We start from the raw sequence: 72,089 nt of genomic DNA, 5'->3' as shown, positions 1-72,089 counted from the left end.
CAGAGTAAGTAACATGTAGTATAAGTTTCTCAAACTACTGTCCATTGTACTTCAGGTTGTATGGGAGCTTAAATAGAATGAATTTGATCATACTTTATCAAAACTTGGCATAATGTTCTCTTATATTATTGAGGAATCGTCACCAGACATTAAAAATATCAACAGCAAATATTGTTCTGCCGTAAGTTTTTATCAGATAAAATACAAAAAACAATTGTGGAAATTCCTTCATAAATATCCGCGTTTCCTCCCCTTAAAATGTCAATTAAAAAAATTAAAGATCAAGCACACATACTGAATGATGTTCTATGTTTATAAATATATATATATACAACTCGTTTAAACATCAACCCAACAATGTTAGATCTGTAAATTTGCTTTCGCAAATTTTTGTTTCTTCCCTCGACGGGATTCGAACCCATGCTACTGTGATATCGTGACACCAAATCGCCTGCACTGCAGCCGTCCCGCTAGACCACACAACCACCTGGGCTACACAAATTTAAAACTTTCGGTGGGCATTTGTTACCTTTCCACGTCAGTTTTAATCTAGCGGCGTACTACAGTACATGATATATAAGGCATGGAAATGTTATTGTTACAGATCAGCTTAATTATCTATAGTAAAGGATCCTACAAATTCATGTAAGGTACAGTCACATAAAATAATTATATTTATAAGTACGTCTGAGTCAGTGACAACTCTACAACAGATTTATCCATCGGATCATCATCAACGATAGTGATATATATATATATATACTAGAACACACCCGTGATTTCGCGGGTCCGTGACTGAATCAAAGTATATAACTATGTGCAAGCCTTGTTTTAGAATTAGTATTGTCATCTGATAAAGTCATGCCGACTTATAAGATACAGTTTTCTCTGCTTTCAAATCTTTCTGTTTGAACCCGTCGAACTGGAACTTATCAATTATTTGTAATATTAATTATTTTGAAAACAAATGTTCCTGGAAGAGAGTATTTTTAATCAGCATTATTGTCCTATATTAGTTATAAATAAAGTTGAATTTTTTGATTCGCTGTTTTACGTCATGCTCACTAACAAATTGAAAACTGTTCCTATACGCCGTATTTTTAGTCCACATAATAATATTTTTTTTTGTATTCGTATTGTTATCTTAAAAAGTTTTACTGATTAAAATACTACAATTACAGGTAACAATTTGAAAATTTAGTAGTGTCAACCCTGTAATTATGACCCGTGTATATAGCATATCAATCCTAAATACACCGTTTGGTGGTGCGTCTGTCAGATGCGGAACGTTCAGATAAGGTAATAGGGTAACAGGTGAATATACTATTGGTTTCGGTATCGGACTCGATCCGGAACTTCTTAATTATTGCCAATATTAATTACGTGGAAAACAAAAGTTCCTGGAGTGTTGTACTATATTAGTTATATATAAAGTTGAATTCTTTGATTCGTCGTTTTTACGTGATGACGGCTGACAAATTGGACATCGCAATTTTAGTATTATAGATATATTTCGTTTATACAATTTTAATATTTCAGAAAACTGGTACTCACTTCAGTAGGAGAATACCCAGTTGATGATGATGTTCTGGATATTTTATATCCAGAACAAGCTTTCCAAGAAAGAAGGGTATCACTCGTGATAAAAAACGGGAAAATTGTTAATGCTGTAAGTAATTTATAAGACCAGTTTTGTAACTACGACGTTAACCAGTGAATTATTAATATACCCGTTTTTAATTATTTCTATATAGCTAGTGTATATAATAGTGTCGAGAGTAAAATAATGATTTTTGCAAATGTAGATTTTGTATAATTGTATAATTTTAGATTTTTCATTTATTTCAAAGGTAAACTTCTACCGTGTTCTTTTTAAAACCATGCTATAGAAATATTTATTAACACGCACTACTGATCTTTTATTATCAGAAATTGTTCATAATTAGCGTTAAAAAATCAATATTTATGATTTTTTTTTCTTTTTGTAGACCATACTTGAGGAAAACTGAACACATCAAAACAGATAGATACTAACATACAGTAGTTATGATTAAATATAAAGACAGATTCGTTTTATTTGTTTTTGTTGGTTCCTATTTGAAATTTTAACAGAGCTTGGTTTTTTTCTTTTGAATTGTTTCATTTTGTAATTTTGAAACCTTTACGAATGGGTCAGATTCCTCAATCTTTAAGAACGTAAAGTACATGGTTTTAGTCGATATAGAAAGATGTGGTATAAATGCCAACGAGACAACCCTCTCCATCCAAAAACAAGTTGTTTTAAGTATACTACTTATATAGATATAGGAAGATGTGGTGTGAGTGCCAATGAGAGATTCGTTTTATTTGTTTTTGTTGGTTCCTATTTGAAATTTTAACAGAGCTTGGTTTTTTTCTTTTGAATTGTTTCATTTTGTAATTTTGAAACCTTTACGAATGGGTCAGATTCCTCAATCTTTAAGAACGTAAAGTAGATGGTTTTAGTCGATATAGAAAGATGTGGTATAAATGCCAACGAGACAACCCTCTCCATCCAAAAACAAGTTGTTTTAAGTATACTACTTATATAGATATAGGAAGATGTGGTGTGAGTGCCAATGAGACAACTCTCCATCCAAATGACAATTTAAAAAGTAAACCATTATAGGTTAAAGTACGGCATTCAACACGGAGCCTTGGCTCACACCGAACAACAAGCTACAAAGGGCCCAAAATTACTAGTGTAAAACCATTCAAACGGGAAAACCAACGTTCTAATCTATATAAACAAAACGAAAAACGAGAAACACGTATGTATTACATAAACAAACGACAACTACTGTACATCAGATTCCTGACTTAGGACAGGTGCAAACATTTGCAGCGGGATTAAACTTTTTAAGTTTATATAAAATCTTCCAATAAGGAATACCAAGAAAGTTCTGTAATATAAACAAATCTAATTTATAACACTTCATACATATGGGGTCAATATCAACAATAAAACTAAACAATCAGAGCTAGACAAAACTTTCCTGTAAAGATTTACAAGAAACAAAATTAAACCAATATAATTAATAAGTACCGATCACCGTATGACCTGCAGTTGTTATTAACAAAGCCTATACATTTTCAAGGTTGATATTTGCATCAAAAGCAAAAACGGTTGAATTATTCCTCACTAGCATCTAGTGAGTTCTTAGCGTTTCTGTCTATCAAGGAAACACTCAAAATCAACATGATGTGTTCATGATCAACGGAAAGAGCTATATGACTAACTACTTTATATATATATACTATATCAAACCATCGAGAAAGCAATTTGACAAAATACGAATTGAAAGGAAATACATTTACAGTTCATTATAACGATATTTCGTCGCTATGCCAATGCTGTATATATAGAATAACCATACATGGTCTCGAAATATCAATGTTATTTGTACAAGGTTTAGAAACGGATAGAAAGCGAAGCTGTGCCGAACATTTCTACCTGTTTCGAGCCGAGTACAAATAAGTTCTAGTTATAGATTGATATTTCGAGACAATGTATCAAATGCGGAACGTACATATGTAATAGGTAACAGGTGAATATACTTTTGGTATCGGTATCGGATTCGACCCGGAACTTGTCAATTATTGGCAATATTAATTGTTTGGAAAACAAAAGGGTCTTGAGTGGTGTAATTTTCAATCTGCACCATTGTCCTATATTAGTTATATATAAAGTCAAAGTCTTTGATTTGTCGTTTTTACCCGATGACGGCTGACAAATTTGACCTCGTAATTTTAGTATTGTAGATACTGAAACTCTTATAACTGTTCTTAATGAAGTATTTTGGGTAAAAAACATCATTTCTTAATTTGAAGCGGACGACGTTAAATTTTCGCCAACATGTATGTTTTATTGGCGTCATAAATAAAACTCTACGGAAACACATTATCAACGTCATAAACAAGGTGATACACAGCTGTAGTATATAAACACTTAAATACATAACTTTGACTCTGTTTCTAGTCTTCAAATACCTTTCAATAACTGCTACAAATACTGCATTTTTTCTTGGTCCAATAACGTTTTCTATGTTTGATTTTGACGATTTATCCTCTTTTCAACTCGGGTTTTCAATGTATGTTTTTAATTGGTAAACTTGTGCCTTTCAAATACACCGTTTAAACCCACTTTGATATTTATATGTAACTGTCCTAAGTCTGAACAGTTGTAGTTGCTTCATATTACTTGATTTATTTCGCTTTACTGGACGTAGTTCACACCGTTTGCTTATCATGTCCAGTCCATCTACTGATATAGCTGTCTTAGGATAAACTCATTACTGAAGTGTCCAATTATGGTCATTGTAATTTCGTTTAGTGAGACAGTTTGACTGATAGGTAATTAGAAATCCATGGTCATTATAACGGCAATCATCCTTATCACACAGCACGTCAGTTGGGGTTCGTGTTTATTCTTTAGTTTTCTATGTGGTGTAATGTGTACTTTTGTTTGTCTATTTGTCTTATTCATTTTTAGCCATGGTGTTGTCGGATTATTTTTGATTTACGAGTTTGACTCTCCCTCTGGACATATTTCGTCCCTCTTTCAAATTCACTGTCCTCATACAAATTAAAACACAAGCTCCGCCCGGTCAGAAATGACATCGGTAAAATTTCTTGGCAGAGTTTAATCAACTAATGTAATTTCTCTTAAAGGTCCCAGTGAAACTACACATAATAGCTATTGTATTTATTCAATAGAGCGGGTAAACTCACAAAAGTTTAAAACCGTGCCCATAAAGAGTAGTTCTCTGGAAAACTTTTATTCGATTCTACAAGACGCCAGAAATAAACAACTATAGGTCATCGTACGGCCTTCGGAAGTGAGCAAAACCCATACCACATAATTGGCTATAAAAGACTCTGTTTACCATGTTTACTACCGTTTAAAAGTTTTTAAATAGATGTTATCTTTAAATTATAATCTTTTATTTATAATGGATTTTATTAAAAATCATACGATTATATTTATTTTGGAATCGCAGTCAAGTAAATTATAACTGTTTGGTATGAAATCAGAAATTTATAATTTTCGGTCTTAAAATAGTTTTCGTTATCATTTATTATAACCATATATTTTTAAAATCGGCATACAATAAGTCATCAACCTGGACATGATATTTCAAACCTTATTTTAATGGTTTCATAGCAAAATATATCATTTCGGGTGGAAAGACCTTCAATTGTTCTCTGAAGAATTGATTTTTAATTAAGGTCTTTCCTTTTACTAAAGGGAAAGACCTTACTGTATTTCTTCTGATTATTATTAAGGTCTTTCCTTTTACTAAAGGGAAAGACCTTACTGTATTTCTTCTGATTATTATTATTAAGGTCTTTCCTTTTACAAAAGGGAAAGACCTTACTGTATTTCTTCTGTTTATTATTATTATTATTATTATTATTATTATTATTATTATTCTTCCGCCAAACTTTGACAAATTTATCCGCGTTAACCGTAAGACGTGTCGCTTTCATATTCACACCTTGTATCGGTGTCATGAATACCTATCCTGAACTCACCCTGTGAGTCGAAATATTTTGTCGGTTCGGAGTAATCCCTCCGAAACCCAAAAACCTTGTTATCGTTCCAACACCGTAACCGTAATAGGTAGAAAAAAAACAAAGGGTGAAATTTGTTCAGGACCAGACCCTGGTTCTTCGTTACATTTGGATCGAAAAGATTCAACGACTCATTGGTAGGGTTATGCCCCTATGAAAATTAACCGGTGTCGGTTGACCACCAAAACTCAGAAACTGCAAGTCGTAGACACCTAGGATCTTCACCAATCATCATCAATTTATGTATCTTTGAAAAATATCTCAAGGTCAAATTTGTATGTTGACCTTGACCTTTGACCTAACACTTTGTTATGGGATAATCTCAGAAACCATTATACTTACAGAAGTTTTAAATAGTGGAAAATGTTTGGGTCATTACGGCACAACTTTGTTACATTTTGACCGAAGAGATTTGACCTTTTTTTAAGGGGCATAAAACCTGTTTTAGGTTTCTGGAAAGACATAATCATCTTTTACTATATAACCAAAGGTCCTAGACCCATGGGGTCTTCGGCAATGACATTGGGGACTAATGACCTTGACAAAGGTCAAAAGGTCAAAGGTCAAGGTCATGTCCCATATAGCGAATTTGGTGTTTTTAACCTTATTTAAAGGTTTTTCAGTGTGTTTTAAAGCTTTTCAATACATTCTACGTCTATTTGAACATGTATTATACATTACAAAAGGAAAGACCTCTCAATTGTTCAAGAACAATTGACAGTTTAATTATTATTATTATTATTATTCTTTTTGTTCCGCCAAACTTTGACAAAATTTCCCTCCGTAACCGTAAGACGTGTCGCTTTCATGTTCACACTTTGTATCGGTGTCATGAATACCTATCCGGAACTCACCCTGTGAGTCGAAATATTTTGTCGGTTCGGAGTAATCCCTCCGAAACCCAAAAACCTTGTTATCGTTCCAACACCGTAACCGTAATAGGTAGAAAAAAAATGAAGGGTGAAATTTGTTCAGGACCAGACCCCGGTTCTTCGTTACATTTGGATCGAAAAGATTCAACGACTCATTGGTAGGGTTATGCCCCTATGAAAATTAACCGGTGTCGGTTGGCCACCAAAACTCAGAAACCGTAAGTCGTAGACACATAGGATCTTCACCAATCATCATCATTTCATGTATCTTTAAAAAATACCTCAAGGTCAAATTTGTATGTTGACCTTGACCTTTGACCTAACACCTTGTTATGGGATGATCTCAGAAACCATTATACTTACAGAAGTTTTAAATAGTGGAAAATGTTTGAGTCATTATGGCGCAACTTTGTTACATTTTGACCAAAGAGATTGGACCTTTCTATAAGGGGCATAACCCCTGATTTAGGTTTCTGAAAAGACAAAATCAGCTTTTACTATATAACCAAAGGTCCTAGACCCTTGGGGTCTTCAGTAATGGCATTGGGGACTGATGACCTTGACAAAGGTCAAAAGGTCAAAGGTCAAGGTCATGTCCCAGATAGCGAATTTAGTGTTTTTAACCTTATTTAAATGATTTTTAGCGTGTTTTCGAGCTTTTTAAGGTTGACCTTGACCTTTTCAATACATTCTTCGTCTGTTGGAACATGTATTTTACATTAAAAAAGGAAAGACCTCTCAATTGTTCAAGAACAATTGACAGTTTAATTAAGGTCTTTCCTTTTACAAAAGGGAAAGACCTTACTGTATTTCTTCTGTTTATTATTAAGGTCTTTCCTTTTACTAAAGGGAAAGACCTTACTGTATTTCTTCTGATTATTATTATTATTATTATTATTATTATTCTTTTTGTTCCGCCAAACTTTGACAAAATTTCCCTCCGTAACCGTAAGACGTGTCGCTTTCATGTTCACACTTTGTATCGGTGTCATGAATACCTATCCGGAACTCACCCTGTGAGTCGAAATATTTTGTCGGTTCGGAGTAATCCCTCCGAAACCCAAAAACCTTGTTATCGTTCCAACACCGTAACCGTAATAGGTAGAAAAAAAATGAAGGGTGAAATTTGTTCAGGACCAGACCCCGGTTCTTCGTTACATTTGGATCGAAAAGATTCAACGACTCATTGGTAGGGTTATGCCCCTATGAAAATTAACCGGTGTCGGTTGGCCACCAAAACTCAGAAACCGTAAGTCGTAGACACATAGGATCTTCACCAATCATCATCATTTCATGTATCTTTAAAAAATACCTCAAGGTCAAATTTGTATGTTGACCTTGACCTTTGACCTAACACCTTGTTATGGGATGATCTCAGAAACCATTATACTTACAGAAGTTTTAAATAGTGGAAAATGTTTGAGTCATTATGGCGCAACTTTGTTACATTTTGACCAAAGAGATTGGACCTTTCTATAAGGGGCATAACCCCTGATTTAGGTTTCTGAAAAGACAAAATCAGCTTTTACTATATAACCAAAGGTCCTAGACCCTTGGGGTCTTCAGTAATGGCATTGGGGACTGATGACCTTGACAAAGGTCAAAAGGTCAAAGGTCAAGGTCATGTCCCAGATAGCGAATTTAGTGTTTTTAACCTTATTTAAATGATTTTTAGCGTGTTTTCGAGCTTTTTAAGGTTGACCTTGACCTTTTCAATACATTCTTCGTCTGTTGGAACATGTATTTTACATTAAAAAAGGAAAGACCTCTCAATTGTTCAAGAACAATTGACAGTTTAATTAAGGTCTTTCCTTTTACTAAAGGGAAAGACCTTACTGTATTTCTTCTGATTATTATTATTATTATTATTATTATTATTCTTTTTGTTCCGCCAAACTTTGACGAAGTTAGCCTCCGTAACCGTAAGACGTGTCGCTTTCATATTCACACTTTGTATCGGTGTCAGGAATACCTATCCGGAACTTACCTTGTGAGTCGAAATATTTTGTCGGTTCGGAGTAATCCCTCCGAAACCCAAAAACCTTGTTATCGTTCCAACACCGTAACCGTAATAGGTAGAAAAAAATCAAAGGGTGAAATTTGTTCAGGACCAGACCCTGGTTCTTCGTTACTTTTGGATTGAAAAGATTCAACGACTCATTGGTAGGGTTATGCCCCTATGAAAATTAACCGGTGTCGGTTGACCACCAAAACTCAGAAACCGTAAGTCGTAGACACCTAGGATCTTCACCAATCATCATCAATTTATGTATCTTTGAAAAATACCTCAAGGTCAAATTTGTATGTTGACCTTGACCTCTGACCTAACACCTTGTTATGGGATAATCTCAGAAACCATTATACTTACAGAAGTTTTAAATGGTGGAAAATGTTTGGGTCATTATGGCGCAACTTTGTTACATTTTGACCAAAGAGATTTGACCTTTCTATAAGGGGCATAACCCCTGTTTTAGGTTTTTGAAAAGACAAAATCAGCTTTTACTATATAACCAAAGGTCCTAGACCCTTGGGGTCTTCAGTAATGGCATTGGGGACCAATGACCTTGACAAAGGTTAAAAGGTCAAAGGTCAAGGTCATGTCCCAGATAGCAAATTTAGTGTTTTTAACCTTATTTAAAGGATTTTTAGTGTGTTTTCGAGCTTTTTAAGGTTGACCTTGACCTTTTCAATACATTCGACGTCTGTTGGAACATGTATTTTACATTAAAAAAGGAAAGACCTCTCAATTGTTCAAGAACAATTGACAGTTTAATTATTATTATTATTATTATTATTATTAAGGTCTTTCCTTTCACTAAAGGGAAAGACCTTACTGTATTTCTTCTGATTATTATTATTATTATTATTATTATTATTATTATTATTCTTTTTGTTCCGCCAAACTTTGACAAAATTTCCCTCCGTAACCGTAAGACGTGTCGCTTTCATATTCACACTTTGTATCGGTGTCATGAATACCTATCCGGAACTCACCCTGTGAGTCGAAATATTTTGTCGGTTCGGAGGAATCCCTCCGAAACCCAAAAACCTTGTTATCGTTCCAACACCGTAACCGTAATAGGTAGAAAAAAAATGAAGGGTGAAATTTGTTCAGGACCAGACCCCGGTTCTTCGTTACATTTGGATCGAAAAGATTCAACGACTCATTGGTAGGGTTATGCCCCTATGAAAATTAACCGGTGTCGGTTGGCCACCAAAACTCAGAAACCGTAAGTCGTAGACACCTAGGATCTTCACCAATCATCATCAATTCATGTATCTTTGAAAAATACCTCAAGGTCAAATTTGTATGTTGACCTTGACCTTTGACCTAACACCTTGTTATGGGATAATCTCAAAAACCATTATACTTACAGAAATTTTAAATAGTGTAAAATGTTTGGGTCATTAAGGCGCAACTTTGTTACATTTTGACCGCAGAGATTTGACCTTTTTTTAAGGGGCATAAAGCCTCTTTTACGTTTCTGAAAAGACAAAATCAGCTTTTACTACATAACCGAAGGTCCTACACCTATGGTGTCTTCAGCAATGACATTGGGGACTAATGACCTTGACAAAGGTCAAAAGGTCAAAGGTCAAGGTCATGTCGAAGATAGCGAATTTAGTGTTTTTAACCTTATTTAAAGGATTTTCAATGTGTTTTAAAGCTTTTCAATACATTCTACGTCTATTTGAACATGTATTTAACATTGCAAAAGGAAAGACCTCTCAATTGTTCAAGAACAATTGACAGTTTAATTATTATTATTATTATTATTCTTTTTGTTCCGCCAAACTTTGATGAAGTTAGCCTCCGTAACCATAAGACGTGTCGCTTTCATGTTCACACTTTGTATCGGTGTCATGAATACCTATCCGGAACTCACCCTGTGAGTCGAAATATTTTGTCGGTTCGGAGTAATCCCTCCGAAACTCAAAAACCTTGTTATCATTCAAACTCCATAACCATAATAGGTAGAAAAAAACCAAAGGGTGGAATTTGTTCAGGAACAGACCCCGGTTCTTCGTTACATTTGGATCGAAAAGATTCAACGACTCATTGGTAGGGTTATGCCCCTATGAAAATTAACCGGTGTCGGTTGGCCACCAAAACTCAGAAACCGTAAGTCGTAGACACCTAGGATCTTCACCATTCATCATCAATTCATGTGACTTTGAAAAATACCTCAAGGTCAAATGTGTATGTTGACCTTGACCTTTGACCTAACACCTTGTTATGGTATAATCTAAGCAACCTTAATACTTACAGAGGATTCAAATAGTGGAAAATGATTGGGTCATTACGGCACAACTTTGTTACATTTTGACCGAAGAGCTTTGACCTTTTTTTAAGGGGCATAAAGCCTGTTTTAGGTTTCTGAAAAGACAAATTCAGCTTTTGCTATATAACCAAAGGTCCTAGACCCATGGGATCTTCAGCAATGACATTGGGGACTAATGACCTTGGCAAAGGTCAAAAGGTCAAAGGTCAAGGTCATGTCTAATATAGCGAATTATGTATTTTTGACCTTATTTGAAGGATTTTTAGTGTGTTTTTGAGCTTTTTAAGGTTGACCTTGACCTTTTCAATACATTCTACGTCTGTTGGAACATGTATTTTACATTAAAAAAGGAAAGACCTCTCAATTGTTCAAGAACAATTGACAGTTTAATTATTATTATTATTCTTCTTGTTCCGCCAAACTTTGACAAAATTTCCCTCCGTAACCGTAAACCATGGCGCTTTCATGTTCAGACTTTGTATTGGTGTCATGAATACCTATCCAGAACTCACCCTGTGAGTCGAAATATTTTGTCGGTTCGGAGTAATCCCTCCGAAACCCAAAAACCTTGTTATCGTTCCAACACCGTAACCGTAATAGGTAGAAAAAAAACCAAGGGTGAAATTTGTTCAGGACCAGACCTCGGTTCTTCGTTACATTTGGATCGAAAAGATTCAACGACTCATTGGAAGGGTTATGCCCCTATGAAAATTAACCGGTGTCGGTGGAACACCAAAACTCAGAAACCGTAAGTCGTAGAGACCTAGGACCTTCACCAATCATCATCAATTCATGTATCTTTGAAAACAAACTCAAGGTCAAGTTTGTATGTTGACCTTGACCTTTGACCTAACACCTTGTTATGGGATAATCTCAGAAACCATTATACTTACAGAAGTTTTAAATAGTGGAAAATGTTTGGGTCATTATGGCGCAACTTTGTTACATTTGACCAAAGAGATTTGACCTTTCTATAAGGGGCATAACCCCTGTTTTAGGTTTCTGAAAAGACAAAATCAGCTTTTACTATATAACCGAAGGTCCTAGACCCTTGGGGTCTTCAGTAATGGCATTGGGGACTAATGACCTTGACAAAGGTCAAAAGGTCAAAGGTCAAGGTCATGTCCCAGATAGCGAATTTAGTGTTTTTAACCTTATATAAAGGATTTTTAGTGTGTTTTGGAGCTTTTTAAGGTTGACCTTGACCTTTTCAATACATTCTACGTCTGTTGGAACATGTATTTTACATTACAAAAGGAAAGACCTCTCAATTGTTCAAGAACAATTGACAGTTTATTAAGGTCTTTCCTTTTACAAAAGGGAAAGACCTTACTGTATTTCTTCTGTTTATTATTAAGGTCTTTCCTTTTACTAAAGGGAAAGACCTTACTGTATTTCTTCTGATTATTATTATTATTATTATTATTATTAAGGTCTTTCCTTTTACAAAAGGGAAAGACCTTACTGTATTTCTTCTGTTTATTAAGGTCTTTCCTTTTACTAAAGGGAAAGACCTTACTGTATTTCTTCTGTTTATTATTATTAGGTCTTTCCACTTTTCCGTGGAAAGACCTATTGGTTTTCTTCTGATTATTAAGGTCTTTCCTTTTACAAAAGGGAAAGACCTTACTGTATTTCTTCTGTTTATTATTATTATTAAGGTCTTTCCTTTTACAAAAGGGAAAGACCTTACTGTATTTCTTCTGTTTATTATTATTATTATTATTATTATTATTATTATTATTATTCTTCCGCCAAACTTTGACGAAGTTAGCCTCCGTAACCGTAAGACGTGTCGCTCTCATGTTCACACTTTGTATCGGTGTCATGAATACCTATCTGGAACTCACCCTGTTAGTCGAAATATTTTGTCGGTTCGGAGTTATCCCTCCGAAACCCAAAAACCTTGTTATCGTTCCAACACCGTAACCGTAATAGGTAGAAAAAAAACAAAGGGTGAAATTTGTTCAGGACCAGACCCCGGTTCTTCGTTACATTTGGATTGAAAAGATTCAACGACTCATTAGTAGGGTTATGCCCCTATGAAAATTAACCGGTGTCGGTTGACCACCAAAACTCAGAAACCGTAAGTTGTAGACACCTACGATCTTCACCATTCATCATCAATTCATGTATCTTTGAAAAATACCTCAAGGTCAAATGTGTATGTTGACCTTGACCTTTGACCTAACACCTTGTTATAGAACAATCTCAGAAACTATTATACTTACAGAAGTTTTAAATAGTGGAAAATGTTTGGGTCATTACGGCGCAACTTTGTTACATTTTGACCGAAGAGATTTAACCTTTTTTTAAGGGGCATAACCCCTTTTTTAGGTTTCTGGTAAGACAAAATCAGGTTTAACTATATAACCAAAGGTCCTAGACCCATGGGGTCTTCAGCAATGACATTGGGGACTAATGACCTTGACAAAGGTCAAAAGGTCAAAGGTCAAGGTCATGTCCCAGATAGCGAATTTAGTGTTTTAAACCTTATATAAAGGATTTTAAGTGCGTTTTAAAGCTTTTTAAGGTTGACCTTGACCTTTGACCTTTCACTTTTTATTAGATATCTCAAAAACTATTATACTTACAGAAATAGTGAATAGTGCAAAATGTTCAGGACATTGGGGACTATTGACCTTGATAGAGGTCAACAGGTCAAAGGTCAAGGTCATGTCCCAAATGGCGGATTATGTGTTTTTGACCTTATTGAAAGGGTTTTTATTATTATTATTATTCTTTTTGTTCCGCCAAACTTTGACAAAATTTCCCTCCGTAACCGTAAACCATGTCGCTTTCATGTTCACACTTTGTATTGGTGTCATGAATACCTATCCGGAAGTCGAAATATTTTGTCGGTTCGGAGTAATCCCTCCGAAACCCAAAAACCTTGTTATCGTTCCAACACCGTAACCGTAATAGGTAGAAACAAAGTGAAGGGTGAAATATGTTCAGGACCAGACCCCGGTTCTTCGTTACATTTGGATCGGAAAGATTCAACGACTCATTGGTAGGGTTATGCCCCTATGAAAATTAACCGGTGTCGGTTGGCCACCAAAACTCAGAAACCGTAAGTCGTAGACACCTAGGATCTTCACCATTCATCATCAATTCATGTATCTTAGAAAAATACCTCAAGGTCAAATTTGTATGTTGACCTTGACCTTTGACCTACCACCTTGTTATGGGATAATCTCAGAAACTATTTTACTTACAGAAGTTTTGAATAGTGGTAAATGTTTGGGTCATTACGGCGCAACTTTGTTACATTTTGACCGAAGAGATTTGACATTTTTTTAAGGGGCATAACACCTGTTTTAGGCTTCTGTAAAGACAAAATCAGCTTTTACTTTATAACCAAAGGTCCTAGACCCATGGGGTCTTCGGCAATGACATTAGGGACTACTGACCTTGATAAAGGTCAAAAGGTCAAAGGTCAAGGTCATGTCCCATATAGCGAAATTAGTGTTTTTAACCTTATTCAAAGGATTATCAGTGTGTTTTAAAGCTTTTCAATACATTTTACGTCTATTGGAACATGTATTTTACATTACAAAAGGAAAGACCTCTCAATTGTTCAAGAACAATTGACAGTTTAATTATTATTATTATTATTAAGGTCTTTCCTTTTACAAAAGGGAAAGACCTTACTGTATTTCTTCTGTTTATTATTATTATTATTATTATTATTATTATTATTATTATTCTTCCGCTAAACTTTGACAAATTTATCCGCGTTAACCGTAAGACGTGTCGCTTTCATATTCACACTTTGTATCGGTGTCATGAATACCTATCCTGAACTCACCCTGTGAGTCGAAATATTTTGTCGGTTCGGAGTAATTCCACCGAAACCCAAAAACCTTGTTATCGTTCCAACACCGTAACCGTTATAAGTAGAAAAAAAACAAAGGGTGAAATTTGTTCAGGACCAGACCTTGGTTCTTCGTTCCATTTGGATCGAAAAGATTCAACGACTCATTGGTAGGGTTATGCCCCTATGAAAATTAACCGGTGTCGGTGGACCACCAAAACTCAGAAACCGTAAGTCGTAGAGACCTAGGATCTTCACCATTCATCATCAATTCATGTATCTTTGAAAAATATCTCAAGGTCAAATTTGTATGTTGACCTTGACCTTTGACCTAATACCTTGTTATGGAATAATCTCAGCAACCATTATACTTAGAGAAGTTTTAAATAGTGGAAAATGTTTGGGTCATTACCGCGCAACTTTGTTACATTTTGACCGAAGAGATTTGACTTTTTTTTAAGGGGCATAAAGCCTGTTTTAGGTTTCTGAAAAGACAAAATCAGCTTTTACTATATAACCAAAGGTCCTAGACCCTTGGGGTCTTCAGTAATGGCATTGGGGACTAATGACCTTGACAAAGGTCAAAAGGTCAAAGGTCAAGGTCATGTCCCAGATAGCAAATTTAGTGTTTTTAACCTTATATAAAGGATTTTACTGTGTTTTTAAGCGTTTTAAGGTTGACCTTGACCTTTTCAATACATTCTACATCTGTTGGAACATGTATTTTACATTACAAAAGGAAAGACCTCTCAATTGTTCAAGAACAATTGACAGTTTAATTATTATTATTATTCTTCCGCCAAACTTTGACAAATTTATCCGCGTTAACCGTAAGACGTGTCGCTTTCATATTCACACCTTGTATTGGTGTCATGAATACCTATCCTGAACTCACCCTGTGAGTCGAAATATTTTGTCGGTTCGGAGTAATCCCTCCGAAACCCAAAAACCTTGTTATCGTTCCAACACCGTAACCGTAATAGGTAGAAAAAAAACGAAGGGTGAAATTTGTTCAGGACCAGACCCTGGTTCTTCGTTACATTTGGATCAAAAAGATTCAACGACTCATTGGTAGGGTTATGCCCCTATTGAAATTAATCGGTGTCGGTTGGCCACCAAAACTCAGAAACCGTTAGTCGTAGACACCTAGGATCTTCACCATTCATCATCAATTCATGTGACGTCAATTAATACCACAAGGTCAAATGTGTATGTTGACCTTGACCCTTGACCTAACACCTTGTTATCAGAACAACTCAGCAATCTCAATACTTTCAGAAGTGTTGAATAGTGGAAAATGTTTGGGTCATTAATGCGCAACTTTGTTACATTTTGACCGAAGAGATTTGACCTTTCTGTAAGGGGCATAACCCCTGTTTTAGGTTTCTGAAAAGAGAAAATCAGCTTTTACTACATAACCAAAGGTCCTAGACCCATGGGGTCTTCAGTAATGACATTGGGGACTAATGACCTTGACAAAGGTCAAAAGGTCAAAGGTCAAGGTCATGTCTCATTTAGCGAATTATGTGTTTTTGACGTTATTTAAAGGATTTTCAGTGTGTTTTAAAACTTTTTAAGGTTGACATTTTTGATAATTTTTGACCGAAGAGATTTGACCTTTCTGTAAGGGGCATAACTCTTGATTTAGGTTTCTGAATAGGCAAAATCAGCTTTTACTATATGACCAAAGGTCCTAGACCCATTGGGTCTTCAGTAATGACATTAGGAACTAATTACCTTGACAAAGGTCAAAAGGTCAAACGTCAAGGTCATGTCTCATATAGCGAATTATGTGTTTTTGACCTTCTTTAAAGGATTTTCAGCGTGTATTAAAACTTTTTAAGGTTGACCTTGACCTTTGACCTTGCAACTTTTTAGTCAATATCTTAAAACGATTGTACTTACAGAAATAGTAAATAGTGAAAAACGTTCAGGTGGATGAGGCGCAACTTCTTTTACATTTAACCGAAGAGATTTGACCTTTCTGTAAGGGGCATAACCCCTGTTTTAGGTTTCAGCTTTTACCCTTTTACTATATAACCAAAGGCCCTATAGACCAATGGGATCTTCAGCAATAACATTGGGGACTAATTACCTTGACAAAGGTCAAAAGGTCAAACGTCAAGGTCATGTCTCATATAGCGAATTATGTGTTTTTGACCTTCTTTAAAGGATTTTCAGCGTGTATTAAAACTTTTTTAAGGTTGACCTTGACCTTTGACCTTGCAACTTTTTAGTCAATATCTTAAAACGATTGTACTTACAGAAATAGTAAATAGTGAAAAACGTTCAGGTGGATGAGGCGCAACTTCTTTTACATTTAACCGAAGAGATTTGACCTTTCTGTAAGGGGCATAACCCCTGTTTTAGGTTTCTGAAAAGACAATACCAGCTTTTACCCTTTTACTATATAACCAAAGGTCCTATAGACCAATGGGATCTTCAGCAATAACATTGGGGACTAATTACCTTGACAAAGGTCACAAGGTCAAGGTCATATCCCAGATAGCAAATTTATTTTGACCTTATCTAAAGGATTTTTAGTGTGTTTTAAAGCTTTTTATGGTTGACTTTTGACTTTAAAACCTTTTCCTGGATATCTCAAAAACGATTATACTTACAGAAATGGTAAATAGTGAAAAATGTTTTGGTCATAAAGGCACACTTTTTTTTAATTTTGACCCGGGATTTGACCTATCTGTAAGGGGCATAACCCCTGTTTTCTGTTTCTGAAAAAAACAACATTACCTTTAACTCTCGAAACAAAGGTCCTACACCCATGGGGTCTTTTGTAATGACATCATGGACCAATGATTTTGACAAAGGTTAAAAGGTCATGTCTCAGATAGGGAATTATGTGTTTTAACCTTATTTTAAGGATTTTAAAGCTTTCTAAGGTTGACCTTGACATTTGACCTCACTTCTTGTTTTGTGATATCCCAGAAACCCATATATGTATAGGACCTATCAATAGTTGAAAAATTGTTTTGGTCAAAAAGGCACAAATTTGGTAGGTGTTGACAGAAGAAATTTGACCTTTTCATAAGACACCCCCCACCCCCCGTTAACGGGAGATAACTCAAGATCTGTATAAGTGACAATACCCAAATTTGTACTTGATCAGACTTTTGTGGTAATAAGCATTGTGTATACGTTTCATAACACTTAGTTGAGACAAACTTGAATTAGAGAACGGAAACGAAAAATTTAGCAATTTCTCCATTTGAAAAAGGGCAGTACTCCAGAACAATGAAAGTGATGCCACCAAAATTCGAACTTGATCTGTTTTTTGTGTTATTCGCATTGTGTATAAGTTTTATAACATTTGGTTGAGGCAAACTAAAGTTAGTGAACAGAAACCAATAATTCTGCAATATTTCCATTTGTAAAGGGGCATTAATCTAGAATGGTAAAAATGATGCACCAAAATTCGAAATTTATCTGTGTTTTGTGGTAATAAACATTGTGTATAGATTTCGTAACATTTGGTTGAGGCAAACTAAAGTTATAGAACAGTAATGAAAAGTTCAGCAATATCTCCATTTGTAAAGGCATGACTCTATAACGGTAAAAGTCACGCCACCAAATTTCAAACTTGGTCTGTGTTTTTTGTTTTAAGATAATAAGCATTGTGTGTAAGTTTCATAACATTTGGTTAAGGCAAACTAAAGTTAGAGAAGGGAATCCAAAAATTTAGTAATTTTTCTGTTTGTAAAGGGGCATAACTATAGAACGGATAAAGTGACACCACAAAATTCAATCTTAATCTATGTTTTGTGGTAATAAGCATTGTGTATAAGTTTCATATCATTTGTTTGAGGTAACCAAAGTTAGAGACCAGAAACAAATTATGGGATGTATGCCCATGCAGACGGACAATGGTAAAACTTAATGCCCCTTTCGCTATGGCAGGGTCATACTTAAAAAAAATTGGTTCTTGCCGTTTGCAAAAAAGCATACTGGTAGGGTGAATGAATAACAAAAATGTAAAGACAGTTAATACATTTAATCATATGGTAATCAAATACAAAATTATTGTAAAAGCATTATTATTTTCCTAGTAAAAGTGTACATTCAACCTAGCTAAACCATGATTCTTCTTTTAGTGAAAGCAAGTTTGTGTATTAATAGTGAAAAACACATAAATTTAAATAAAAAACATGACAAGCACATTGTCCTTTAATTTTGATTTCCTGAATTTCTTGTACTTGTTAGAAGCATTTTACTTATTAGTCGAACTTTCAAAATTGTTCCTAATTAAATAAAAATATGTAAAATTATTTAATAGTATACTTTGTCTGGTGTCTTTGGGTATAAATGGACTTTGTACCTGTATTAACACATTTTAATGTGAATATTGTCATGTCCAAAATGGAAATTCAAATTAATAATTCACCGCTCAACCATTCCTCCTTTGCATAAATATATTGCATATATATATATATCTTCAATAAAGATTAAATGCCAATAAATTATTGTTTAAGATAAACATTGGAATAGTATTGTCTATGGATACAGAAGTAAGCTAGACAAAATGATCAGTAACCACCACAAAGCCACAGAATTTATTGTTGGTATAGTTGGTCTGTTTCTTATTTTCAATTTCTATCTTCATTTTACTGAACAAAAACAATCTGATGTTTTGTATTTAAATCCATTTCACCTAGGATGCAGAAATCATCAAGGTTAAAATAAAATACCACCATAGATTGCTGTTTGTCTATTATATGTATAAAAATATATATGGCTGAGTAGTCTAGAGCGCTAGATACAGTGATGGCAGTGTTGTCTCGATATCCCAATAGCATGAGTTCAAATCCCAACAGGGGAAAAACACAAATTTGCTTCCAAACATTTGCAGATTTATCATTGTTGTCTTGATATTTAGATTAATCATGAATATAATATGTGTTTTCAGCTGTGTATCACCTTCACTAATGATCCAATGGATGGATCTGTCGTAGAGTTGTCACTTGTTTATATGTCCTTATATATGCTATATTCAGAAAAAAAAAACCATGCTGATAAAAAGGTGTACAGACAAATACATCAATAGCAAATGATACAGTTGTACAGCTGTGAAGAAACAGTATATGGTATAAAACAAATACAGAAAAATATGAATTACAGTGAAAACAAAGGAAATGTGAAACTGTTGTTTTGTAGGAGGATAAATTTCTCTATTATTTTATGATAAGATTTAAAGTTTTTATACTACTGACAGTTTTGATACCTTCATTAGACTTTTCAATTTCAAGAATATTACAGTCAGTTAATCATGTTTATAATGTATTTCTTACTCAGTTAGCAATGCAAATAAAATATTTGTTCATTGAAAATTTAAACATGGTACATACTCATTAATTGCAATTCTGCAAATTTCATTTAAAATGTTAACTGATATATAAATGCTTGTAGCTACAGGAAATAAGCTTTATAAACAGTACAAATAAATTTACCAGAAGAAACAAAACTATGCATTGTCTTCTATCTGTCAAAAAAAAAACCTTCAATACATTATCATTACATGGCATGCAAGCTATTAAAACTCTAACAATTGAGCTATTCAAATAAGGACATCATTTCTTCTATAAATGCAGTCATTTACAAAGTATACACATATTATATCTATTACATTTCATTCTCAACCATACTATACAGTCCATCTGACCAATGAATAACACACAACTAAAAAAAATAAGCACATCTAAAACCCAGGACATACATATAAGTTACCGTTTACTGTAGTAAATTCAGTTTTGAGACAATGACATTGGAATCAAGGGTCAAGGTCAAAGTGACCATGATCTTTATGCATACATTTATATCTATTTGCTACAGTACACAAGTTATGCACAGGACATAAATTAGACAATGCTTTACTTGCATAAGGATCAAAGGTCAAAGTCAAATAGAGTGACCTGACTAGAAATAGGACCCCCCCCCAGTGACATGACTTGATATAGAACATCCCCCCCCCCCCTTTGCATAAGGATCAAAGGTCAAAGTCAAACAGAGTGACCTTACTTGATATAGGACCTTCCCCCCCATGATCTTTATGCATACAAAGTGTTGTCTATTTATTTGCTACAGTACACAAGTTATGCACAGTATATAAATCAGACAATGCTTTACTTGCATAAGGATCAAATGTCAAAGTCAAACAGAGTGACCTGACTAGATATAGGACCCCCCCCCCACAGTGACCTGGTGCATCAGCAACCAGATTAGTTACCCTATATTCTACAGTTCAAGTTATGCACAGTACACAAATCAGACAATGCTTTACTTTCATAAGGGTCAAAGTCAAACAGGGTGACCTACCTTGACATAATGCTGTATTTTTATCTTCTATCTCCTATTTCTTTTTACTTTTTAATCATAAATAGACATTTCTCAGCTGATGCTATATATTTATCAACTATCTAACCCGTTGGCAAGTGCTGTATTAAAATTACCAAAGCATGCACAAAAAGTTAGACAATTGATTTAAATTCTTTACTACTGACGACTACGAATTTGATCTGAAATTAAAGTAAACATATAAAACTCTTATAATATTCAGTTAAGAAACAAATTCCACTTTATAATATAATTCAGAGTTTGATACTTAGCTAAATGAAATAGGGAAACTATAAATAAACTTGAAATTTAAACACATAAAGAACATATATACAAAACTAGGTTGTGAGTACCGGCTTAGTATTTTGAAAAATAATATGTAGGGAAACTTTTGATTGTTTTGTACAAAATGAATTTTCCTTTAACATGTTTAAGGCACTCTTATCATTTTCTATTAATACTATACAGCTTTCAAGTAGTAGGGTTTATTTCCAGAATGACAGATATTGCATCATGATAACTGTAATAAGTTGGAATAACACTTACTTGTACTTTTTCACAACTTTTGATATAAACATGGTCAATCAGTGTACCACCCTCTGTTGTTGCCTCTTGTACTAACTGTTCAAATCCGAATGAAGCCATAAAATCTTGTATTGATCTGCCACCCTTCATAATGTCTTGATTAAAGTCTCCTAAAACAATAATACTGCTTGAAAGCTGTGTCAATTCTGACAAAAGAGCACGAACATTCCTTAAAAATAGCTCAATTTGGTATTTTTGAGTTCTATATATTGTAGCAATTAGAACATTCATTTTTGGAACTTTGAAAATTATACATTCAAGATTTTTTTGAGATATATCAAGTTCTTCATACTCAGAATCTAATTTAACATATACACCAACTCCACCATGACTCATTTCTTGTAAAGAAGCATACAAAGGATTATTTGATGCAAATGCTGCTGACCTTGGCAAATGATGAAGTTTATAATTAGGAAGGTGAACATCATCACTACAAGATTCCAACCATGTTTCCGTCAAACAGATATAATTTGCATTTTGGAAGTCTGAATTGGCTTTCAAATCATTTTGGTGAGCCTTTAGACCTTGAATATTGTGGTAAACTATTGACAAACCTGCTTTATGATTTGAAACTATGGTGTCATTTTGAGACAAAAAATTATCCATGGATTTGATTCCCTCCTTTATATCAGGATCACTGTATATTTTTTTGTTTAAAGTTTTATCATCAATTGGTAATATAGTCAGCCCATTTTTTGAAGTAACTCTACTCAATGCAACATATGCCTGACCATAAGCAAAACATTTATTCAAGCAGACAACTGCCTGTTGCACTGTCAAACCCTGAACCTTGTGAACAGTACATGCCCATGCTAGCTGCAGAGGATACTGTTTTCTTGTTCCATTACTGAATGGTATAATTTCTGTAGATGGTTCTAATCCAACACATCTTTTTCCATTTATTATCTTCTGTACTTTTGCATTTTTTCCAACTCTATCATTATCAAAATGAATATATATATTTTTTGGTAATGCTCCTTTTGAAAATTCTGAAATACTGAGAACAGTACCCATAACACCATTCACCAAACCATCACTGACTGCTTCATTTTTTATCATCATCACACGAGCTCCTTCTGCTAACAGGATTGATGTTGGAAGACAAATATTAGTTTTTGCAAAATTCTGTCTTCTCTTCGTAAGTTTCCCTGTTGTCTTATCCTTTTCAAAATCTTGAGCTTCAATTAATTTGGGCTCACTCGACAGCTTCATAATCATTTCGTTATTGTACATGTTAATTTCATTATTAGTAGCATAAATGTGCAGAGCTTCATCTGGTCCACTATCTATGCACTCTTTCAACATTTCTTGATCTGAACATTTTAGTGGATAATTGTTCTGTTTGACCCTTAGTCTATTCAACAACTGGGCAAATAAACTATCTTCTCTCTGTCTCATGACTTCATCTAATTCCACAACAGAAAAAAGATCATTCCAAAGATAATTCAAAGGATTTGATGGATCATTAACATAAAGTTTATCTGACCTTTTTGATTTTACTGGTGGTAATTGATAAAAATCACCCACTGCTATCACTGAAACTCCTCCATAAGGATACTTCTCAGGCCTTTTCTTAATTTGACGCAACCTTTCATGAATAAAAAATAACAACCTTTTGTTGACCATTGAGACTTCATCTATTATGAGAATTTGTAAATTCTCTAATTTGGACCTCAAACTATTCAGCTTATCTTCTCCTAGCATAGCTTTCTCAACAGATAAACCTTTAAAAATGGAAAGTGAACTGTGAATTGTCAATCCATTTATATTAAAAGCTGCCGTGCCAGTTGGTGCCGTTAACAACACAGTCAAATCATCAGGATTTGGGGAACAGTGCGCAAGAATTCTTGTGGCCTCATAATACAAGCATTTAATCAAATGGCTTTTGCCTGTTCCGGCTCCTCCAGTTACAAAAACATGAAATGGCGGTGGATTCTTACCATTCACTTTTAAATTGCACCACTCTCTGATCTTAAAAAATATGCGCTTTTGTTTCTCATTCAAAGTTCTCAACAATGGTATAACTTCAGACCTTGAAAAACTAGTTTTTTGAACCATTTCATTTTTATCAGTTGACTTGTCAATTTGATTCAAATCTGGTATTCCTAATTCAGGACTATCTACCTCTTGAGTGGTTGTGTTTTCACCAACTTCATTACATTCATGTCTTTCTTTCTCTGTTTCTGGACATAGTTGTGCCCATGCATCCTCTTGATATCCTCGTTCTTCTAATTGTTTCTCAGCAATCTCTAGCTCCTTGTCTTTCTTCACAAATTTTGACATGTTAAAGTTGACTATATTTTGAACTGAACTGAGGTCTTCCATCTGACTGTATTTTATAAATCCGGAGTTATAAAAATCTGCATATGATAAAAACTGTGGTGGTTTCAATTGTTCATTTAATCTGTAAGGCAAAAACAACTGTAATATACTTTGGTAGTATTGTTCAGGGGCTGACTCTACAGAAAATCTTGCATATTTGATAACAGCATCAGAAGTCCTTGTCCTCTTCCTTATATACCCCATATCATTCTTAAGTTTGAATGTAGTGTCCTCATTAATTTTATTTGGTATCTGTGTCTCTGCCAACACTGAAAATTCGGAACAAAATGTTGCTAAACACATCTGATCAAATCGTTCTAAATCAGGCCTATTTTTATACCTGTCAGTAATACTTTTCAGCCAAATATCATCACTATCACCATCATCATCATCATCACTGGCATCATCTATAGACTTCTTCATCTTTAATGTTTTTGATTTTTGTTGAAGTTCTTTGAGGGGTATACTCATTCTGCATGGGTTTTCTCCTAGTGGAATGAATTGCACTTTTCTTGAACACTCTTTCAAACGTAAACCTATGACTCTGAAAACAGCTTCTTGTGTACTGAGTTCGCGAAAGTGAAAGTATGCTGTACCTACTTTTTTCATAGTCCGCTGTGCATCCAAATTTCCATCAGCTGCCTCAGTTTTTGTCTGCTGCAGCAACAAGCCGAGTTCACGTTCCGATTTGCTTATATAGCTTATAATGTAAACCACACAGGAGTAGGCATCCAAAATATACTGAATATCCATGTTTGCGTTCCATGATTTTAGCAGATGAGGATTGTACTGATTAATAAACAACTCATCTTTATTTCTCTTCAATACTACAGTATTTCTGTTTGTTATCCATCTAAAACATTCTTGAAAATCCTCTTGAGACAATCCGGCTTTCAAAAATAATTCACTGGTAGTCAAAGTTTTATCTTCACACTCTTTAATTACAACCCATAAACATGCTAAAATCTGTTTTGCTTTTAAGATACTGCCCTTAGATTCTGATTTCTTATTAATATCACCATCAGTATTTTTATCATGATGATGATCATCATCATGATTCATCGGACATGGTATAAATGTCTTTTCAGATGGTTTACTGCTTTCAGAATCTGACTTCTTACTATCATCAGCATCTTCATCATGTTCCTCATCCTCCTCGTCTTCAATTGGACGGGATATAAATGTTTTTTCAGATGGTGGTCTTGGGAAATTGAATCGACACTCTGTTCCTTTTTTGCGACAACTTTTTGAGTGGTTTTTGCTATGTTGTTGAACAGTTTTAACAATGTCAGTTAGCTCTGGGTCATCACTTTCCAATGGTAATTTGCAAGAGATATATTTATCAATGAACTTTGTTACAGTATCATCATCGTCTACTCCAAATTTGGGGGCATCTTCTATCCAAAATACACAATGAGTATGTGGAGAACCTCTCTGTTGAAATTCAACTCTATAAAAGTAGTCAATCACATGACCAATTGGTTCAGCATCTGACATTATCACATCTTTAAGAAATTTGTGAAATCTGTGATCAAACATTCTTGCCACTGTAGCAGGGTTACTACAAAGGACTTTACATTTTTCATCCCAACTAAGATCGTCAACATTACGAATATCTCCTTGTTGCTTCAGTATGGTTTCTACAATTTCTTTCCATCTAAAATCTGCAGATGAGAATGAAGCAAAGAATGAGGGTATACCTAACTGTCTAATCATACAAAAAATATCCTTCTGAATAGATTGCCAATATGGTGGTGTTCCTCGGACAGGCTTCATGAACTTGATTGCTTCATCTTTTCTAAATAATCCATTTAATGACTCCTTATTGCACAGCATTTTACTTGTTACTTTCTGTCCTTCTGAAAAAACTGACCCTTTCCGTAAAGATATCTGTACGTTTGACATGACCCTATCTAGTTCAGACATATACTGGCTAAAGAATATGTAGGAAGTATCTCTAGCAAACCTGTTTTCGACACTCATTAATCTCAGATTAAAATATCTTAATAAAGATAGTTTCTCTTCTCTGTCCTCATTCCAAGTGTTTTTACCTGTAGGGTAATGCACTGGAAAGGTTTTTGCTTCAATGCCGTTTTCTTTCAGTAAACTGACTGGATTATTTCCTTCTGCAGGCGATAAATTAAACTCTTGATCAAACAATAAATCCAATGCTTCCTGTGCAATGTCAGCAGGCTGTAAGCATGTGTCTAACTGTACACCCTGTAAACTATCATCTAAATATGAATCAACTGCATCTTCCTGTTCTTTTTTATCTGATTTGTCCTCCACGTTATCCTCTTTCACTCTGTCAGGTCTTGTATAACTTTTATTGTCTTTTTTTTCAGCAACACAAATATCCTCTGATGATGGAATTGGATTCAACCACTCTCCATTTATTTCAACATTTGAATACCAATCATTCTTTTCTTTTAAAAAGGACAAGGCTTCTTCCAAATGTTTAGTGTCCACAAACTGATATTCCTCATAACCTTTGTACTGTAATTTTCTTTTCAGTTTTACTTTCACTAAACAGTTATCATCTTCTGATCTAGGCAAAGTTGTTGTGATCTTTGAAATATCTGATGGTACACAAACACATGGACCATGCACAGCTTTTTGTCCACCCTTAGGTAAAGCAACAATTTTCATGAAAGGTATATTTAATGAAATAAGATGTTGTTCTAGTTGATTTAATCTGTTAAGTTCTAGTGGAATATCTTCTAAAGCCAAGTTGTTAGCAAAAGATTCAGCAGGTATTTTACCTTTAAGAATCTTTCTATGGCATGTGTAACAAATCCAAAGTGTAGCTCTGCTGGCTCCCTGATATAAACATTCATCTTTGCATTCTTCTGAACATCTATGTAAATACTTCTCAGAAATACATATGTCTGCTATATCTTTGCCACAACCTGGTTTATACAATTCTCTTTTACATTGTACAACTTGATTTTCGAATAACAGTCTAAAGCAGCAAGAACAAACAAATTCTGGACCCTTACTTACATTTTTCCTAAAGTTTTCAATAACTTTTGTAACATCATTACTGTCCTCTTTAGCTTTCTTTCTTCTAGTCAATATCTGATCTTTGACTTTACTTTTGAAATCATCATCATCAGCATATTTCTGTATGCTTGCCCGTTTGACTTCTCTTTTGAAATCATCATCATCAGCATATTTCTGTATGCTTGCCCGTTTGACTTCTCTTTTGAAATCATCATCATCAGCATATTTCTGTATGCTTGCCCGTTTGACTTCTCTTTTGAAATCATCATCATCAGCATATTTCTGTATGCTTGCCCTTTTGACTTCTCTTTTGAAATCATCATCATCAGCATATTTCTGTATGCTTGCCCGTTTGACTTCTCTTTTGAAATCATCATCATCAGCATATTTCTGTATGCTTGCCCGTTTGACTTCTCTTTTGAAATCATCATCATCAGCATATTTCTGTATGCTTGCCCGTTTGACTTCTCTTTTGAAATCATCATCATCAGCATATTTCTGTATGCTTGCCCGTTTGACTTCTCTTTTGAAATCATCATCATCAGCATATTTCTGTATGCTTGCCTGTTTGACTTCTCTTTTGAAATCATCGTCATCAGCATATTTCTGTATGCTTGCCTGTTTGACTTCTCTTTTGAAATCATCATCATCAGCATATTTCTGTATGCTTGCCTGTTTGACTTTACTTTTGAAATCATCATCATCAGCATATTTCTGAATGCTTGATTTTCTGACATAACTGTTGTGTTCTATATCATTTGCATACTTTTGAATACTTTTTCTTTTCTTTGATTCCCTGTATGATCTGTCTTGTTCATACTTCCTATTTTGCTTTTCTATTTTATTGAATCTAAACTGACCATCCAACTGATACTTAAATTTTTCTTTTTCAGTTTTTGTCAAACCTTGGTTTGGTGCTCGTGGTTTACAGACAGCTAGATCTTTACTTGGCCATTCCAAACAAGTTTTTTTCTTAATTAAACAAAAACTATTTTCATCTTCTTTTAAGCATTTCTTTGGAAAATTCAACTCATGTTGTTCATATTTTCTCTTCATTGTACCTTCATGAGATAGTTCATAGTGTAAGTTCATTTGGTCTTTCTCTGCACCAGATTGATTTCGTTTCTTGACACTTCCTTTTCTGTTTAACGTTACCGCTTCTATACCACCAGGTAAAACAGAAAGAACAACTTCATAGTGATTACCTACATTATTGAGATAAATTGCTTGATCATTCACATTATTCTTGCTACAGATTTGCTTTGAGGAGTATTTAATCCATTTACCTTCTAAATATGTAAAAATGTCAGTTTTTAATAAATCAGCAGCAGCTATAATTTCCAACTCAGTTCCCCAAACATTGTCTTCTATCATATTAGTACGTTTCATATACTCATTGACTGTTTCAGAATCAAGAAAAGAATTGAACTGATGTGAATGACACAAGATGTGGCGCACTAATTCATTTCTTATTTGTTTAAAGTTTTCTTGCCTGTTTGATACTGCATATGAAATAGCTCTGAATAAACAGTTGCCGTCTGCAATGATTTGTTTTGATTTTAAAGGCGTACCTATACTGTGTGTTGGCATTAGCGGGTTTTTCAAAACAAATTTGGATTTAATATCTAAAATATTACAAAGTTTTCTCTTTGTATAATAATCAATTGGATTAAATAAATAGCATGTTTGAGTTGGGACACCAATAAATTCTACGTCAGAGTTGTTTTCATCCTCTAAAACCTCTCTTTTGTTAATATTTCCAATAAATCTGTCAAGATTGTTAGTGGCAGAATCTTCATCTTGAATTTCGATGTTGATTCCTGTTACTTCAAATTCTGCATTTACATCCCCTTGCACAAAATTGTAAAAGTGTTGGTACAAACTGTTCACATCATTAATCTGAATAACAACGCTTTTACCACAGCTGTCTTGTAAACCAAAACAATTTCTAGCATGAGAATCAAATAAATACATTTTCTCATTTTGTCTAATAATGGCACTAGTGAAACCCTTTACACAAACAAAACATCCGTCTGAATCAATAAGAGCCTCTTGAAGAGCATGGTCCAAAGAAAGTACATTAAATTCAATTTTACCTGTATTATCTATCAAAGCAAATATCGACTCTTTTCGGTTACACTTAACAATCATATCTCTTATTTCCACCATTTTTGGCAATTCTGTTACTAACAACTCTTCATGATCACCATGAATCCAAGTATACAAAATATTCCCTTCTATCAAGATTTTGTCCAAGAAACTCGTATTCCAATTATCAATCAAACTAAGTTTGCTATAAGCTATGGCTGTTAACGAATTTGCTACACATTGTTTACCACTATTGTTTCTGAACCGGTCATCACCTTGATGGAAACTACCTTGCATCATAAATGGTTGATTAACTGAATATCTTTTTTCTAAATTCCTTACCTCATTTCTAGTTTCTTCTTGATCTACTAAATTAAGGTCAGTTTCTTCATTTTCTGTTTTCCCCTGAATCAGCTTTCTTGATCTTATTTTGCTATAATGAGAAGAATCAGAGGAATGTTTATTGTTTCTAATAACAACTTTGCCACCTATAAAATTTATTTTATTTTTTGAACTACCATTCACTTTTACTGACTTGATATTATTGCTTTGTTCACTCCCTGAAGCTATGTTTAAATGAACATCAGGAGGCAACATTTTAAAGCCTGAACTACATACAGATTCTAACTTTGCTTTTTTTGTTTTTGGTGGTTCATCAAATTCTAATGTTAGCCTCATTTTCGATTCGATCTCGCAATCTGACTGGTCTGTTTGTAATGTTGATATGTTTATGTCTTTTATTTCTTGTGTTCTGTACACAGATTTGGGTTTAGTTTTTACATCTGGTATAGGTTCAGTTTGCATTTCTTGCATTAGTTCATTGTTAATTTCTTGTTTAGATTCAGTATTGCATTCTTCAGTATTGATTTCTAGTATTGATTCAGTATTGTATATTGTAGTATTTGACTCAGTATTGTATATTCTAGTATTTGGTTCAGTACTGTTTATTCTTAGTATTGTTTCAGTATTGTATTCTTGAACCTTTTGCTTTGTTTCAATTATACTGGTGACATCTAATGATGTTTCTACCACCAGTTTCGTCTGTCCTGCAACACCAAGCTTTGGTGAGGGTACTCTCGGTGGAGTACAAACCCACGGTGGGGAGTCAGAGCTCAGTGGCATATCCATGCTTTGGATAGACAGGCTTCCCAGAGGAGGTTCTAACCTCTGGGCATTTGAAGGATTTTTCTCACAAGGAGAAGCCAACCTTCTGGCTAAGAGTTCTTCCTCACCTAGAGGTGCCAACTCTATAGAGGCAACACTGCTTTGTCGTCTACTTCTCATTCTCTCCTTCTGCTCTCTAGCTACAGTAGCTTTACTCTTTCTTTTACGACCCATTTTCTGTCAAAATAGAAAATCAACAAGTTAATAAACAACAGACTTTTGAGAGTCTGTATCACTCACCTTGTAAAAATACGCTATTTGATATTTATTTTTCTGTGATTGTAATCATTTATGTTTCCTTGTTCGTGTTATTTGTAAATCTTATTTAGTGGACTTTATGTAGATTTTGTATTGATGATCATTTTTACTGTTTCCCATGTTTCCAGTTTATACTTACATGTATCTATTCAAGCTTTCATAATAATTGGCAAAAAAATAGAAATAAGAGAAAAAAAGCTGAAATTTTTCGCCTGCTTTACTAACCATGATTGGTTTTATGTTGATAGTCCTAAAGAAAAGTTTTAATACTAGTATCACATAAACTTAAAATTATCAATGATCCATGAAAATGAGGTCAAAATCAAATGAACCCTGCCAGACAGACATGTACACCTTACAATCATTCCATACACCAAACATAGTTGTTCTATTGCTTATAGTATAACAGAAAAAGACCAAACCATAAAAACTTAATATTGACCAATGAACCATGAAAATGAGGTCAAGGACAAATGACACTTGCCAGAAAGACATGTACAGCTAACAATCATTCCATACACCAAATATAGTTCACCATTTGCTTATAGTATAAGAAAAACAGACCAAAACACAAAAACTAAGCATTGACCAATGAACCATGAAAATGAGGTCAAGGACAAATGACACCTGCCAAGGAGACATGTACACCTCACAATTAGTCCATACACCAAATATAGTTGACCTATTGCTTATACATGTAGTATTACAAAAACAGACCAAAACACGAAAAATTTACATTGACCAATGAACCTTGAAAATGAGGTCATGGTTAGATGAAATCATGTCGACTTATTTGTAGATCTTATTGTGCTGAACATTTTGCTATATACTGTTCTATATACTGTTCCTCTCTATCGATTATCTTAATTAATTAAGGGGCTTATGCTTATATACAAAATCTGAAAACTATGGGAGCACAGGACATTCCTGTAAACTAGAGGCTCTAAAGAGCCTGTGTCGCTCACCTTGGTCTATTGGTATGTGAATATTTAACAAAGGACACAGATGGATTCATGACAAAATTGTGTTTTGGTGATGGTGATGTGTTTGTAGATCTTACTTTACTGAACATTCTTGCTGCATACAATTATCCCTATTTATAATGATTGGCCCATTAGTTTCAGTGGAAAATGACAAATTTTATAAAAATTGTTAAAAATTTACTATAAAGGCCAATAACTCCTTAGGGGGTCAATTGACCATTTTGGTCAAGTTAGACTTATTTTTAGGTCTTACTTTGCTGTAAATTATTGCTGTTTACAGTTTATCGCTATCTATATTAATATTCAAGTTAATAACAAAAAACGGCAAAATTTCCTTAAAATTACCAATTCAGGGGCAGCACTCTAACAACCCGTTGTCCAATTCATCTGAAAATTTCAGAGCAGGTAGATCTTGACCTGATTAACAATATTAACCCCCAATCAGATTGCTCTAAATGATTTGGTTTTTGAGTTATAAGCCAAAAACTGCATTTCACCCTTTTGTTCTATTTTTAGACATGGCGGCCATCTTGGTTGGTTGGCCGGGTCACCGCACACAATTTTAAAACTAGATACCCCAATGATGATTGTGGCCAAGTTTTATTTTATTTGGCCCAGTAGTTTCAGAGGAGAAAATTTTTGTAAAAGATAACTAAGGTTTACGAAAAATAACTCCTTAAGGGGTCAACATACCATTTTGGTTCTGTTGACTTATTTGCAGATCTTACTTTGATGAACATTTTTGCTGTTTACAGTTTATCTCTATCTATAATAATATTCAAGATAATAACCAAAAACAGCAAAATTTCCTTAAAAATACCAATTCAGGGGCAGCACTCAACAACCAGTTGTCCAATTCATCTGAAACTTTCAGAGCAGATAGATCTTGACCTGATATAAATCCAATCAGATTTGCTCTAAATGCTTTGGTTTTTGAGTTATAAGCCAAAAACTGCATTTTTCTCCTATGTTCTATTTTTAGCCATGGCGGCCATCTTGGTTGGTTGGCTGGGTCACCGGACACAATTATCAAACTAAATACAATTATGATGATTTTGGCCATGTTTAGTTAAATTTGACCCAGTAGTTTCAGAGGAGAAGATTTTTGTAAACGTTTAAGACGACAAACGCCAAGTGATTGAAAAAGCTCACTTGGCCCAGCCCTTCGGGCCAGGTGAGCTAAAAACATGAAGAGCTATGATCCAGATTTGCTGTGTTGAATTCAATAAAATATATTTGTTTTATACATTATTGATTTTATTCTTTCAATAAAGTTTATAAATAACATTCCGTCAATTTTTTGTCTATCAGTACATGAAAAAAGAACCAGACATTATCTATTAATAAATAAATTTGTTTTCCTTGACCGGTACTTTTAAATTAAACAACAGATTTGTTTAAAATGTTGTTCAATATTGCTCAAGTATTTATCATCTTTTTTCATGCATTTACTGCTTAGTGTCTGTAGCTGTATCATTGTGTATCATTGACCTCAATAGTTTCTTTTTATTCAAAGTTGTAAAGGGTTTTTGGTTGACAGGAGTGTTATATGTGATAAAATATAAGAATTAGAATGTATTTTTCATGAAAAACAAAAGTAAAGGTTGAATGTATAAAATTAAGTCTTTATATTTTTATTTCCTGTCATGTCAAAAATGTAAACAAATCACCCCAAGCTTGTTTTTTCTGACTGTTAATGACGCCTTTACACTAAATCCATTGAATGTTGGATGTGTACTGATTGATAATTAAGTTTTAGATGCATGATTTTTTTTATTTGTTGTTATTGGCTTCGAACTAGCTGTCAGTAACTGCGAGTACTCACAGATCTGTACTTAGTGTCTTTTTGTTGTTTACATGTACAAGTACCCGTGTTTTTGTTAGATTTATTTCTATGTGTATCGATTAGACGAGTTAAGCCTTTTCAACTGATTTTTATAGTTTGTTCTAATATTTGTACTGTTACTGTAGGTTAGGGGAGGGTCGGCTAGTTTAACTCTGCCACATTCTGTATGTGCCCGTCCCAAGTCAGAAACCTGTAATTCAGTTGCTGTCGTTTGTTGCCGTGTTACATATTTGTTTTTTTATATAAATTTTTTGAAAAACTTCATATGTGAGAGCGCTAACAATACCAGACAGTCACCTGGTTTTTCTCTGTCCACTGCAATGTGTCGCATGGGGACAAATAAAGGCAACAGCAGTATACCGCTGTTCAAAAAGCATAAATCCATGGACAAAAAACAAAATTGGGGTAACAAACTAAAACCGAGGGAAACGCATTAAATATAAGAGGAGAACGACACAACACTGAAATGTAACACACACAGAAATGGACCAAGCATCAGACAAAACCCAACGAGAATAACAAATAAAACATTAAATATAACAAAAACAGTGAAACCCCAGATCCTTGTTTTTTAAACGCCTGATTGTGATTGGCTGGCAAAATAATTTATGACAGTTATTGTTTGATTTTCTTTATTAATTTGTTCTTCAAATCACAGTTGTTATGATCCTCAGTTTGCAAAGAATTCCGCTCAAACGGATGCTAGGGGCCGTCTTAAACTTGCAGCGAAGTGAGAGATTTTATTCCTTGTTGAAGACCTCACTATGACTTTGAGATGAAGAACAGCAATAAAAGCACTGTTTCTTTGCTTTTTGTGTGTTTGATATGCATGGATCATGATATTTGTTTTTGTCATGGATAGATAACCCACATCCTTTCTTTTATATTACATACACTGTTCACTAATTTATGATAATATATCAATGGCCTTTAGGAATAATTTATTTGCTTTGTTTCAAGCACATTTAACAAATCACAAGGGGAGGTTTTACTTGAATAAGTCCAAGAAAAAAATGTGCAGGGTTCCCACTTACAATGGCGTTTCAGAAAGGAAGTTCTACGCTGAATTCTGGGATAGATAATCATCCCATCTCGGACCATATTCAAGTCGGACCACGAACACTCGGACCAATTCTAAAACAACTCGGACCATTTAAAAAGACAACTCGGATCATGTACGAAAGCTCATATACTACAAAAACACAAGCTGCAGAAAGTACAGATCTCAGTGGCGGATCAAAAGAGGGGCGTTTGACAATACATTCTACTTCTATTGGAACATGTATTTTATATTACAAAAGGAAAGACCTCTCAATTGTTCAAGAACAATTGACAGTTTATTATTATTATTCTTTTTCCGCCAAACTTTGACGAAGTTAGCAGCCTAAACCGTAAGACGTGTCGCTTTCATGTTCTCACTTTGTATCGGTGTCATGAATACCTATCCGGAACTCACCCTGTTAGTCGAAATATTTTGTCGGTTTGGAGTTATCCCTCCGAAACCAAAAAACCTTGTTATCGTTCCAACACCGTAACCGTAATAGATAGAAAAAAAACAAAGGGTGAAATTTGTTCAGGACCAGACCCCGGTTCTTCGTTACATTTGGATCGAAAAGATTCAACGACTCATAGGTAGGGTTATGCCCCTATGAAAATTAACCGGTGTCGGTTGACCACCAAAACTCAGAAACCGTAAGTCGTAGACACCTAGGATCTTCACCATTCATCATCAATTCATGTATCTTTGAAAAATACCTCAAGGTCAAATTTGTATGTTGACCTTGACCTTTGCCCTAACACCTTGTTATCAATACAACTCAGTAACCTTAGTACTTACAGAAGTTTTAAATAGTGGAAAATGTTTGGGTCATTATGGCGCAACTTTGTTACATTTTTTACCAAAGAGATTTGACCATTTTTTAAGGGGCATAACCCCTGTTTTAGGTTTCTGGAAAGACAAAATCAGCTTTTACTATATAACCAAAGATCCTAGACCCATGGGGTCTTCAGCAATGACATTGGGGACTAATGACCTTGACAAAGGTCAAAAGGTCAAAGGTCAAGGTCATGTCCCAGATAGCGAATTTAGTGTTTTTAACCTTATATAAAGGATTTTTAGTGTGTTTTCGAGCTTTTTAAGGTTGACCTTGACCTTTTCAATACATTCTATGTCTGTTCGAACATGTATTTTACATTACAAAAGGAAAGACCTCTCAATTGTTCAAGAACAATTGACAGTTTAATTATTATTTTTTTTCTTCCGCCAACTTTTTGTTCCTTCGCAATTTTTTTGTTTCGCAAGATGTCGCTTAGATATATGGTATATGATATCGAGCAATTAATACGCTTTTGAAACTGACACCGCGTAACCAAAATCTTTTCAATGTAAGAGTTATCTCCCCAAACACTGTTTTTCTTGTTATCGCTTAATATTCGCAACCGTATAAGAAATCGACAAATTTATTTTACCAAATTGCTCGTTATATCTTCAGGATGATTTGATTTATTTTGACCGAAGCTTTCCGGAGACTCCATATGAGAGTTATTTCCCCTTTTATATTTGATATAAGTGATATAAGTGATATGCATTTTTAACTGGAAAACCATAAGTGTTAGAGGCCTAGGGTCTTTTGTTTTGAGGTCCTTGGTCCAAAAAATTGAAAATGAGGTCAAGGTCAAAGGTCAAGGTCATGATCAAAATTTGATTTTGGCTTGTTATCTCTTATTTTCAGAAATCATATAAGATATTGACAAAATATTTTCATAAAATTGTTAGTTACGACATGTAGTAACACATAAATTTTAGTCGAAAGGGTACGTAGACATTTGACGTGAGTTTTCCCCCTTTTTATATCTAATATCATATGTATGGTAATATAAGTCATAAACAATATAAAGTAGAGAACTAAAGTCTTTTGATTTGAGGTCCTTGGTTGATGACCTTGAAATTGAGCTCAAGGTCATTGGCAAAATTAACGTTCTAGATTTTGACCTTTGCTTTTACCTCATATGTATACATGATAAAGACATGGGACTTTTTGCAAAAGGTTGCAAGCAATGTGACCTTGTAAAAGCCAACCGGAAGTGACCTTTTGTTTACCGGAAGTAGCTATTTTTTGTTCTAAATAAATGTAAAAGTATAAAGAACCCTATATTTTTGGAATCAGTGTCAATTAAACTATCAAACTATACCGGAAATTACGTCGTTTGAACCGGAAGTTAACAATTATCTCCCTTATCTATATCTTTTTCCATAGAAACCATACATTTTTGGAATCAACGTTCAATAAGCTGTCATTTGACGGTTCAATTGACATTTAAAACCAATTTTTTAATATTTTCATATAAAAAAAGATCCTTACTGGTGGAAAGACCATCAATGGTTCTCTGAACAATTGGTTTTTAATTATTATTATTATTCTTCCGCCAAACTTTGACGAAGTTAGCAGCCTAAACCGTAAGACGTGTCGCTTTCATGTTCACACATTGTATCGGTGTCATGAATACCTATCTGGAACTCACCCTGTTAGTCGAAATATTTTGTCGGTTCGGAGTAATCCCTCCGAAACCAAAAAACCTTGTTATCGTTCCAACACCGTAACCGTAATAGGTAGAAAAAAAACAAAGGGTGAAATTTGTTCAGGACCAGACCCTGGTTCTTCGTTACATTTGGATCGAAAAGATTCAACGACTCATTGGTAGGGTTATGCCCCTATGAAAATTAACCGGTGTCGGTTGACCACCAAAACTCAGAAACTGTAAGTCGTAGACACCTAGGATCTTCACCAATCATCATCAATTTATGTATCTTTGAAAAATACGTCAAGGTCAAATTTGTATGTTGACCTTGACCTTTGACCTAACACCTTGTTATGGGATAATCTCAGAAACCATTATACTTACAGAAGATTTAAATAGTGGAAAATGTTTGGGTCATTACGGCACAACTTTGTTACATTTTGACAGAAGAGATTTGACCTTTTTTTAAGGGGCATAACACCTGTTTTAGGTTTCTGGAAAGACAAAATCATCTTTTACTATATAACCAAAGGTCCTAGACCCATGGGGTCTTCAGCAATGACATTGGGGACTAATGACCTTGACAAAGGTCAAAAGGTCAAAGGTCAAGGTCATGTCCCATATAGCGAATTTGGTGTTTTTAACCTTATTTAAAGGTTGTTCAGTGTTTTTGAAAGCTTTTCAATACATTCTACGTCTATTTGAACATGTATTTTACATTACAAAAGGAAAGACCTCTCAATTGTTCAAGAACAATTGACAGTTTAATTAAGGTCTTTCCTTTTACAAAAGGGAAAGACCTTACTGTATTTCTTCTGTTTATTAAGGTCTTTCCTTTTCTATAAGGAAAGACCTTACTGTATTTCTTCTGATTATTATTATTATTATTATTATTATTATTCTTTTTGTTCCGCCAAACTTTGACAAAATTTCCCTCCGTAACCGTAAACCATGTCGCTTTCATGTTCACACTTTGTATTGGTGTCATGAATACCTATCCGGAACTCACCCTGTGAGTCGAAATATTTTGTCGGTTCGGAGTAATCCCTCCGAAACCCAAAAACCTTGTTATCGTTCCAACACCGTAACCGTAATAGGTAGAAACAAAGTGAAGGGTGAAATATGTTCAGGACCAGACCCCGGTTCTTCGTTACATTTGGATCGGAAAGATTCAACGACTCATTGGTAGGGTTATGCCCCTATGAAAATTAACCCGTGTCGGTTGGCCACCAAAACTTAGAAACCGTAAGTCGTAGACACCTAGGATCTTCACCATTCATCATCAATTCATGTATCTTAGAAAAATACCTCAAGGTCAAATTTGTATGTTGACCTTGACCTTTGACCTACCACCTTGTTATGGGATAATCTCAGAAACTATTTTACTTACAGAAGTTTTGAATAGTGGTAAATGTTTGGGTCATTACGGCGCAACTTTGTTACATTTTGACCGAAGAGATTTGACATTTTTTTAAGGGGCATAACACCTGTTTTAGGCTTCTGTAAAGACAAAATCAGCTTTTACTTTATAACCAAAGGTCCTAGACCCATGGGGTCTTCGGCAATGACATTAGGGACTACTGACCTTGACAAAGGTCAAAAGGTCAAAGGTCAAGGTCATGCCCCATATAGCGAAATTAGTGTTTTTAACCTTATTCAAAGGATTATCAGTGTGTTTTAAAGCTTTTCAATACATTCTACGTCTATTGGAACATGTATTTTACATTACAAAAGGAAAGACCTCTCAATTGTTCAAGAACAATTGACAGTTTAATATTGTTCTTACATCTCTTCTGAAAAAAAAATCCACCTCCTTGTTATCACTTAAACTCTGAAACTACAAGTCCAATCGATCCCAAAATTTACAGTCAGCAGGGCATACATGTACTAAAGGTTCATAAAACAACGTGGTGCCGATATCTCTCAAGACTTTTCCTAGAGAAAAAGAATGGCAATGCCGTAAAAATCGCTTGCTAGGTCCGTAATTCTCAATGAAATCCTACAATAAAAATGTCTGCTCCTGGATTGAAAAACTTATCTGTTACAAACTGGTGCTGAAAAATATACATTTTAAGAAAATAATCCTTAAACGTGTTTTAAAGTTACACCGGATCAATTAAATCCAAATCATGCACTGCTGGTGAACTGTGATCAAAATGTCAATTTCCTATAATGACCAAAGAAATTACATTGTGTACATTCCATCTCTATAGATGTTGTCTGTCCAACGTCCCGACCTAAAGAGAAATAAAAAGACTAAGTTTTTCTTAATATAAACACGCGTCACGTGGTGTCTCCTCAATCTGGCGCGCGCGCTGGACCTAAAATAAAATAAAAACTTTCCAAACTAAACATGAAACTTCTCCGGTAACACAATACTAGACCCCTTACAGAAACAAACAAACAAACAAACAAAACAAACAATACCCCCCCCCCCCCAATCAATCTATGTTTCAAAGGGGGAAAGACCGTTTACAATTGCTTTTTGAAAGCAATTGATTTATATTGTAAAAAGGCCTTTTTAACCATTCTGTTCCGTTAATACAAAAAAAAAAAAAAAAAATCTCCCCGAGACCCCCTTTTGACCCCCCCCCCCCCCATTTTTTTACCCTCCACTTACAACTGAATGTAGTTTGTGTGCTATCTATCCTATCAACGTTAAACGAACGACAACTCCAGTTTTTTCCCTATTATTAAGGTCTTTCCTTTCTTAAATGGAAAGACCTTACTGTATTGCGTTTGTTTATTATTAAGGTCTTTCCTTTCTTAAATGGAAAGACCTTACTGTATTTCGTTTGTTTATTATTATTATTATTCTTTTTCCTCGTCCGTTTTTAAAGTCAAAAATCAAGAAAAGTACGCAACATATCCAAATGATCTTTGGTATCATGTATCAGGGGTATAATATCTATCTTGTATTAGAATAACCAAGGTTTACTGTTTACCTTATAGGAGTTATCTCCCCAATTACAAAAAACACTGTTATCGCTACTCCTCATGAACTATAAGACTTAGCGGCAAATAGTTTTTTTTTAAATGTTCCTTGCCAGAAGTTACAGCTTCAAATAATTTGAACTGAAGCGATCCAGTGACTTATTATAGGAGTTATTGCCCCTTGAATATTTTTATTTTCGATATGCATATAAATCTCATGAACCGTAAGTCGTAAAGACTGCGGGTCTTCAGATTTGAGTTCATTGGACCAAAACTTAAAAATATAGGTCAAGGTCAAAGGTCAAGGTCATATTTTAGATTTTTAAAAGTTTTTCATTTCCTTATAACTCTTGAACGGTTATAGATACAGAAAAATTAAGCAGTGAAAAATGCTTGGTACTTCAAGGGGCAACTTTTTTACATTTAGACTATATTAATTTTACCATCATGTAAGGGACATAACCCCCATTGATGGTTTTTAAAAAGCCATTATAAGGCAAAACTCTTAAACAAAAGGTCCTTGACCCATATGGTCTTTTGCAATGACATTATGGAGCAATGACCTTGACGAAGGTTACAAGGTCAAAGGTCAAGGTCATATTTTAGATGTTCATATGTCTTTCATATCCCTATAATTCTTGAATGGTTATAGATACAGAACAGTTAAGTAGTGAAAAATGCTTGGTACTTCAAGGGGCAACTTTTTTACATTTAGACTATATTGATTGTACCATCATGTAAGGGACATAACCCCCATTGATGGTTTTTAAAAAGCCATTATAAGGCAAAACTCTTAAACAAAAGGTCCTTGACCCATATGGTCTTTTGCAATGACATTGTGGAGCAATGACCTTGACGAAGGTTACAAGGTCAAAGGTCAAGGTCATATTTTAGATGTTCATATGTCTTTCATATCCCTATAATTCTTGAATGGTTATAGATACAGAACATTTAAGCAGTGAAAAATGCTTGGTACTTCAAGGGGCAACTTTTTTACATTTAGACTATATTGATTGTACCATCATGTAAGGGACATAACCCCCATTGATGGTTTTTAAAAAGCCATTATAAGGCAAAACTCTTAAACAAAAGGTCCTTGACCCATAGGATCTTTTGCAATAACATTGTGGAGCAATGACCTTGACGAAGGTTACAAGGTCAAAGGTCAAGGCCATATTTTAGATTTTCATATGTCTTTCATTTCCTTATACTTCTTGAATGGTTATAGATACAGAACATTTAAGCAGTGAAAAATGCTTGGTACTTCAAGGGGCAACTTTTTTACCTTATGACTGTATTAGTTTTACCATTATGTCAGGGACATAACCCCTATTGATGGTTTTTAAAAAGCCATTATAAGGCAAAACTCTTAAACAAAAGGTCCTTGACCCATATGATCTTTTGCAATGACATTGTGGAGTAATGACGTCGACGATGGTCACAAGGTCAAAGGTCAAGGTAATGTACTAAGAGCCAAATTATGTGATTTTGGCATCATTTAAGGAGTTTTATGTGTATTTGCATAATCAAATGTACTGAAAAATGCTTGGTACGTCAAAGGACAACTTTGTAACAATCTGACTGTATTGGTTTTACTATTGTGCAAGGGACATAATCCCCATTGATGGTTTATAAAAAGACATTATTAAGCAAAACTCTTAAACAAAAGGTTCTACACCCACAAGGTCTTGTGCAATGACATTGTGGAGAAATTATCTTGACGAAGGTCACAAGGTCCAAGTTCAAAGTTATATACAAAAAGGCAAATTATATGATTTTTGCATCATTTAAAGAGTTTTATGTGTATTTGAATGCTTTTGTAATTTTACATTGACCTTTGACCTAACTACTTGTTAAGGGATATCTCAGGAAGTAGATTTTGACCGAAAAGAATTAAGAGATAATTGAAATTCAATTTAATATATCATTTTGGCATTTATACTTTCCGTCAAAATCTCATGATTCCATTTTGATAAAATCAAAGTGATTTTCCCCTCACAAACTTTTAGTGGATGAAATCAAGCATGATCCTATCTAGACTTCTGCTGGATTATATTGATTACAATTGCACAATTATTCTCATTGCAATTTCTATAGGGTACCATTTATTACAATCCTTGTAATTAGAAAAATGTAAACATGTTGTCTGCTCTATGGTCGGGTTGTTGTCTCTTTTGCACATTCCCGATTTCCATTCTCCATTTCATTTATGACCTTTAGTTGTTTATTTTTGTATTATTTTGGTCTCTTGTGAGTGTTGTCTCATTGACAATTTGGTCTCTTGTGAGAATTGTCTCATTGACAATCATGCCACATCTTTTTTTATATATATTGCAAAGAAATTAAAGCCATTAATGAATGGATGTATCATTCCGACAAAACCAGAGAATCCCGAATATCTAAACATATAGTAGAACCTATTACAACAGTTCCAGGATACGGTAATTATAGTTGAATATATCATGTGACTTCCATCACCATGTATCAGAAATGTAGGCATCGTCATTTCCAACACAGGTTGAGCGAACGGGTGAAACATGATGATCTTGTACTGCACAAAATAATTAGTTACGGGAGATACACTGCAGAAGGGCGATTTGCGGTATTTATCATGGTATGGTACTGCATTCTTTTTATAAAATTTGATATCCTTTTTAAAATGTTGATATTGAAGTTTGTGTTGTTTTAACTCCAATACCAAAATCAGTGAGAAATTTACCGCACTGAGTTTGCTTTCTTCATTATCAACATACTGATAATTAATCAAAAGTACTCTGTTTGCTTTGTTAATAATTCCAAATACTAAGGATGTTCTTATTCCAGGAATCGATTTTTGGGTCCTCGGTGCTTCAACTTCATACTTGTTTGACTTTCTAACTATTGTGAACCGAGCGTCACTAATCAGTCTTGAAAAGACAAAAGAAACGAGCGTCTGGGGCACCAAATTATAAGCCTGTTACCTTTGATAACTATCATGATTTTATTTGTATCCTTGATTCCACAAATGAAAAACGAAATTTATGGTGAGCCGTCTATGCTGTTTTTTCTCTTGATATCGTGGACGATGATATCAACCAGCCATATACCATAGCTTTCAGATTTCACCAGTATAGGACTTATGGTGTTTTAAATACATTGATATGTAACCAGAAGTGATTTCTTGAAAACCTCAAAACTGTTACTCTACTATTTCATACTAAAAAAATATCTGCCAACAATAGTTTATTGTTATCATCTACAATGAAATGTTACCGGAGGTAATCCTTATGTTGAACGAAAACAATTGTGACTAAATAAGTGGACATAGACAGTAAATATATTTATTGAAGTAACAGGAATTGAATGCAATTTAAAAAAGAATTCATACACAATATCCATACGTAATTAACAAACAATATCAAGCAAAACATCTGGCTTACGAGACATTATATATATGAAATATTATTTACAAATTAGAACAATGTAACAATAAATATATAAATATGGTTTATAAAAGGTCACGCTACTAAGAGGAATAAATGAAGACTTCTTTCTGTATTAGTATTAAAATCATCCAACAATGACATATTTAAACAATAGTTTGATTAGTCAAACATTTAAGTAATCTTGCACACCACTGAAGTCTTTTGGTTTGATCTGAAATAGAAAGCAAATAAAATGAGATAGTTTTTGGTGGAGTTCGTGTTGTTCAGCTTTATTTATTTTCCTTGTTGTGTTATGTGTACTTTTGTTTGCCATTTCACCTTTTTCTTTTTTGCTATGGTGTTGTCAGTTTATTTTCCACTTATCGGTTATGGCTTTTTGAAATGTGACATTATGTATAAATTTTATTTGGTGGGGAAAAAGGATATTGTTTCACTAATATTTGGAATCTGAATAGTTAAAAGTGAAAAGTTCCCCCACACACATAGTAGGCACTAAAACTTAAATTGTTTTTTTCCTTTTTATGAAGCTTTTTGTAGCAACATTCTGGTAACAGCTGCGAGTGGGAAATGAACTTTATAGGGACTACAGGATAGGGTGCTTTTAAGGTCGGGATATCGGGTTCGACCATTTCTGGATCCGTGAATTATTTTTTCGAATTTCGGGATGTCGTGATTGAAATTTATCAAAATTCGGGACCTCGGGATTTTGCGTTTTTAAGCCAGGGATTTGGGGATCAGGACCCCTTTCTCCCCCCCCCCCTCCCCCTGAGGTCTGAGGATACTTTATACCGTATATATATATATCTGATACTTATCGGCTATCTTTAAGCATTACGGATACAGCATCGTGATAACTGTAGTATGTTGGAATACCTTTAACTTCTACTTTTGAGCAACCTTTGACATAGACATGGTCAATCAATGTACCACCTTCTGTTGTTGCCTCTTCCACTAGCTGTTGAAATCCTTTTGAAGTCATATAGTCCAGTATAGATCTTTCTCCCTTTAATATGTCTTGATTAAAGTCACCTAAAACAATGATATTGTTTGAAAGTTCAGTCAATTTGTTTACAAACGAAACAAATGTTTTAAGAAATATTCCAATTTGATACTTCTGAGTTCTATATATTGTTGCCACAAGGACATTCATGGTGGGAATTCTGAAAGTTATACATTCTAGATTTTCCACGGTAAAGTTACAATTTTCATATTCAGAATCTGTTTTTACATATACTCCAACTCCTCCGTGGCCCATAGCTTGCAAATTCTTAAACACAGAATTAGTCGGTGTGTAGGCTGCAGATCTTGGTTGGTGATAAAAATCATAGTTAGGAAGGTGAACATGATCAGAGGAAGATTCAAGCCATGTTTCAGTCAGACAGACATAATCTGCATCTTTACAGTCTGCATTAGCCACTAAATCATTTTTATGAGCTCTTAGTCCTTGGATATTGTGATAAACAATAGTTACAAGTGTTTCTTCAGATGATGCTTCTACATTTTCAGTCAGATAATGTTTCATTGATTTGATGCCTTTTATGATATCAGGATCACAGTATATTTTTTGACCAAGTTTTTTGTCATCAATTGGCAATATATGAAGCCCTTCTTTTGTAGTAACTCTACTCAATGCAACATATGCCTGGCCATAAGTGAAGCATTTATTCAAATCCACAACTGCTTGTGAAACTGTCAAACCTTGAACTTTATGAACAGTACATGCCCATGCTAACTGCAAAGGAAACTGTTTTCTCGTTCCATTTTTGAACGGTATATCCTCTATAGATGGTTCCAATCCAATGCATCTTTTCCCATTTATTGTTTTTTGAATCTTAGCGTTTTTTCCTACTCTATCATTGTCAAAATTGATAAAAATAACATTCGGCAAAGATCCTTCTAAAAATTCTGCAATGCTGACAATAGTGCCCATTACCCCATTTACCAAGCCATCATTGACGGCTTCATTCTTTTTCAACATTACGCGGGCTCCTTCAGCTAATAGAATTGAAGTTGGGAGACAAATATCAGTTTGTGAAAAAGGTGCTGTTTTCTTTCTTAGTTTTCCTGTAGCTTTATTTTTTTCAAAATCTTGTGCTTCAATAAACTTAGGTTCACTGGACAGTTTAATAACCATGTCATTATTGTGAATATTAATCTCATTATTAGTAGCATAAATGTGTAAAGCTTCATCTGTCCCACTACCTATACACTGCTTTAACATTTTTAAATCTGAGGATTCTAACGGAGAATTTTTGTCTTTTATCCTAAGTCTATTCAATAACTGAGCAAACAAACCATCTTCACGTTGTCTCATCACTTCGTCTAATTCTACAATAGTGAAGAAATCGTTCCACAGATAGTTCAAAGGATTCGATGGATCATCTACATAGAGTTTATCAGTTTTTCGGCATTTTACTGGTGGTAACTGAAAAAAATCTCCAACAGCTATCACTGAAACCCCACCAAAAGGATCTTTTTCAGGTCTTTTCTTGATCTGACGCAACCGTTCATGAATAAAGAATAACAACCTCTTGTTGACCATTGAGACTTCGTCTATGATTAAAATTTGTAAATTTTCTAATTTTGACCTTAAAGTGTTAAGCTTATCTTCACCAAGCATCGCTTTGTCAACAGTAAGAGCTTTGAAAATAGAAAGAGCATGGTGAATCGTCAATCCATTTATATTGAAGGCTGCAGTGCCAGTTGGTGCAGTCAATAAAACTGTCAAATCGTCTGGACTAGGAGAGCAGCGAGCAAGAATTCTTGTGGTTTCATAGTGTAAACATTTTATCAGATGGCTTTTTCCTGTTCCAGCACCGCCTGTTACAAAGACGTGAAAGGGAGGGGGATTTTTACCATTGGCTTTTAGGTTGCACCATTCTCTTACCTTATAAAAAATACGCCTTTGTTTCATGTTTAAACCTCTCAACAAGGGTATAACTTCCGACCTTAGTAAACAAGTTTTAATCCCATTTCCACTAACTATCTCTGGCTTGTTACTTTTATTTAAATCTGGTATTCCAAATTCAGGACTATCGACTTCTACGACAGTTGAAGATTTTTCTGCTTCAGTGCATTGACGTCTTTCACTCTCTGTTTCTGGACATAAGTCTGCCCACGCATCTTCTTGGTAATCATTTTCTTCCAATTTTTTTTCTGCAGCTTCTAGCTCTTTGCCACTTTTCACAAAGTTGGACATGTTAGTATTAACTATTTGTTCGACTGTAACAAGAACCTCTTTCTGATTATACCTGACCATTCCTGATTTGTAAAACAATTCATAGGTCAAAAATTGGGGCGGTTTCAACTGTTCCTCTAATCTGTAAGGTAAATATAACTGTAAAATACTTTGGTAGTACTGCTCAGGCGATGTTTCAATGGAAAATCGTGCATATTTGATAATAGCAGGCTGGGTTCTTGTCCGCTTTCTGATGTATCCCATATCATTTTTAAGTTGGAATGTGGTATCTTCATTTATTTTATTTGGAATCTGTGTTTCTGCTAAAACTGAAAACTCGGAGCAAAATGAAGCTAAACACATCTGATTAAATAAGTCAAGTTCTGGTCTACTTTTATATCTATCAGTAATGCTTTTCATCCAAAGTTCAATATCATCATCGTCATCAGTGTCATCATCATCATCGATTTCCTTTGATTTTGTTTTTGTTTTTGCGCTTTTTGATTTGGTTAAAAGTTCTTTTAGAGGAATGCTCATTTTACATGGATTTTCTCCAACTGGAATGAATTCAACTTTTCTTGAACATTCCTTCAAACTTAAACCGATCACTCTAAAAACAGCTTCTTGGGCACTCAGCTCTCGAAAGTGAAAGTATGCAGTACCTACTTGTTTCATTGTTTGTTGTGCATCCAAATTTCCATCAGAGGCCTCATTTTTTGTTTGTTGTAGCAACAGTCCAAGTTCACGTTCTGATTTACTGATGTAACTTATTATATAAACAACACAAGAATAAGCATCTAATATGTATTGTATATCCATATTTGCATCCCATGCTTTCAGGAGATGCGGGTTGTACTGATTGATAAACATTTCATCTTTGTTTCTTTTTAACACCACAGTATTTCTATATGTAACTGACTTAAAGCATTCTTGAAAATCTTCCTGAGATACTCCTGCCCTTATGAATAACTCAGTAGTAGTCAAATTTTCCTTTTCACAGTCTTCGATTACAGCCCATAGAGATTCTAATATCTTTTTAGCGTCTAATGAACTAATTCCCGATTTTGGTTTTTCAACAACATCATCGTCAACATCTTCATCAGTGTCATCAGCAACATTACATTCTTCTTCATCATCCTTAGGTGGGCGTGATATAAATGTTTTTTCAGAAGGTGGTCTTGGGAAATTAAAACGACACACAGTTCCCTTTTTTCTACAACTTTTTGAATGTGTTTTGCTATGTTGTTGTACAGTTGTGACAATGTCTTTTAGCTCTGAGTCCTCGGTTTCCAGCGGTAGTTTACATGTTATATATTTGTCAACAAACTCAGTTACAGTATCATCTTCATCTTCATTGAATTTTGGGGCATCTTGTATCCAGAACAAACAGTGCGTGTGTGGAGAACCTCTCTGTTGAAATTCAACTCTATAAAAGTAGTCTATCACATGGCCAATTGGTTGAGCACCTGACATTATAACATCTTTTAGAAATCTTTTAAATCTACGATCAAACATTCGTGCAGGTGTAACAGGATTACTACAAAGGACTTTGCACTTTTCATCCCAAGTAAGTTCGTCAAAATTACGAATATCTCCTTGTTGCTTCATTATTGTTTCTATGATTTCTTTCCATCTGAAGTCTGCAGAAGAAAACGAGGCAAAGAATGTGGGAATACCTAACTGACGAATCATAGCAAAAATATTCTTTTGTTCAGCTTGCCAATAAGGAGGTGTTCCTCTTACAGGTTTCATAAACTTTATTGCCTCATCTTTTCGGAATAACCCATGTAATGTGTCTTTATCACATAGCATTTTGCTTGTTACTTTCTTTCCATTTGAAAACGCCGACCCTTTCCTTAAGGAAATTTGAACATTTGACATAACTCTATCTAGTTCAGACATATATTGACAAAAGAATATATAAGAAGTATCTCTTGCAAATCGGTTTTCTACACTCATTAATCTCAGATTGAAATATCTTAATAAAGATAACTTTTCTTCTCTTTCTTCATTCAATGTGTTTTTACCTGTAGGATAATGTACTGGAAACGTTTGAGCTTCAATACCCTTTGTTCTTAAAAGACTTACAGGGTTATTTTCCTCTGCAGGTGACAGATTGAATTCCTTATCAAACAATGTATCTAAAGCTTCCTGTGCAATATCAGCAGGTTGTAAACATGTGTCCAACTGAACGCCCTGTAAAGTATCATCTAAGTATGTATCCGCTTCATTTTTGTGTTCCTCTGCATTTGACCTATCTTGCAAATTATCATTTAGCGTTTCATTTGTTGTTGTTGAATTGTCCATGCTTTCTATTTCAGGGCAACATTCGTTATTTTGTAAAGGAATAGGGTTTAACCATTTTTCATTGATTACTATATTTGAATACCACTCATTTCTTCCTTTTAAAAATAGCAATGCTTCTTCTAAATGTTTAGTATCAACAAATTGATATTCCTCATAACCCTTATACTGTAATTTCCTTTTGAGCTTAACTTTAACTAAACAATTATCATCTTCAGATCTAGGCAAAGTAGTAGTCACCTTAAACATATCTGATGGTACACAAACACATGGTCCATGAACTGCCTTTTGGCCACCTTTAGGTAGAGCAATTATCTTCATGAAAGGAATATTAAGAGAAATTAAATGTTGTTCTAGTTGATTTAATCTGCTTAGTTCATTGGGAACATCATCTAATGATAAGTTGTTAAAAAACGATTCAGCAGGCACTTTTCCTCTCTGGATCTTTCTGTGACATGTGTAACAAATCCAAAGGGATTGTCTACTAGTTCCTTGATACTTACATTCATCTTCGCATTCGTCTAAACATTTATGCAAATACTTATCAGAAATGCAAGTGTCTGCTACATCTTTTACAGAATCCTTTTGATACAAATCCTTCTTATATACCATGACTTGATTTTGAAAACAAAGTCTAAAACAGCAAGCACAAATGTATTCAGGTCCTTCACATACATCTTTCTTAAATTTTTCAATAACTTTTGTAATGTCTTTGCCTTCTTCTTTAGAGAGAATTCTTTTAGACAAAGTCTGAGATTTAACATTCTTTCGATGTTCATCGTCAGTAGCATACTTATGAATGCTTGCATGTTTCACCTTATTTTGATGTTCATCATCAGTAGCATACTTGTGAATGCTTGCCAGTTTAATTTTATTTTGATGATCATCATCAGTAGCATACTTGTGAATGCTTGCCTGTTTAATTTTAATTTTGTGTGCATCATCAGTAGCATATTTGTGAATGGCAGCTTCTTTCAATTTCTTTCTGTATTCATCATTATTTTCATATTTTTTAATGCTTTCATTTTTCTTTTCTTCCCGGTGTTTTTCGTCTGCCATATACTTATCCTTTGAAGCCTTTTTAATATCTAATTTATATTTGTAATCATTCTGATATTTCTCCCTTCCTTTTCTTATTTTCTGAGCTTTGTACGAATCGTCGTTCGAATACTTTTCCCTTTGTGTTGATAATGTTTTGTACCTTGCTTGAGAATCAGTGTGATACTTTAATTTTTGTTTTTCAGATTTTGATAAGTATTGTACTTCATTTAAAGCTTTGTCTGAATGAATTCCTTTCTGTGACGATTTAACAGAGAAATTGTTTTCATTAGTCTGTTGATCTTGTTTTCTGTGTTTCTTTGAAACAAATAAATCATTTTGCTCACATTTCCTCTTCATTGCAACTCCCTTATTTTTAAGTGGTTTGTGCATTTCTGGTATAACTGATAATACAACCTCATAGTGTTGTAAGTCTCTGATGTGTTGAAGATAGATTGCTCTATCATTTATTTCACTGTTTGTGTGAATTTGAGACGATGAATACTTTATCCATACTCCGTTATAAAACGTATAAATATCTGTTTTCAAAAGGTCTGCTGCAGCTATTATTTCCAATGCAGTTCCCCATGAATTGTTCTCTCTCATTTTTCGACCACTTATATGTTCTTCTACTGTACCATATTGGTTTTCTAATAGACTAGTCAAATGATTTGAAATGCTCAAGCTATGCTTAATTATGGCTTGTCTTACCTTTTTATGGAATATTTGTGTATGTGAAACAGCATAAGATATTGCTCTAAAGAGACAGTTTCCGTCTGCTATGATGGACTTTGTTTCAAAGGGATGGCCAATATTACACAATTCTGAACTGCACATGTTTTTTTTCACTTCTTTTGAAGATATATTCAATAGTCCACAGAGTTCCCTTTTAGAGTAGAAATCTAATGGCTTAAAGGAATAATTAGATCTACAATCAGACATTATTTCTATATCAGAAACTTCATTTTCTCTAACAAATGTACATGGAGACCCTACCTTTGAAAAATCTACTGATTCCATGTCATCTGATATGTCCATTAACCTTTCGGATTCAATGTCATCTAATACATTGTGTGATATGTCCATTAATATGTCTGATTCAATGTCATTTGAAAGATCAGATACACGTCTTTTGGTATTTTTCAACAATCCTCCCTTTAAATTGTCGAGCGTTTCTTCATTAGTCTCATTTTTTTCAATACTATGCTTACTATCTAAATAACCTAGTATTGGTACACTATCTTGTATTTCAATATGTTGCATATTATCTTGCAATGTCATATCTACATTACTGTCAACTGTTTCTTGTATTGCAACAGTAATTCCTGTAACATCAAAAGGTACAGATTGATCACCCTGAACAAAATTACAGAAGTGTTGGTAAACAGCTTGAATGTCAGGAAGTTCAAATACAATACTAGAACCATAATTATCTACTAAACCAAAACGATTTCTTGCATGAGAATCAAACATATATATTTTGTTATTCTGCTTTATTACTAATGATGTTGTTGCTCTTACAGTAACAAAGCATCCATCCGAGTCTATTAATGCATATTGCAGGGCTTGGTCTAAGGGTAAAACGCCATCAAAATCTGGGTCAACGTCATGTACAAATGCACAAATGGAACGTTTCTTGTGACAATGAATAATACGATTTCTAAGATCTACAAATTCTGGAAGGTCTTCCACACAGAGATAATTATTAGTACCGTGCACAGATGTATAAATATCGTTACCTTCAATTAGTATATTGTCAAGATATAACTTGTTCCATGCAAAAACTGGTTTCAGTTTACTATGCACTATTGCAGATAAACAATTACCAACACATTGTTTCCCAGCGTTTTCACCAAACCTGGTATTTCCTTGATGGAAACTACCCTGAATGACTAGATTATTTTGTTCTCGTGTTACTTGTGATCTTGATAAATCATATAAAACTACAGGATTTTCAAACCTGATATTTGCATGCATACCTGTTTTCTGTTCACCTATCCATAAATAGGAATGCACAGATTTGTCTGCTTTGTTATCAATGTCATTTTTATTATTTCTACCCTGGCACGTTTGCTTGTTTTCAGACTGATTGTTGATTGAACCTGAATGACTTTTTAGTTTACTCAATTCTGAATTGATTAAATTAGTCTTAACTAAATGTATGTTGCAGTCAACAGAAGGAGCAGTCAATTCATTAACAGTGTGATACTGTTCAGTGGTATTGGCAACAGTATGCCCAGTTAAATCAGTAACAGTGTCATTGCAATCAGAGTTAACTGTCAATTCATTATCAGTGTGATTTCTTTCAGTATTATTGACAACAGAGTAAACAGTCAATTCATTATCAGTGTGATTTCTTTTATTGACAACAGAGTTAACAGTCAATTCATTATCAGTGTTATTTCTTTTATTGACAACAGAGTTAACAGTCAATTCATTATCAGTGTTATTTCTTTTATTGACAACAGAGTTAACAGTCAATTCATTCACAGTGTGATTTCTTTCAGTATTATTGACAACAGAGTTAACAGTCAATTCATTAACAGTGTGATTTCTTTTATTGACAACAGAGTTAACAGTCAATTCATTATCAGTGTGATTTCTTTTATTGACAACAGAGTTAACAGTCAATTCATTCACAGTGTGATTTCTTTCAGTATTATTGACAACAGAGTTAACAGTCAATTCATTATCAGTGTGATTTCTTTTATTGACAACAGAGTTAACAGTCAATTCATTCACAGTGTCATTTCTTTCAATTTTATTGACAGCAAATTCATGAACAGTGTTTTCTCCTTCAGGATAACCATTCTCAGTGCTTTCTCCTTCAATTTTATCAATATCAGTAGACTGTTGCAAAGCCTCCTCTGCCAACCTTCTTTCTCTCATTCTTAGTTTTTGTTCTTTGGCTTTGGAGGCTTTGCTCTTATTTGATTTACGTGGCATCACCTGAAATGAAAAAAAAATGTATAAAAATATTGTTATGACAATATCAAGTTTTGTAAAAGATTTACTATTATCAGTACCAAACTTATGTCATGTCCAACTTTGTTTTTAAAGCTTGAAATGCCAAAAAAAAAAATATAAATAAAATTTTTAATCAAATCAATAGTACACTGATTGATTAACCTGTTTGTTTCAAGGATGTAACCTTAAAAACATTTTTGTTTACATTTTGTGAAACTGTTCATTTGAACAAAAGTTTTTATTGTATTTGAGAAGCTGATGAAACGATTAATATATTTAAATTCAGAACTCCATAATGAACACAAAATAATATACATCTAAATGCATATTGAAAAAGTTTCAAGCATTAAATAAATCTACAGAAACAATGCATAAACATACATGTATCCATATTCATAAAAAAATATAACTGCTTGAAACCATTGACGGGTAAAGAATGCTATGCTAACTTAAAATAAACATTGTATTGCATTAATCAAATATTTTAAATTTGAGTTATCTTTCTTTTATCATATAAATTGCACATTTATATACCATGCTTAACTTATTTAATATATGATTAAATGGTTTTCTTGACAAGTCTGGTTATTTAAATACACATCATTTTGTGAACTATCACCCCTTTTTTTTGGTGAAGTTTGTGTTGTTTATTCTTTAGTTTTCTATGTTGTGTCAAGTGTACTATTGTTTGTCTGTTTGTCCTTTTCATTTTTTGCCATGGCATTGTCATGAGTTTAACTGTCCCTCTTTTGATTGATGAGTATAACAATATTATTAATAAATTGCATGAATGGCCTGGATAGAATGAAAAGAATGTTCACTTCTCTGCACTAAAGGGTTGGCAAAGTATTATATAGGCAGGATAACCCAAGTGGACAAACTTTTATAGGGTATGCAATACTCCCAGAAATGGGAAATATTGAGCAATATCAATTGTTAAGCTTTTTTATAAGTATGCTGAAAAAAAAAATACTTACTCTATTGGTAAAGTATAGAAATCAGCTATGGATGTAAACCAACTAAGCTAAAATTCCAAAATAAAATGCTGAAAAAAAAGTGATAATAAAAGCTTTACTATAGTATTCATGAACGAAGATATCACATATTGTTGATGTAAACAGTATTCAAACTACCTCTTTGACTCTTTAACATGTTTAAACATTCAATGTACATGATTAAAATAAATGTTGAAAACAATGTGAAAAGAAAACAAGAATGTGCCCATAGTACACGGATGCCCCACTCGCACTATCATTTTCTATGTTCAGTGGACCTTGAAATTGGGGTCAAACTTATAATTTGGAATTATAATAACAAAGATCATATCATAGGAAACATGTGTACTAAGTTTCAAGTTGATGTAACTTTAACTTTATCAAAAACTACCTTGACCAAAAACTTTAACCTGAACTTTGCACGATCATTTTCTATGTTCAGTGGACCATGAAATTGGGGTCAAAACTATAATTTGGCATTAAAATTAGAAAGATCATATCATGGGGAACATGTGTACTAAGTTTCAAGTTGATTGGATTCAACTTCTTCAAAAACTACCTTGACCAAAAACTTAAACCTGAAGCGAACGGACCCACAGACGGACGAACGAACGAACGCACAGACCAGAAAACATAATGCTCCTCTACTATCGTAGGTGGGGTATAAAAATATTATAAAAGCATTGCATACATGTTCTGCTGAAATAGCTGAATAATTGTAAAATCAAGAATGAACGTCATTTTATGCTTGTAACCGACAAGCTATAAGACTACCTAAAGTCACAAGAAAGAGGTACAAATTATCAACCAAACGCAAAATTAACTATTGAATCAGAGAAATATCTGACCTTTATATCAATTTTAAACTCTAATGTAAATACTGATATCAAAATGGCAGTACTGTAATGTGATTGATTGTTGCTTACTGGTTACCTAACGTCCAGTGGCAAATATTTCATGCATGTTCATGACGATAAAAACTATAACAAGTAAAGTCATGATACATGTGTAGTATGAAAATACTCAGTCAAAGTCATGTTTTTTAAACCATGACAGAATGTTTTTATTTTTAACCTAGTTCATTTATATGTTTTGGATTCAAATATGACGTCAATTTTCACAGAACTAGTACACATTTTTATTTAGGGGCCAGCTGATTTTCTTGCTGTGTTGAAGACCCATTGGTGGCCATCGGCTGTTATCTGCTCTTTGGTCAGGTTCTTTGTTCTTTGACATATTCCCTATTTACAATAAACTCTCTCTAGAAGGCCAAGTAAGGTATGAAGTGAAGTTAAAGAACCCTTGATTGTGATTGATTGAATGTTGTTCTGTTATACCGTTGTCCCAGGTTAGGGGAAGGTTGAGTGCTTGCAAACATGTTGAAAAAACTCAGCCACATTTTGTTTTATGGGCCAGTTTCAAGCCTGTAGTTGCTGTTTCATGTCTATCATATTTATTTTTTGGTAATTGTTTTCTTATAAATTATGCCCTTAGTTTTCTCAATTCAATTGTTTCATATTTCTCATGTTGAGGGCCTTTAATAGCCAACCATAGGCATACAGAATGTGTTTTTCTCATTTTTGAAGGCCGTACAGTTTGGTTATAATTGCTTACATCTACTTCATTTGAACTTTGTGACCTAGCGAATTCAGACTATTTACCACATGATCAACTTGACAGTATCATATGCATGATATGTTGAGCAGGATCTGCTTACTCTTTTGGAGCACCTGAGATCACCCTCATTTTTTGTTGGGGTTCGTGTTGCTTAGTCTTTATTTTTCTATGTTGTGTCTAATTATTTGTCTGTCCTTTTTTTTTAAATTCAAGTGTCACTGATGAGTTTTTTGTAGACGAAACACGCGTCTGGCGTATATAATAAATTCAATCCCGGAATCTTAATGAGTTTATTTATGTATATGCAGGTGACCTCTCTTGATTATACTTACTGCTTTGACAATGTCTGATCAAACAACAGCTTTATAAAAATGTCTTCTACAGTATTTCTTCAAAAATCTGCAAAAGAAAAATACACTAAAAATTATATCACCATTTAACAATCTTTCTAAATACATATGCAACATTTATCATTTATAGTAAAAACAAATCTTCCACTATTGATGATAAAAGACTGAAAAAATAATTATCAAAAAGTTAAAAACAAAAAAAGCCTTTTGTATTTGATATTTTTGTCCAATATACATGATTTTTTTTTATTAGTTGGTATTGGCCTTGAATATTCTCAGATCTGTACTTGGTGCCTTTTTGATTTTGGGATGTATAACATGTATAAGTATCCCTCCATATCAACTCTGTGTTTTTGTTCATGTAATTCTATTTGTATCTATCTATCAAGTTAAGCCTTTTTTAACTGATATTCATGATATTTCTTCTTATGTTGTTCTGTTATACCGTTGTCCCAGGTTACGGGAAGGTTGAGTGCTCGCAAACATGTTGAAAAAACTCCGCCACATTTTGTTTTATGGGCCAGTTCCAAGCCTGTAGTTGCTGTTTCATGTCTATCATATTTATTTTTTGGTAATTGTTTTCTTATAAATTATGCCCTTAGTTTTCTCAATTCAATTGTTTCATATTTCTCATGTTAAGGGCCTTTTATAGCCATCCATAGGCATACAGAATGTGTTTTTCTCATTTTTGAAGGTCGTACAGTTTAGTTATAATTGCTTACATCTACTTCATTTGAACTTTGTGACCTAGCGAATTCAGACTATTTACCACATGATCAACTTGACAGTATCATATGCATGATATGTTGAGCAGGATCTGCTTACTCTTTTGGAGCACCTGAGATCACCCTCATTTTTTGTTGGGGTTCGTGTTGCTTAGTCTTTATTTTTCTATGTTGTGTCTAATTATTTGTCTGTCCTTTTTTTTTAAATTCAAGCGTCACTGATGAGTTTTTTGTAGACGAAACACGCGTCTGGCGTATATAATAAATTCAATCCCGGAATCTTAATGAGTTTATTTATGTATATGCAGGTGACCTCTCTTGATTATACTTACTGCTTTGACAATGTCTGATCAAACAACAGCTTTATAAAAATGTCTTCTACAGTATTTCTTCAAAAATCTGCAAAAGAAAAATACACTAAAAATTATATCACCATTTAACAATCTTTCTAAATACATATGCAACATTTATCATTTATAGTAAAAACAAATCTTCCACTATTGATGATAAAAGACTGAAAAAATAATAATCAAAAAGTTAAAAACAAAAAAAGCCTTTTGTATTTGATATTTTTGTCCAATATACATGATTTTTTTTTATTAGTTGGTATTGGCCTTGAATATTCTCAGATCTGTACTTGGTGCCTTTTTGATTTTGAGATGTATAACATGTATAAGTATCCCTCCATATCAACTCTGTTTTTGTTCATGTAATTCTATTTGTATCTATCTATCAAGTTAAGCCTTTTTTAACTGATATTCATGATATTTCTTCTTATGTTGTTCTGTTATACCGTTGTCCCAGGTTAGGGGAAGATTGATCTTTCTGAAATTGTACCACAAGGTTCTATTCATAAAAGAAAGGTTGGGATTGATTTTAGGTTTATGACCAAAACTGTTTGGGAATTAGGGACCAAACAGAGGCCAAGACCAATACTTTTCCAATACTTTGTATAAATTGCTTATTTCTTGAACAATTTCAATGAGGTTTTATTCTTGAATTCTTGGGGTTCTTAAATATGCTGAATCTAACCATGTATTAAGTTTTTGGAATTTGGTTCCTTTTTTTAAATTTGTCCACATGAGGTCAAAAGGGTCCAAAATTAAACTTTGATAATTTCATCAAAAATTGAAATATTGAAGTTCATTGATATGCCAGACCTAACCGTGTATTTAGATTTTTGATTTTGGGTCCCATTTTCAAATTGGTCAACATAATGGTCCAAAGGGTCGGTCCAAAATAAATTTACTTTGATTTTAACAAAATTTCAATTCTTGGGATTCATTGGTATGCTGAATCTAATCATGTATTTGGATTTTTGATTATGGGCCTAGTTTTCCAGTTGGTCCGAGTTGGATTCCAAAATATAGACCAGATCTGGATTTTAACGGTCTTAAAATACACACACTTTGACTGATCAATGCATTTGAATGGGTACATATAGTTGGACGCCCTCCCTTTTGTCCTGGGTTGGGAACCCCCTTTTTAAAATGGCTGGATGCCCCTGAATTACATTGACATGTTTTATTAAAACATAAAATTTAAATTATAAAGTATCATAGCATTTCTAAATTATATGCAGAAATCAGCTTATTTTTATCAATATTCAAAGAAGAAAAGAAATTTATATTTTCTAATTAAGTTATGGATTAAAACATTGCAAAAATGTTATGAAAATAGAAACCGCCTTGTCTATAAAGAGATTATAGATTACATAATGTATTTAGTGGATGTGAGAACCACTATACCTACTGATTTATTACTTGTATAAACAATCAATTATGGATAGCAGGAAAAATCCTGGCTGTATATTTCTTCTTATGTTGTTCTGTTATACCGTTGTCCCAGGTTAGGGGAAGATTGAGTGCTCGCAAACATGTTGAAAAAACTCAGCCACATTTTGTTTTATGGGCCAGTTCCAAGCCTGTAGTTGCTGTTTCATGTCTATCATATTTATTTTTTGGTAATTGTTTTCTTATAAATTATGCCCTTAGTTTTCTCAATTCAATTGTTTCATATTTCTCATGTTGAGGGCCTTTAATAGCCAACCATAGGCATACAGAATGTGTTTTTCTCATTTTTGAAGGCCGTACAGTTTGGTTATAATTGCTTACATCTACTTCATTTGAACTTTGTGACCTAGCGAATTCAGACTATTTACCACATGATCAACTTGACAGTATCATATGCATGATATGTTGAGCAGGATCTGCTTACTCTTTTGGAGCACCTGAGATCACCCTCATTTTTTGTTGGGGTTCGTGTTGCTTAGTCTTTATTTTTCTATGTTGTGTCTAATTATTTGTCTGTCCTTTTTTTTTAAATTCAAGCGTCACTGATGAGTTTTTTGTAGACGAAACACGCGTCTGGCGTATATACTAAATTTAATCCCGGAATCTTAATGAGTTTATTTATGTATAAGTAGGTGACCTCTCTTGATTATACTTACTGCTTTGACAATGTCTGATCAAACAACAGCTTTATAAAAATGTCTTCTACAGTATTTCTTCAAAAATCTGCAAAAGAAAAATACACTAAAATTTACATCACCATTTAACAATCTTTCTAAATACATATGCAACATTTATCATTTATAGTTAAAAAAAAGTCTTCCACAATTGATGATAAAAGACTGAAAAAACATAATAATGATAAAGTTGAAAAAAAAAGTCTTTTATATTTGATATAATCATGATTAAAGTCCAAGTAACATGATTTTTTTTATTAGTTGGTATTGGCCTTGAATACTCTCAGATCTGTACTTAGTGCCTTTTTGATTTTGGGATGTATAAGTACCCCTCCATGACCACTCCGTTAAGTTAAGCGTTTTTTAACTGATTTTTATAGTTTCTTCTTATGTCATGTTGCCGTGTTTGTATACACAACTATGAAGTGTTCCCTCCAATGATAGGAGCACGTACATTTTTTGGAGACGTCTCAGGTGTTTTCCTATGGTAATAATAGCAACATGCAGTATACATGTAACTTACTAATTAACCATCATTCATGATATAAGTTTTTATAAACAACTTTAAATTTCTGAAATTTGGCTACTACAGACGAGAATTTTTCTCTTATTATAATCTTAAAGTAAGCTTGCATTATTTCTGTTAATGAACATGTTGCAATTGAAATTACAAAATCGCAAGGCACAAAATCCATGATATCAATTAAAATCATACAGGTTACTACCACTAACTCTTTGCTGAAATATATACTTTCTTTAACTTTTTTTTTATAGTGAACAAATGGCCCACTCCTTTGACAACATGGGCCATCAACTCTAAAAATGGCCCATTGATTTTATTATTTGGTGGCCCTGGGCCCATAGAGAACAAATCTTTCCAGATCACTGGTTGTAGGAAGTACATATAAATGTGTAATACATGTAAATACCGAGAGACAAGGGTAAACTTAATGGCCCCTCCGCTATGTCGGGGCATAATAATTAAGCATGTACACCTTCTAACCATTTAATACACCAAATATAGTTGACCTATTGATAATAATTTGTAAGACACAGACTTAACCATAAAAACTAAAAATTGACCTTTAAACCATGAAAATGAGGTCAAAATCATATGAACCATGCCAGACAGACATGCAAAACTGACAATCATTCTTTGGATTAAATATACATGTAGTTGATCATATGACCTATTGCTTATAATATCTGAGAAAAAAACTCTGCCATAAGAACTCAGGGGTGGATGCAGGAATTTTCGAAAGGGGGGGTGCTAACCCAGGGCAAAGGGGAGGGGGGGAGGGGGGGAGGGGGGTGCAAAACATATGTCCCGATACAAATGCATTGATCGGCAAAAATAAAGGGGGGTGCGCACCCCCGGAACCCCCCCCTCTGGATCCGCCACTGGAACTTAACATTGAACAGTGAATCATGAAAATGAGGTCAAGGTCAGATGATACATGTACATGCCAAACAGACATATACACCTTACAATCCTTCCATACAACACATATAGTGTAGTTGACTTATTGCTTATATTTTGAAAAAGCCAGACCAAAACACAAAAACTGAGCAATGAACTGTTAAATTGAGGTCGAGGTCAAATAAAACCTGCAAGACTGACATAGGTATACCATGTATACTTCATGTTGATAAAATATTTCCATAAACCAAATATAGTTGACCTATTGCATATAGTTTAAGAAAAAAAGACCAAAACTCAAAAACTTCGCATTGACTTAGTACTCCACCATAAAAATGAGGTCAAGGTCAAATGACACCTGCCAGTTAAACATGTAAACCTCACAATCATTCCATACATCAAATTTAGTGAACTATTGCTTAGAGTATCTGATATATGAACTTGTCTAGGAAAACTTAACCCAGTGTTTTCCCTAGGCTATTCATGCATTGCGGTACCGCTATGCATAGAATTTTGGCCGCTATGCATTCATCATACCCGCTATGTGTGAAATTTGTATTATCTTGTAATATACAGTGACAATTGACAATTGACAAAACTCTACAGGTGTTTCAAAATCACCGGACTGATAATTGATCATAATTAGATGCAACGCTCTGATTTTAACAACCATGTTGATTAGAGATAACAACATTCAAGATCCTCGTATTTTTTTAAGCCTCTGTAACTTTGTCAGACTTGTGAGACGGCCTTTTTGGTGCCTTTCATGGTCTCGCACTTACTGACAGTAAAGCCATGTATATAATTAAACGATGTTTGTGACCAAAATTATGTGTACACTTTTCAAATGAAAACAAAACTGGTTCCACTTCCTCATAAAATTAACGGTAACCTGTCACTGAAGTCGTCCTAATAATCAATCGTCTAAAATAAACACGAAGACAAGCGGGCAGTTACGAATTAATATCTTCTGACGCAAAAATGTTCAATGTTTTTTTATTTTCTGTTATAATTATATTTTATTCAGTCTATGAAACATAAATCAATCAATAATTACCAAAATTTGACATTTTCAATACACGTGGTACTGACTGTTTTCACGCTTTTTTTTTTTTTTTAATAATCACTTATTAGGGAGAACGTCAAACCTGGTTTACGAAATTTTTGCAAGGAAGAGAGTATCAGTTTATTAATATTGATGGCGTTGAGTGACATTCTGCGTTAACTTACGGTAAGTAACAGTTAAAAAAGTGCACACAGATATGCACTAGACCAGTCAGACTATTGGCAGTGTACGTTAACTAGTCCCAGCTTATTTAAACTAGACACTGGCTTCAGGCTACAACTCAATGTCTCAGACTGACATCACGGGTGGCTGTTACAGCAGGCTTGCCATTGATTGTATTACATACAATTTATCTGTATTTACTACTAAGTATATAATAAACTGTGATATTCATACTAATGGAAATAATATTCCAGAATACTTTTTCCTTTTGGAACTTATATAATGAAGGAACTTCTATCCTGTGACAAAAATGCGTGCAATATTTAGGGATACCCGTACGGTGACTGGTGAGCCCGTACATTATTATTTACCATTGTATTGTCCTTAATATTTTTGGGGACTTCTTGTGTTTTTCAGGGATGAAATTTCAATCACGAGTGCTCGAAGTGGTAGGAGGTAGTCCAAATAAGTATGATGTCTGGCAAGGCTATTTTCTTTCGTCCCAGAAAAAATTAAAAAAATAGCCTTGCCAGACGTCATGATTGTTTGGACTATAATAGGTCCAGGATGAACAGATGGAAATTATTAGGTCACTTGTTCAAGCTTCGTCACATATGATTGATAGCGCGAAGATTAATTATATAGAGATGAAAGTGTACTGTAGATAATCATTCTCAGGTCTCGTGAATCTTACCAAGTTACCTTTTTTAAATATTATTTCTTCTTCCTCGTGTCACACTATAAACATCATAGTTAGCTAGGCGCTTTAATCATACATCATATATTAGGACAAGTCGTCCTAATATTAGGACAAGTCGCCCAAATGTTAGAAAAAAACAACTCGTCCTCTACGTGAGTTATTTTTTGTTTGTTTTTGTTTGCGTGAGCCCTCTATCTAGACATCTTTGATATTGAGTGTACATTAAATTATCAGAGATCTATTAGCCTATATGTCCAATGTATTTTTGTTTTACAATTAACTTTATGACTAGACCTGTGACAGAGATCAACGTAGAGGCCATGCATAGACTATATATAGATGCATGACATTTCATTATAGACAAACAGACGTGACACTAGGTGACAGAAAGAAAACAAAGAAAATTAGTCAATAAAGGGCATCAATACAGGTACAGGGGAGGTAATGATGTTGCTAACGTAAACTGAATAACATATTATTTAAACTAAACTGTTATTTTTCGCGACGTCAAACTGTGACACATCTGCATTTCGGGAATTGGTGCCTTTTTCGACTGATTGTATCATTCAAACCGATTTAATTTTAAATGATTTGCTGGACCCCCTCTTTTTCAAAATGACATTCGGTTTGAATACGGTTTATTTATGACAGTATAATTAAAAGAAAATGGAAGGAAAGACCTATCAATTATTCAAGAAGAATTGAACTTTAATATTGTTCTTACATCTCTTCTGAAAAAAAAAATCCACCTCCTTGTTATCACTTAAACTCTGAAACTACAAGTCCAATCGATCCCAAAATTTACAGTCAGCAGGGCATACATGTACTAAAGGTTCATAAAACAACGTGGTGCCGATATCTCTCAAGACTTTTCCTAGAGAAAAAGAATGGCAATGCCGTAAAAATCGCTTGCTAGGTCCGTAATTCTCAATGAAATCCTACAATAAAAATGTCCGCTCCTGGATTGAAAAACTTATCTGTTACAAACTGGTGCTGAAAAATATACATTTTAAGAAAATAATCCTTAAACGTGTTGTAAAGTTACACCGGATCAATTAAATCCAAATCATGCACTGCTGGTGAACTGTGATCAAAATGTCAATTTCCTATAATGACCAAAGAAATTACATTGTGTACATTCCATCTCTATAGATGTTGTCTGTCCAACGTCCCGACCTGAAGAGAAATAAAAAGACTAAGTTTTTCTTAATATAAACACGCGTCACGTGGTGTCTCCTCAATCTGGCGCGCGCGCTGGACCTAAAATAAAATAAAAACTTTCCAAACTAAACATGAAACTTCTCCGGTAAGACAATACTAGACCCCTTACAGAAACAAACAAACAAACAAACAAACAAACAAACAAACAAAACAAACAATACCCCCCCCCCCCCCCCCCAATCAATCTATGTTTCAAAGGGGGAAAGACCGTTTACAATTGCTTTTTGAAAGCAATTGATTTATATTGTAAAAAGGCCTTTTTAACCATTCTGTTCCGTTAATACAAAAAAAAAAAAAAAAAATCCCCGAGACCCCCTTTTGCCCCCCCCCCTTTTTTTTACCCTCCACTTACAACTGAATGTAGTTTGTGGGCTATCTATCCTATCAACGTTAAACGAACGACAACTCCAGTTTTTTCCCTATTATTAAGGTCTTTCCTTTCTTAAATGGAAAGACCTTACTGTATTGCGTTTGTTTATTATTATTATTATTATTATTATTATTATTATTCTTTTTCTTCCGCCGTTTTCAAAGTCGAAAAACAAGAAAAGTACGCAACATATACAAATGATCTTTGGTATCATGTATCAAGGGTATAATATCTTTCTTGTATTAGAAGAACCAAGATTTACTATTTACCTTATAGGAGTTATCTCCCCAATTACAAAAAACACTGTTATCACTACTCCTCATAAACTATAAGACTTAGCGGCAAATGGTTTTTTTTTAAATGTTCCTTGTCAAAAGTTACAACTTCAAATAAATTTAACCGAAGCGATCCAGTGACCTATTATAGGAGTTATTTCCCCTTGAATATTTAAATTTTCGATATGCATATAAATCTCATGAACCGTAAGTCATAAAGACTGCGGGTCTTCAGATTTGAGTTCATTGGACCAAAACTAGAAAATATAGGTCAAGGTCAAAGGTCAAGGTCATATTTTAGATTTTCAAAAGTTTTTCATTTCCCTATAACTATTGAACGGTTATAGATACAGAAAAATTAAGCAGTAAAAAATGATTGGTACTTCAAGGGGCAACTTTTTTACATTATGACTATACTGATTTTACCATCATGTAAGGGACATAACTCCCATTGATGGTTTTTAAAAAGCCATTTTTAGGCAAAACTCTTTAACAAAAGGTCCTTGACCCATACGGTCTTTTGCAATGACCTTGTGGAGCAATGACCTTGACGAAGGTCACAAGGTCAAAGGTCAAGGTCATCAAATTATGTGTTTTTTGGCACTATTTAAACAGTTTTATGAGTTTTTGAATTCCAATCAATCAATCAATCAATCAATCAATCAATCAATCAATCAATCAATCAATCAATCAATCAATCGATCAATCAATTAAACAATCAATCAATCAATCAATCAATCAATCAATCAAAGCAAGTTTCCGTTTCATGTGTTTAATACGGGATCCAAGGTCTCTTTTTTTCGCTTGTTTTAATTGACACTTTTCAACGTGTTTAACCAACGTGTTTAACCAACATGTTAACCAACGTGTTTAACCAACCAACCAACCAACCAATCAATCAATGCATGTTTCCGTTTCATGTGTTTCATACGGGATCCAATGTTGTTTTTTTTCGCTTGTTTTAATTCAGCCTATCCAACCAACGTGTTTAACCAACGTGTTTCACCAACGTGTTGAACCAACATGTTTAACCAACGTGTTTAACTAACCAACCAACGTGTTTAACTAACCAATCAATCAATGCATGTTTCCGTTTTATGTGTTTCATACGGGATCCAAGGTTTTTTTCCCGCTTGTTTTAATTCAGCCTATCCAACCAACGTGTTTAACCAACGTGTTAAACCAACGTGTTTAACCAACGTGTTTAACTAACCAACCGACGTGTTTAACCAACCAACAAACCAATCAATCAATGCATGTTTCCGTTTCATGTGTTTCATACGGGATCCAATGTTGTTTTTTTTTCGCTTGTTTTGATTCAGCCTATCCAACCAACGTGTTTAACCAACGTGTTTCACCAACGTATTAAACCAACATGTTTAACCAACGTGTTTAACTAACCAACCAACGTGTTTAACCAACCAATCAATCAATGCATGTTTCCGTTTCATGTGTTTCATACGGGATCCAAGGTTTTTTTTTCGCGTGTTTTAATTGAGCCTATCCAACGTGTTTTACCAACCAACGTGTTTAACCAACCAACATGTTTAACCAACCAACATGTTAAACCAACCAACGTGTTTAACCAACCAACCAACCAATCAATCAATGCATTTTTCCGTTTCATGTGTTTCATACGGGATCCATTTTTTGTTGTTGCTTGTTTTAATTGAGCCAACGTGTTTAACCAACATGTTTAACTAACCAACCAACGTGTTTAACCAACCAACGTGTTTAACCAATCAATTCATTCCATTAATTAATGCATGTTTCCGTTTCATGTGTTCAATACGGAATCCAAGGTCTCTTTTTTTTCGCTTGTTTCAAGAGACCCTATATCAAGTGTTTAATTAATAAACCAATCAATCAACCAACCAACCAACCAACTAATCAATAAATTAATCAATCAATATATATGATATTTTTATTTATGACAGTATAATTAAAAGAAAATGGAAGGAAAGACCTATCAATTATTCAAGAAGAATTGAACTTTAATATTGTTTTTACATCTCTTCTGAAAAAAAATCCACCTCCTTGTTATCACTTAAACTCTGAAACTACAAGTCCAATCGATCCCAAAATTTACAGTCAGCAGGGCATACATGTACTAAAGGTTCATAAAACAACGTGGTGCCGATATCTCTCAAGACTTTTCCTAGAGAAAAAGAATGGCAATGCCGTAAAAATCGCTTGCTAGGTCCGTAATTCTCAATGAAATCCTACAATAAAAATGTCCGCTCCTGGATTGAAAAACTTATCTGTTACAAACTGGTGCTGAAAAATATACATTTTAAGAAAATAATCCTTAAACGTGTTGTAAAGTTACACCGGATCAATTAAATCCAAATCATGCACTGCTGGTGAACTGTGATCAAAATGTCAATTTCCTATAATGACCAAAGAAATTACATTGTGTACATTCCATCTCTATAGATGTTGTCTGTCCAACGTCCCGACCTGAAGAGAAATAAAAAGACTAAGTTTTTCTTAATATAAACACGCGTCACGTGGTGTCTCCTCAATCTGGCGCGCGCGCTGGACCTAAAATAAAATAAAAACTTTCCAAACTAAACATGAAACTTCTCCGGTAAGACAATACTAGACCCCTTACAGAAACAAACAAACAAACAAACAAACAAACAAACAAACAAAACAAACAATACCCCCCCCCCCCCCCCCCAATCAATCTATGTTTCAAAGGGGGAAAGACCGTTTACAATTGCTTTTTGAAAGCAATTGATTTATATTGTAAAAAGGCCTTTTTAACCATTCTGTTCCGTTAATACAAAAAAAAAAAAAAAAAATCCCCGAGACCCCCTTTTGCCCCCCCCCCTTTTTTTTACCCTCCACTTACAACTGAATGTAGTTTGTGGGCTATCTATCCTATCAACGTTAAACGAACGACAACTCCAGTTTTTTCCCTATTATTAAGGTCTTTCCTTTCTTAAATGGAAAGACCTTACTGTATTGCGTTTGTTTATTATTATTATTATTATTATTATTATTATTATTCTTTTTCTTCCGCCGTTTTCAAAGTCGAAAAACAAGAAAAGTACGCAACATATACAAATGATCTTTGGTATCATGTATCAAGGGTATAATATCTTTCTTGTATTAGAAGAACCAAGATTTACTATTTACCTTATAGGAGTTATCTCCCCAATTACAAAAAACACTGTTATCACTACTCCTCATAAACTATAAGACTTAGCGGCAAATGGTTTTTTTTTAAATGTTCCTTGTCAAAAGTTACAACTTCAAATAAATTTAACCGAAGCGATCCAGTGACCTATTATAGGAGTTATTTCCCCTTGAATATTTAAATTTTCGATATGCATATAAATCTCATGAACCGTAAGTCATAAAGACTGCGGGTCTTCAGATTTGAGTTCATTGGACCAAAACTAGAAAATATAGGTCAAGGTCAAAGGTCAAGGTCATATTTTAGATTTTCAAAAGTTTTTCATTTCCCTATAACTATTGAACGGTTATAGATACAGAAAAATTAAGCAGTAAAAAATGATTGGTACTTCAAGGGGCAACTTTTTTACATTATGACTATACTGATTTTACCATCATGTAAGGGACATAACTCCCATTGATGGTTTTTAAAAAGCCATTTTTAGGCAAAACTCTTTAACAAAAGGTCCTTGACCCATACGGTCTTTTGCAATGACCTTGTGGAGCAATGACCTTGACGAAGGTCACAAGGTCAAAGGTCAAGGTCATCAAATTATGTGTTTTTTGGCACTATTTAAACAGTTTTATGAGTTTTTGAATTCCAATCAATCAATCAATCAATCAATCAATCAATCAATCAATCAATCAATCAATCAATCAATCAATCGATCAATCAATTAAACAATCAATCAATCAATCAATCAATCAATCAATCAAAGCAAGTTTCCGTTTCATGTGTTTAATACGGGATCCAAGGTCTCTTTTTTTCGCTTGTTTTAATTGACACTTTTCAACGTGTTTAACCAACGTGTTTAACCAACATGTTAACCAACGTGTTTAACCAACCAACCAACCAACCAATCAATCAATGCATGTTTCCGTTTCATGTGTTTCATACGGGATCCAATGTTGTTTTTTTTCGCTTGTTTTAATTCAGCCTATCCAACCAACGTGTTTAACCAACGTGTTTCACCAACGTGTTGAACCAACATGTTTAACCAACGTGTTTAACTAACCAACCAACGTGTTTAACTAACCAATCAATCAATGCATGTTTCCGTTTTATGTGTTTCATACGGGATCCAAGGTTTTTTTCCCGCTTGTTTTAATTCAGCCTATCCAACCAACGTGTTTAACCAACGTGTTAAACCAACGTGTTTAACCAACGTGTTTAACTAACCAACCGACGTGTTTAACCAACCAACAAACCAATCAATCAATGCATGTTTCCGTTTCATGTGTTTCATACGGGATCCAATGTTGTTTTTTTTTCGCTTGTTTTGATTCAGCCTATCCAACCAACGTGTTTAACCAACGTGTTTCACCAACGTATTAAACCAACATGTTTAACCAACGTGTTTAACTAACCAACCAACGTGTTTAACCAACCAATCAATCAATGCATGTTTCCGTTTCATGTGTTTCATACGGGATCCAAGGTTTTTTTTTCGCGTGTTTTAATTGAGCCTATCCAACGTGTTTTACCAACCAACGTGTTTAACCAACCAACATGTTTAACCAACCAACATGTTAAACCAACCAACGTGTTTAACCAACCAACCAACCAATCAATCAATGCATTTTTCCGTTTCATGTGTTTCATACGGGATCCATTTTTTGTTGTTGCTTGTTTTAATTGAGCCAACGTGTTTAACCAACATGTTTAACTAACCAACCAACGTGTTTAACCAACCAACGTGTTTAACCAATCAATTCATTCCATTAATTAATGCATGTTTCCGTTTCATGTGTTCAATACGGAATCCAAGGTCTCTTTTTTTTCGCTTGTTTCAAGAGACCCTATATCAAGTGTTTAATTAATAAACCAATCAATCAACCAACCAACCAACCAACTAATCAATAAATTAATCAATCAATATATATGATATTTTTATTTATGACAGTATAATTAAAAGAAAATGGAAGGAAAGACCTATCAATTATTCAAGAAGAATTGAACTTTAATATTGTTTTTACATCTCTTCTGAAAAAAAATCCACCTCCTTGTTATCACTTAAACTCTGAAACTACAAGTCCAATCGATCCCAAAATTTACAGTCAGCAGGGCATACATGTACTAAAGGTTCATAAAACAACGTGGTGCCGATATCTCTCAAGACTTTTCCTAGAGAAAAAGAATGGCAATGCCGTAAAAATCGCTTGCTAGGTCCGTAATTCTCAATGAAATCCTACAATAAAAATGTCCGCTCCTGGATTGAAAAACTTATCTGTTACAAACTGGTGCTGAAAAATATACATTTTAAGAAAATAATCCTTAAACGTGTTGTAAAGTTACACCGGATCAATTAAATCCAAATCATGCACTGCTGGTGAACTGTGATCAAAATGTCAATTTCCTATAATGACCAAAGAAATTACATTGTGTACATTCCATCTCTATAGATGTTGTCTGTCCAACGTCCCGACCTGAAGAGAAATAAAAAGACTAAGTTTTTCTTAATATAAACACGCGTCACGTGGTGTCTCCTCAATCTGGCGCGCGCGCTGGACCTAAAATAAAATAAAAACTTTCCAAACTAAACATGAAACTTCTCCGGTAAGACAATACTAGACCCCTTACAGAAACAAACAAACAAACAAACAAACAAACAAACAAACAAAACAAACAATACCCCCCCCCCCCCCCCCCCCAATCAATCTATGTTTCAAAGGGGGAAAGACCGTTTACAATTGCTTTTTGAAAGCAATTGATTTATATTGTAAAAAGGCCTTTTTAACCATTCTGTTCCGTTAATACAAAAAAAAAAAAAAAAAATCCCCGAGACCCCCTTTTGCCCCCCCCCCTTTTTTTTACCCTCCACTTACAACTGAATGTAGTTTGTGGGCTATCTATCCTATCAACGTTAAACGAACGACAACTCCAGTTTTTTCCCTATTATTAAGGTCTTTCCTTTCTTAAATGGAAAGACCTTACTGTATTGCGTTTGTTTATTATTATTATTATTATTATTATTATTATTATTCTTTTTCTTCCGCCGTTTTCAAAGTCGAAAAACAAGAAAAGTACGCAACATATACAAATGATCTTTGGTATCATGTATCAAGGGTATAATATCTTTCTTGTATTAGAAGAACCAAGATTTACTATTTACCTTATAGGAGTTATCTCCCCAATTACAAAAAACACTGTTATCACTACTCCTCATAAACTATAAGACTTAGCGGCAAATGGTTTTTTTTTAAATGTTCCTTGTCAAAAGTTACAACTTCAAATAAATTTAACCGAAGCGATCCAGTGACCTATTATAGGAGTTATTTCCCCTTGAATATTTAAATTTTCGATATGCATATAAATCTCATGAACCGTAAGTCATAAAGACTGCGGGTCTTCAGATTTGAGTTCATTGGACCAAAACTAGAAAATATAGGTCAAGGTCAAAGGTCAAGGTCATATTTTAGATTTTCAAAAGTTTTTCATTTCCCTATAACTATTGAACGGTTATAGATACAGAAAAATTAAGCAGTAAAAAATGATTGGTACTTCAAGGGGCAACTTTTTTACATTATGACTATACTGATTTTACCATCATGTAAGGGACATAACTCCCATTGATGGTTTTTAAAAAGCCATTTTTAGGCAAAACTCTTTAACAAAAGGTCCTTGACCCATACGGTCTTTTGCAATGACCTTGTGGAGCAATGACCTTGACGAAGGTCACAAGGTCAAAGGTCAAGGTCATCAAATTATGTGTTTTTTGGCACTATTTAAACAGTTTTATGAGTTTTTGAATTCCAATCAATCAATCAATCAATCAATCAATCAATCAATCAATCAATCAATCAATCAATCAATCAATCGATCAATCAATTAAACAATCAATCAATCAATCAATCAATCAATCAATCAAAGCAAGTTTCCGTTTCATGTGTTTAATACGGGATCCAAGGTCTCTTTTTTTCGCTTGTTTTAATTGACACTTTTCAACGTGTTTAACCAACGTGTTTAACCAACATGTTAACCAACGTGTTTAACCAACCAACCAACCAACCAATCAATCAATGCATGTTTCCGTTTCATGTGTTTCATACGGGATCCAATGTTGTTTTTTTTCGCTTGTTTTAATTCAGCCTATCCAACCAACGTGTTTAACCAACGTGTTTCACCAACGTGTTGAACCAACATGTTTAACCAACGTGTTTAACTAACCAACCAACGTGTTTAACTAACCAATCAATCAATGCATGTTTCCGTTTTATGTGTTTCATACGGGATCCAAGGTTTTTTTCCCGCTTGTTTTAATTCAGCCTATCCAACCAACGTGTTTAACCAACGTGTTAAACCAACGTGTTTAACCAACGTGTTTAACTAACCAACCGACGTGTTTAACCAACCAACAAACCAATCAATCAATGCATGTTTCCGTTTCATGTGTTTCATACGGGATCCAATGTTGTTTTTTTTTCGCTTGTTTTGATTCAGCCTATCCAACCAACGTGTTTAACCAACGTGTTTCACCAACGTATTAAACCAACATGTTTAACCAACGTGTTTAACTAACCAACCAACGTGTTTAACCAACCAATCAATCAATGCATGTTTCCGTTTCATGTGTTTCATACGGGATCCAAGGTTTTTTTTTCGCGTGTTTTAATTGAGCCTATCCAACGTGTTTTACCAACCAACGTGTTTAACCAACCAACATGTTTAACCAACCAACATGTTAAACCAACCAACGTGTTTAACCAACCAACCAACCAATCAATCAATGCATTTTTCCGTTTCATGTGTTTCATACGGGATCCATTTTTTGTTGTTGCTTGTTTTAATTGAGCCAACGTGTTTAACCAACATGTTTAACTAACCAACCAACGTGTTTAACCAACCAACGTGTTTAACCAATCAATTCATTCCATTAATTAATGCATGTTTCCGTTTCATGTGTTCAATACGGAATCCAAGGTCTCTTTTTTTTCGCTTGTTTCAAGAGACCCTATATCAAGTGTTTAATTAATAAACCAATCAATCAACCAACCAACCAACCAACTAATCAATAAAT

At 34.1% G+C, this 72,089-nt stretch overlaps 3 protein-coding genes across 3 annotated transcripts in view; 1 reads left to right on the top strand and 2 right to left on the bottom strand.

Moving 5' to 3' along the window:
• LOC134717929 (uncharacterized) overlaps positions 1 to 2,044 on the top strand; it is a 6,020-nt gene extending 3,976 nt beyond the window's left edge. The window contains exons 5-7 of the mRNA XM_063580427.1: positions 1 to 4; positions 1,540 to 1,669; positions 1,989 to 2,044. The exon at positions 1 to 4 is cut by the window's left edge and continues 55 nt beyond it. Of these exons, the coding sequence (XP_063436497.1) occupies positions 1 to 4; positions 1,540 to 1,669; positions 1,989 to 2,009 (155 nt within the window). The 3' untranslated portion in view covers positions 2,010 to 2,044. The remainder of the gene's footprint in view (positions 5 to 1,539; positions 1,670 to 1,988) is intronic.
• A 19,333-nt stretch (positions 2,045 to 21,377) lies between these two features.
• Positions 21,378 to 30,242, bottom strand: LOC134717928 (uncharacterized). Its single transcript, XM_063580426.1, has one exon. The coding sequence runs from the start codon at positions 30,240 to 30,242 to the stop codon at positions 21,378 to 21,380; it is 8,865 nt and encodes a 2,954-aa protein (XP_063436496.1).
• A 13,602-nt stretch (positions 30,243 to 43,844) lies between these two features.
• LOC134717927 (uncharacterized) lies at positions 43,845 to 62,052 on the bottom strand. Its single transcript, XM_063580425.1, has 5 exons — positions 62,017 to 62,052; positions 56,540 to 56,606; positions 55,465 to 55,531; positions 53,498 to 53,565; positions 43,845 to 52,502 (listed from the first exon to the last, which is right to left on the bottom strand). Exon 5 carries the CDS (start codon positions 52,497 to 52,499, stop codon positions 43,845 to 43,847), a length of 8,655 nt encoding a protein of 2,884 aa, XP_063436495.1. The 5' UTR covers positions 52,500 to 52,502; positions 53,498 to 53,565; positions 55,465 to 55,531; positions 56,540 to 56,606; positions 62,017 to 62,052.
• Between the last annotated feature and the right edge of the window lie 10,037 nt (positions 62,053 to 72,089).

This window comes from Mytilus trossulus, chromosome 5, assembly GCF_036588685.1.
Source record: "Mytilus trossulus isolate FHL-02 chromosome 5, PNRI_Mtr1.1.1.hap1, whole genome shotgun sequence".
NCBI lineage: Eukaryota > Metazoa > Mollusca > Bivalvia > Mytilida > Mytilidae > Mytilus > Mytilus trossulus.
Note: the sequence above shows the minus strand (reverse complement) of the source record. Positions and strands in the feature narration are given on the sequence as shown.

Bases quoted from the DNA above. Each gene is read 5' to 3' on its own strand.
- LOC134717928 (XM_063580426.1), bottom strand. From the start codon at position 30,242: ATGGGTCGTAAAAGAAAGAGTAAAGCTACTGTAGCTAGAGAGCAGAAG.
- LOC134717927 (XM_063580425.1), bottom strand. From the start codon at position 52,499: ATGCCACGTAAATCAAATAAGAGCAAAGCCTCCAAAGCCAAAGAACAA.